Genomic DNA, 72,089 nt, shown 5'->3' on the forward strand with positions numbered 1-72,089 from the left:
TTTTGGGAGGGATTCCTTAATTAAATATTTTTAATTAAGATAAAGGGATTTAATGGCATAAAACTTAATTAATTAATTAATTAATTAATTAATTAATAAATGATGATGTCATCAGGACTTTTTCAGAAAATAAAAATACTTTATTTTCTAAAGGATTTTTAGGTGTCTACATTTTGCCCCTCTTTGATGTGATGCCGCAAGTGGCATGGCATCAAAGATAAGAAAATAAGATGCCCAAGGCTAGAGCAGAAGAGGAGAGAATGGACTATGAGATGCCCCCTCAAGAAGGCGGTGGGGAGAGAAAGAAAGGCTCGACGACTTCTTGAAAAGTACAAGAATCCGAGATGAGCAAGAAGACTCATATTTTCTTAAGAGAAGAGGTTTGGTTAGCTCAAACTCTCACTACAGGAGAATGATAAAGGGAGAATCAGAGGCACAAGAGGAAGCAAGTTTAAGATCTCAGGGATTGCAGAGGATGAAGGAGCGGAGCGCTATAAAAGGAATCCAGGATGGGGAGATGGAGGAGGGGATTAAAAAAGCTGATGCAACAGGATTTCAAAGAGTCAAATTGGCGGAAGATGGGTTTCGGAGATCCCTAGGACTAGGATTGTGGATCTTGAAAGATGAGGCTTGGTGGATTGATTTGGATTGGTGGATCCCTAAGACTAGGATTGTGGATCCCTAAAGCTAAGAGTGATGAGTGATTCAAAGAGATACTGACGCATCAGCTGGGGTAGGAGAGACGGATGCTGGATATGGATGGGGGCTAATGGAGATGAAGGAAAACCATTGAAGCTTTTTGAGCGGGGGGATACTTCAAAGAGAAGTACCACCATGTAGTTGAGCACTAGATTTGCTATAGGACTATTGGTTAATTGCCAAGGTTACCAAGAACATCAAGGCCTTTTCACCAACCATCCAAAGGACTGACAAACTAACTCAAAACAAACACACAAGGATTGCCCCAGCATCACACATGAATCCTAGAGGAAGCAGTGTGGAAACGACACTGGAGAACCCACAAGCAGAAAAGAAAAACAAACGAAAGACCTGATCAAGACCTTACGCTCTAATTGCCCCATTCGCAGCATACCATGATATGGAAGATCGTGGCAACCTTGAGGAGGGAATAAGGAGATTGCTTGGAAAAGATATTTCAAGACCCAATAGGGAAGAGTCCAAATCAAAAGAAAGCGAAAATCCAAAAGAGAACCGTTTGCCAACGAGATGGGTAGGACAAGGTACTAACGGACCAAGATCAGACATGAGGAAAGCTATATCCTACAAGGACCTATCGGAGAGCACCGAAGCTGGTGGATTTGGATGAGTGATGCGTCTGGCAAGCTGAACTAAGAAAGATAACACTTTGGTGATAGGAAATCTAGCTAAAGGATGCATTGGAATAGCTAACCAAGATGTGTGATGGGTGCAAGATGTTGATCAAGGACAAACTGACACGAACGCTGGATAGATACAATGGTACTAAGCTAAAGAGGATGTACAAGCTGATGGACCAAGATATTTACAAGCTGAAGCTGACCAAGATAGTTACAAGTAGGCAAAAGCTCAGGATGATAGGATAGCAGGATGGTTTGATGTTGTGCAAGATGCGAAAGCTAAGGGTGGGGTGATAGCGAAAGATATGGATTTGGCAGGATGCATCCAATGATGATGAGAGATTTTGTGACCAAGGATAGCTAGAGGAGTAGGATGAGATGGCTGGATAGGATGGTAGATAGCTAGGATTATGATGGATATAAAGAGATGACATTGGGTTTGCATGAGGATAGCCTAGAGCTAGATACCAATGACAAGGGAGGATGGACAAGACAAGATCTCCAAGGAATATAGTGCCCCCAATTAGAAGATAACATGCGGAAGGAGGTCTTATGATGGATGTGATAGGATTCAAGCTAGGATGGAAAAAGTGGAAAGTGCTAGGGAGATGGATGATAGCTCGGATGATTGGCTGAAGCTGCAGAAGATCAGTGGATAGTGATAGATAAAAGCTGGAGGATGAAAGATAGGTGGATAAATTGAAAGATGGAGCTGGATGTCAAGAGATGACCAAAAGCATGAGGGTGATAGGCTAAGCTGGGGATGGCGGGATTACGCATGACACTTGTTTGCCAAGTTTTCATCATGGTACTTGTCCAAGGCGCTTGAATTGCCAAGTTTTCACTAGTGGACGCTTTATTTTTCTTTTCTTTTTTGACTTTTTGACTTTGGACTTAGCCAGAATGATTTTGGCTTTCTTCAGCTATTTTGGCTTTTTTGGGATTTTTCACTGGCTGTTGGAATGTTCAATTTTGTTGCTAGCTGTTGGTACACCGGATGTGTGATTTATACAATAGATCAGATTAGATGGGATTGATGGTAGGAGATGGAGGGATGAAAATGCTGGAAAGGAGCATGAGATGGGGATGCTTGCAAGAGCAACATTGGCACATGTTGGGACGGGTGTGAAAAGAGCATATGGGGGATAGATGGTAGATGCGGGCATGATGGAGGATTTTTGGAAGCGTGCTTGGGGATATAGGCACTCAAGATGGAGTTAGGAGATGGGGGACATGAGTCACTAGATGGGGGATTAGAAATGGTGGATGCCATTATGCATTGGGTTTCAACTTTTTTCTTGGGGATCCACATGGTTTTGGATTTTCTTTTCATAGGCTTTTGCATTGTTTTGCATTCTTTGATTGGATTTTGCCTTTTTGGAGTATGTCTTTTAGAATAGACATATGATTGCCTAGGATGTGGATTTTTAGCTTTATGCATTTTGAAGTTGGCATTCACATTGTTGTGGTAAGCTTTGGGAAGATGGTTAGGAGAAGCTTTGTGAGATGGAGAGGATATGAAAGAGCATGTAGGGGGATGATGATGGATGATGTGCCCTGATATGTGCCTTTGTTGATCTTGCATAGAAATGGATGGAATAGGATTTTTATGATGACTAATAGGAGGATGGAGGATGGTAGATTTTGGGACATAGGGACCCAAAATGGATTTAGTGGATGAAGGGGGGATATGGTAGGTTGTTTTGGGTTGCAAAGATGGTGGAGGGGGGATGACATAAGATTTCTTGAAGGAGTGATGGAAGGATGGCATGGTGGGCTTTGAGATAGGCTTGGTTTGGGGGTGTGGTGTACCAACACCTTTAGATGGTGATCCTTTGGATACATATCCAAGACCATGAAATCCTAGATTTTTTTGTGCAATAATAGGCTCTCTGATTCCTTGCTCTTGTGGTCCTAAACCTTGACCTTGATAATGCCATCGATTGAGCATTTGAACAAGCTGAGGAAACTTTTTGCTTGCAAAAAATGGTAGAAGTGATTTATTAGGTGTATTGCAATGGGGAGCTACTGTTCTTAATTCTTCTGCTGAGAGAGGGCCACCATGGATGAATGTAAGTGAACCAAGAGGGTAGATTATAGATGGTGGAATAGCTTGGATAGGTGGTAAGATGGAAGCATGGAGCGGGGGAGATGGAAGGATAGGATCTTGATGTAGCTGGTGGGATGACAAGATATCTTGTAGTGGAGGAGATATGGCTTGAGGGTTTGGAGATGGAGGAGATGGTGACTACACTATGGATGGAAGACATGGTACGATGATATCTTCATTTATGCTTTGGGGGATGTCAACATGCTTTTGGGCAGGATCTTGATAGGATTGGTTTGGACTAGATGGTGCGATAGGAGGTGAAGGGATGGATTCTTCAAAGGCAGCGGATGGATAGATGGGAGATTCAGTAGTGGAGATGGGTGAGTAGAAGATGGATGCATAAGGGTCATTACGAGAGATTTGGGAAATGCTTGGAGGCGATGTGGATAGGATTTGGAGGGATTTGATAGGTGGTGGGATTTTGATGCTTGCGGGAAGTGGAAGGATTTTAAGCAATTTGATGGATGGTATGGGGATGATAGCTATGGGAGATGGAGGTGATATTATAGATGGGGAAGCTTCATCACTGACTACTTCACATGGTTGGATTAGATGACATGGCTTATCGACTGTTGGAGGCAACTTTTCTTGTATTTCCTCTAGGAGATTCCTTGGAGACTCATGTGTCGAAGGTGGAGGTGGATTGACAGGAATAGCTAGTGTGATGGGGGTGGAAGATTGGAAGCTTGGTTGATGGGGTGATGGAGGAGAAGCTGGGATATCAGATGGCATGACTAGATAGTTTGGAATAACTCTTGGATTTTGGGGGATGCTTGGGGGAATGTTTCTAAGGCTTTCAATATACTCGTCATAGTCAACAAGATTTTCATCATCATTGGAATAGGAGGTGGCGGGAGCAAGGACAATGCGACCAAACACATCATGATAGGATTGGTACTTCATGCTTTGATGATGAGTTTGATGGGGATGGGGTCTTGCATATGGATGAACACGGAAGCTCATGGTTGGATTTGGATTAAGCACAGATTTTGGATTGGCTGATGAAAGATTTCCTAGGGAGAGTCAAAGCTGTATGACAGACCTAAGGAGGATTGGTTGGAGATTTTTGGATTTCTTGTGGGTGGAAGACTTCAAGGGTATGCTATCAAAAAGTGAGTTTTTCTTTCCTATGTGCAGGATTCGTGGTGATTGTGTCAACTTAAGGATAGAATAGTGATCCTATGGCATGACACGAGATTGACCACTTGTGGATCCCAACCTTTAGCTCAAGGTGATGAGGGATACAAGTGACAAAGCTGGATTACCTTAGACAAAGCTCTGTTAAAGGGATAACCTTGGTGAGATTGATGGATTTGGAAGATTTTAGGAGTGGCAAACTTTTGGCAAAAGTGACAACAATTTTGAAGGCTTGGATGTGAGGTTTTGATTGCTGGCTAGATGGTTTGATTCTAAATGAGATGGATGAGCTAATAATGCTTAAGGGGATAACCTAAGATGGCTGGCTTTTCTATAAAGATGACTCTAAAGTGAAGCTAATCCAAGAAGATGTGGAGAAACAAGGGTGTCTAATCATAGAAATCATGCCTAGTTGGTAAGGCATAAGCAGGATTAACTCCTGGATGTTGGCTAAATTTGATGGTGCGCTCTAACCAGGCCTCTTGAAGTGCTTCGTCGGTAGCTTTGTCCTCTGCTTTGTGGAGTTTGGCAATTCATGGGCTTGGTGTTATTTCTTTTCTCTTGGCTGAAAGTTCTTGGTATGCTAGAGATGGTTTGAGTTTAACTTTGTGGAACTTCTGTTTGAGTTTAACAAGTTGGCATGTTACAAATTTCCAACTAAATAAACCCTTACATTAAATGCATAACTAAGCCACAAGTCAGATCTTAACAAATATTAAATACCTATCACAAACTTAAATACAAAGGTCAACTCGAACTAGAATTGAACACACACAATTCGGTCGATGAAGGACCAAGATGTGATTGACCATCAAAAGAATCACCATCTTACTTGGCATACAAAGAGACTCATTTCATATTAAACTTGGTCAGATCTGAAACTCGATCGAGATTGGAACCGTAACTTGGTCAATAAAGGAACTTGGCACCATCTGCAAGTCAGTCAGAACTATCAACTCAACAAACACATGAACTCGGTCAAGTCTTCCACTCGACCACCACAGCCACTTGGTAGCTATTGCCACTTGGTAAGCATTGTTACTCAAAGACCATTGACTAAAAAGAGTAGGAAAGTTAAGAAACCAAGGATGCCCCTACATCATACTATCAGAATAAATAGAAAAGACCTTATATGTTCCTACATTAGACTCCCTAGGAAAATATAAAAATGTATCCCACATTTTGATTCCAAAAGAAAACTCTGCTCTCAGCTTCATCTTCACAAAAGGCTTCCAATTCATCAAAGAAAAGTGATCAAATTTGAAAACCAACCATCTTTGCTTCATCCATCCAAAAATCATAATCACATCCAACCAATCAACATAATCACTTGCTAGTAATCTCTACAGCTTATCATCACAAACATCCATAATAACATCCTCATATATGAAAACCAGATCAGCAACAATATCTAAGTCAAAAAACCTAACCAACATCAACATATAAACTTAGATCCATAATAGTAGCAACAACAATATGTATATTCATTTCTGTAGCAACATGTAAATCAATAACATCATTAAAATCCACCTTATTAGCAACATCCATATCTTTTAGCATCTCAGCAGCAACATATAGGTTTAGATCCATATCAACAACAACAACATCATTTAAATCCACCTTAATAACATCTCTAAAACCCTTAACCATATCACCAAGAGGTAAATCCATCTTCTTATCATGAGCAACATTTAGATCAATAACATCCATAACAGAAGGAATGTGTAACTTTGAATCAACATATAAATCTTCAATCACATCTATATCAACATTAACATCATCTTGAATAATATAAACTTCCAATTCCTTACCAACATAAGTGAAACTCTCCTCCTCACCAATCTCATTGTCCACAACAAGATGCCCTACAATTTCCATGTCAAGTCTATCCATCTTCCCATGAAAACCAAAAGATACTTATCAACTTCAACAAAATCATTGTGCAATTCCATGATTTGTCTTCTTCTCTTCATAATCTTTTTAACAAGCCAAACAACCTTATTTTTAAACCTTAGATGCCAACTCAAATCAGACTCTTCCAAATCATCAATTCTTATATGCAATTCATCCCAAAAAGAATCATACTCATTGCTCTCAACATCATCAAGATGTCATCCATGGTCTTGCACTAACTCAATAGCTTCTACTCCAACTGCAATTTTTCTTAACATGTCAAAGAACTTTGGATCAACATCTCTTCTTCCATGAACCATCTTTCATATAACAAGGAGCACAATCAAATGACAAGTCCTCTAGATGTGTAGGTCAAATCCATAGATCTACCACCCTACACCAATTTCACCAACTAGCTAGGACTTTTGAAAATAAAATCTATTCTCTAATAAAAAATTTCCCAATCCAAGGTCCTGGTATAAACTGCCTCACACTCCATGATTTGTCCACACACTCAATAACACTGAGCTCTAATACCATCTGATGTAGGGACATCCTTAGTTTATTAACTTTCCTACTCTTTTTAGTCAGTGGTTTCTAAGTTGTTACTAAGTTGTAGTAGCTACCAAGTGTTTGTGGTGGCTGAGTGGAAGACTTGACTGAGTTCATGTGTTTGTTGAGTTTATAGTTCTAACCAAGTTCTAGATGGTGTTAAGTTCATTTATTGATCAAGTTATTGTTCCAATCTTGGTCGAGTTCTAGTTCTGACTGAGTTTAGTATGAATCGAGCCTTTTGGTGACCAAGTTCTTTGTATGCCAAGTAAGATGGTGGTTCTTTTGATGGTTAGTTGTGTCTTGGTCCTTCATTGACTGAGTTGTCTATGTTTAGTTCTAGTTGGAGACAACCTTTGCATTTAAGTTTGGGATAGGTATTTAATATTTATTGAGAGCCAACCTATGGCTTGGTTATGCATTTAATTTAAGAGTTTATTTAGTTGGTAATTTGTAACAAGCCGACTTATGGTCATACAAGTATTTAAAGGGGTCTTGGGTAGAGTCTTAGGTATTATTGTTTGATGATTGAGATGTAGTGAAGTATGGAGAAGTCATTTAGTTGAGGAGTCTTAGCATGGAGTAGCTTGGAGGTAGAAGTTTGCATTTGAGTATGGAGATTTTTTCTTCTTTGAAAGATGTATTCTTCTTTGTAATGGCCATAACCCAGAAGGTCATAGAGCTAGGCATGTTGGATGTAAAATTATTGATTCAAATATATGGAATTTTGGCTCTCTAGATCTAAATCTTATTCCTCTTGTTCATTTTCCACTATGTGCATGTTTTCTAGTTTTTGGATCACCTCATTTTTGGGGTACATTTAGATTCGTACTACATCACTCTCTCTTTAAAGAAGAGATCTGTTATGTATGAAGCATCTTTAGTAGATTTTCATGGTAGGAAATGTGTCATTTTACTAAACCTATCTACCACAACAAAAACACTATCATACCCTTTTTAGGTTTTTGGTAATCCCATAACAAAATCCATATTGATGTTTTCCAATGGTCTTGAAGGAATGGGTAGGGGCTGATATAATCCAGCAATAGTACTTTTCCCTTTTCTTTTCTAACAAATGGTGCACTCTTCTACAAATTTTCTCACATCTTTATGTAACTTTCGCCAAAAATAATGCCTACAAACCAACTCTAAAGTCTTATCTAGTCCAAAGTGATTGGATAATTCTCCACTATGTTTGTCTTGTACAATTTTATCTCTCATTGAGCATTTTGGTATGCAAATTTGTCCTCTTTGAATAGTAACCCTTCTTGAATCAAAAAATTTGCATGCTCATGATTGTACCTATTATCCAAGTTAGTACATGCTTGATAAATTTCTTTGAAATCAACATCATTATCATACATATCTTTCAAATTCAAAACTCCTGTAGTTTCCAACTGAATTTGTGATGTAGTCAAAGCTCTTCTACTTAAGGCATTAACAACCTTATTTGAAACTCCATTTTTATGCTTTATTAAATAAGTAAAAGCTTGCAATGTCTCCACCCATTTCATATGTCTATGATTTAGTTTCTATTGACTATTTATGAAACTAAGGGCCTGGTTATTTGTGTATACAATGAATTCTTTTGGCAGAAAATAGTGTCTTCATTTCTTTTTATGAAACTAAGGGCCTAGTTATTTGTGTATACAATGAATTCTTTTGGTAGGAAATAGTGTCTCCATTTCTTAAGGGATTGGACAAGGGAATACATCTCCAAATCATTTGGAGAATATTTATGTTTAGAATTATTGAGTTTCTCACTAAAGAAGGCTATAGGTCTACCCTCTTAACTAAGTACCCCTCTTGTTACTATGTTGCTTGCATCACATTCTATTTGAAAGACTTTACTAAAATCAAGAAATGTGAGGGCTGCTTGTTGAGCTACTTTCTTCTTAAGAAGTTCAAAGGCTTCGTTAGCTTTTATTGTCCAAACAAATTTACATTTTTTTCCTCCTTTTATAGTATTTGTAATTGGTGTGCAAGATGAAATTCCTAATAAACTTTCTATAAGAAGTGACTAAACCATGAAACCTTCTAACTATTGCAATAGTCTTAGGAACTAGCCAAGAAAGAATTACATTTACCTTATCTTGATCCATCTTGAGTGTTCCTTTTGAGATTACAAATCCAAGCTACATTAGCTCTTCTTGCATGAAAGTGCATTTTTCCAAATTAATCATCAACTTTTCCTTATGTAGTCACCTTAACACCAAGTATAGATGTTTGAAATGCTCCTCCTTTGTGTCGTTGAAAACTAAAATATTATCTAAATATGCCATCACAAAATTTCCTACAAAATCTTTGAGAACTTCATTCATGAGTCTCATAAATGTACTACGAGTGATAGACAATCCAAATGGCATTACCTTCCACTCATATAATCCCTCATTTTTTTTAACATTATTTTCCATTCATCTCTTGGCCTAATTTTGATATGATGGTATCCACTTTTTAAATCAATTCTTGAAAACTAACTTGCTTTACCCAAACAACCAAGTAAATCTTTTATCCTAGGCATTTGAAATTACCTTATGGTGATTTTGTTCAATGCTCTCGAATCTATGCAAAACCTCCATGTTCCCTCTTTCTTAGACCCTGGGGATGCAGGTACTACACATGAGCTTAGACTCTTTCCAATCAGACCAACTTCAAGTAATTCTTCAATTTTTCTTACCATATCTTCATTATATTGTGGTGTTAGCTTGTATGCAACATTTTTGGGTAATGTTGAACCTAATATGAGATCAGTGCAATGATTGATTTCTCACATAGGTGGGAGACTTCTAGGCATTCCATCAGCTATGATTTCATTGTACTTGTCCAGAATCGGTTTAACTTCTTCCACTACCTTTTGTGTCTTCTTTTCTACCATTTCCACCTTCAAGTTCAAACTTTCCATTTTTGAATTTGCTTCCTTGATCTGATTTTTAGCATTCTCCTATAATTTACCTTTTAGCACATGGATCAATGCAAAGAGTGGACTCTTCTTTCCATTAACTTCCTTTAGAAATTATTTCTTACCCATTACCACGATCTGAGCTTCTGTAGATTTTGCTTCTTCTTAGCTTGGTTCAGTTAGAGCTATTAGTTCAATGACCTTTCCATTATTTTTAATGGTGCATGTGTTCTTTACTCCATTATGTTGTGCCTTGAGATTGTATTGCCACGGTCTACCAAAAAGTAAGTGACATGCATCCATATTGACAATGTCAAATAAAAATTTATCCTTGTATGCTCCAATCAAAAATTCAATCCAAGCTTGTTCTTCCACTATAGTATGTTTTCCTTAATTCAACCAAGACACTTTATAAGGATATGTATGAGGTGTTCTTGGTAATTTTAATTTCTCCACCATTTCAAGAGTTGCAAAATTTTCTGTGGAACCAAAGTCTACCAATACCTTGCAAATTTTTTCTCCAAACTTACAAGTATTTCTAAAAATAGATTTTCTCTATGGTGGTTATAATTTTTTAGGCATCTTCAGAAGTGTTCTTCTCATCATAAGGGCTTCTCCTCTTTCTAGATAACCATAATTTTCTAAATCATTTTGTGAATCAACTTCCTATGTAAGGTTTATTCACCTTTCTCTATGAATACTAGAGGTTGTTTTTGTTGGACATTTGTGTGTCATTTGACCTTCTTGGTTACAATTATAACATTTTATTGTTCCATTCATTCTTCCTAGTGATCTTCCTCTAAAATTTGGTCTTCTACCTCTAAAAATGCCTCTAAAATTACCAAACATGGTTATTTTATTATGTATCTCTGGTTGTGGCTGAAAATTTTGGCTTCTTCAATGTGCCTCTTCCTCTAAATGATTGTCATCCTCTACTTATTTTGTTATTCTCTTGTCTTCTCTTAACCTTCTCTTCCACTTTTAAAGCTAGTTTGTAACATTTAGCTACTATGTTGGGACTCAATAGTTGCAACTCCTATTATATGTTCATTCTTAGACCATTTAGGTATCTTGTTACCTTGACACTCTTAGGTTCCATAAATTTTTGATCTTAGACTCAATTTTTGGAATTCCTTTGTATAAGTGCATATATCCATATCTCTTTGTTTGAGATTTTTCCTCTTTTGGTATAACTGTACTTCATAAGCTTCAGGAAGATAAGTCTCTTTCACCATAGACACCATCTTCTTCCATGAACAAATTTTATTCTTGTCTTCCCTTACTCTTTTTTCTTGTAGAAAATTCCACCATGTAAGGGTTTCTCCCTTTATCCTAGACTTAGCCACCTTGACTTGTTGTGCTTCTAAAATCTTCTCACATTCAAAGAAATTCTCTAAAGCTTCAATCCATTATAAAACTGATTTAGCATTCATCTTTCCTATAAATATAGGTAACTCAGTGGATTTTCCTCCTAAAGCCTTCAAAGCTTTAATGAATGGCCTCTCATTTTTAGATACTTTGTCCTCTTCATTAGTTGGGAATTCTTTCTCCTATTCTTTTTCTTTCATTTCTCTCTTCTCAACCATATTTTTCATGTGTTCCAACTTATTGGCTAATTTTGTTAACAACCCCTTCATTTCTCTATTCTCTTTTTGATAGAGCTCCTCTTGTTCCTCAACCTTTTTAGCTAATTCTGCATTGGTCACCATCTTTCTTGACCCTACTAAGGACTCTTGATCAAGTATATACAACATGTAACTTCACATAATCTGAGGTCTCTTGCTCTAATACCAAAAATGATGCAGAGCCTCACCTTGGAAAACTTAGGAGGAAATAAATCACTCAACTAAGTCTACATCAAGGGATTCATGTACCTTCAAGATTGATAATTCTTCTTAACCTAGATTGGATCTATCTAATTCTCTTAATATCGACTAATATGTAGACGTGTGACAGGAGCCCATTTGACCTTCTATAGTAACATCAGTTTTCTTACAAAGATTTAATGTAAATTGACCAGGCTCCTCTTTGTTGCAATCTAAATACATAAACAACTTTAAGAACCTTGAAAGTAAGACTAGGAACCATATCAATCACAAACTAACTATCAGACCATATTAATCCATTTTTGAACCTCTACCACCTTATTACATGTGTAGTTTTGGAGCTCGCTAACAAACTGACCATCGATCAAGAAATTCTCGGTCATTAGAAACATTTGCAAATCCCTTATGTAAACCAACATTTACCACTATCACATATCAACTATGTGATTTCAACACATTGGTGAATACATGAAGATATTCACCATGATCATGAGTTTTCTTCCATGAGGACACAAGCATAACCAAACAAAAAAGAAAACACAAATAAAAACAAAAACATATAATACATAACTCCTCCACAATCCCAAAAAATAGATTGTAGAGAGTCTAAAAGACTCCCATGTACTAACATGACCCTCAAAACAACATGCAATTACATTCAATAATTCAAAAAATTGAGTTTCCTATTAGAAATTTTAAAACCAGAAAACTTAATTTGGATTCAAATCCATAGCAATACTCTATTATTCTTACAAATATGTCATTGATGCGCTATTAGAAATCAATATTTTAGTTTAGGAAAGAAAATAGAAAGTAAAAACATCCAACGCAAAATCCCATGAAAAAATTAGAAAAAAAACTCCAAATTCTTTCTATTCTTTTTGTCATGCCCGATCTCCTTTTCTATTGCAAAATCTGTGTTTTCATACTTTCCCATCTCAAAGATTGGGAAGATGAAACACCAACAACAAAACAAGAAAATGAAAACCGTTTCTCAAATCATGAAGGATCGATCAGAAATTAGAGTGTGTCACCAACTCTTCCAGCTATTTGGAGCTCTGTGTAGCCATCAATTTACTTAGTTGGCTTATTTATTTCAAACACACACACAAACACTCTAAAAGAAAACCAAATCAATCAAAAATAAAAATTATCTTTTTCCTAAGTGGCTATAATTGGAGAGCTTATAGAATCACTATTCCATTTATGCCACCACGCCATAGGACTTTATTACAAACACATAAATTTTAATCCTATTAATAAAGACACTAAAGTATGACATAAACTTCCTTCATAGTTTTTGCAACTTCATGTAGCATCATCTTTGTTATATCTTCCTGTCACACAATTTTGAAGTATTATTTCATCTTTGTTTGTTCTTGTAGCATATTTCACCATGTTAGTTCCTATAGCATAATATATTTGGTCTACTCCTACAACAAGTTGGATTCCTTTTCCACAAAACCACTACTCTCTAAGGGTTATCGTTTACTGACTGTTGTGGAGGATTTTCTAATTACATTTGCAAGGTTTCTTGTACTAAAGTTTCTAACCCTTCATTAGCCATATGCTTCATAACTTGATCAATAATATTCTTAATAAATGCATGATAATCCTCATCAAGGTCTTCGAGATTATTAGTTTTGGTTGTAGGATATCCCTCTTGTTTATTACCAGAAATAAAAATAGATTCATTATTCAAAACTCCTTATTCATCATCAGATTCATGCACAACATGGGAATATTTTCCTTTCCTTTGAAACACAAATCTATGTGGGCCAGATTCACTATCACTACTACCATCTTCAATGCCAACAATATTTTCATTCCCTTTGAAAATGATTTGACTCATGATGATCATTATGTTGAATATTTTTTGAATCCCTTCCTAACATTTTTGTCTTATCAAATTTGGGAGTTTCTTTTCCAACCTCTAGACCATTAGTATGAACAAGCTTATCAGTAAAAGTATCAATTATACTAGGGTTTCTAGAAATTTGTTCACTCCTCCTCACAACTATTTCAAACCAAAAATTTGACACCTTCTTTTTCTTCTTTGAAGACTCTCCTTCAACAAATGCTGCAGGAGTTCCTTTTTGGACTTTCTTCCTCTTAGTAGGAGGTGAGGAGATGACAGTAATATATTCAACATCCACTTATCCTTTGGTTTCTCTATGTTTTCTCCTACTAGTTCATGAGCTAGTTCTTTCTCAACTCTTTTTGCAGAGGACCTAGTTTTAACACTAGTTTGGATTTGAGGAGTAGTAGGGTTTTCTTCAAAGACAATTTTTTCCTTACCCTTCCCTATGGTAGAAATAGATAGTTATGTCTCTACCTTCTTCTTATTTTTAAATAACCTAGAGCTTTTATAAGAGCTATAAGTTAAAGGTATGACTCATTCTACTATCTTTATAGTACCTAATGTTGTAGTAACCCTTCTGCCTACTCCTTGACCTCTAAGCCCTACTAATGTGGGTGCATACTCATTAATTAAGAGAAAATCATCGCATGAAACAAAAAAATCTTTTCTCAAAACCCTTTTAACTAATAAATTAATCAAACCATGATTAGACACAAATTTTGGCTTACCTTCCTGAACAAAAGCTTCTCTCTTCTTTAATAGGCTAAATAGAAAATGCAGAAGACTCACTAGCCTATTCTCATTACGGAGGTAGCTAAGAATCTTAAAATGAATTCCATGTAACCATTTATGCCTACCTTCACAAGTGATGTACCACATGATGTAGAGGGCACATTGATTCTAGGGTTCTTGCACAGATGTCCTTATCGTGTCTTGTTTTCTGTCAATCTCCAGTTGCCTATCATTATGTAGGGTAAATTAAGCTCTAGTTGATCTCAGGTCCAAATCTTCGTCAAAAATTTCCCCTTCTTGCAATAAACCAAATACTTTAGCAACTATGTCTTCACTACATTCCACTCTAAGCCCCTTCACTATGGAAATGCCATTGTGCAAAGAATTCATAAATTGGAATGCCACTTCATCATCCCATGTTGTGAGGTTTAGGAAATACTACGACCACCCTCGATTCTCAAACAAAGGATGAAGTATATTATATTGTAGAATAATGTCATGAATTGTTTGTTCATGACGTATTACATCTCCTCCCATGATTGCATCCTTTAAACTTTACCAGTTTGAACTAATGCCCACAACAAGAAACAACACAACTTGGTAAAGAAACTGGCTTTAAAAATGTACTAACATAAATTTTTGAAGTTTTCTTGAAAGTGATAGAAAATTAAAGAAAAAAAAATGGTTCACATAAGTGCAAACATCTTTGATCATGTCACGTCATTGTTAATTTCTCACTCACTTATGTCCTTATCATTCTATAAATGTTTCCATTTTGTACCTCTTGTTTGTATGAGTAAGTGTCACATCAAGAAATTATGATTTTCATTTAAACATATGACATGCCATGCATTTTAATTAGAATGCCATAATGCCAAAATCAATGTAACATATGAAATTGAAAAATAGTATATGCATAATTGAATGGAGTTATCATAATTCCCACCCCAACTTAAAGTAGAACATGGGTCCCATCATGCACACATGAGCAACAATCACTATAGACATTATAACACTAAGATATGAAATTAAAGAAAACAAATATATGTATGAATACATGGTATTGACCTAGCAATGTAGCTAATGAAAAATTTGTTATGTCATACTTCAATGTTGAAGTGAGGATGAGGTGGAAATTTGGAAAAGAGAGAAGGTGAGATGAATTTATTGTGAAGAAAGTGAGGTGATTTATTATCTATTTTTGAGTGGAGTTAAAGAGATGAGGCAAACTAGGTAGAAAACCTAGCTGCAATAGTTGCAAGAAGAGTATGTGGTTCCTCAAATTCAAATTGTTGCAAGAACTCCTCCTTTCTTTGTGGCTTATGATAGATCTTAAGCCTATGACCATTAACTAACAGTTTAAAATAGATAGGATCAACTGTGGAAAGTTGTATTGTACCAATATCAAAAATTGATATTATTTCATATGGTTCCAACCACCTTGTTTGACAATTACTTGGAGTATGTTGATAGTGTGAATCGTATAGTAGTGCCCAATCACCAACTAAAAACTATTTATAAACTTATCATGTTATTTATTCCTCTGTTGTTGAATGACTTCAGTGTTGTTTAAGGCATATTTATACTCATCTAGGCCATTGAGTTGTAGGATTCTCTCTCATTGTGCCTTAGTGAGATCAATATTGAGTTATAGTGATGTCCTTAGTGTTTTATGCTCAAAGGGAGTGAAGCTAGTTGTAGTCTTATAAGTTGTCCTATAAGCCCAAAGTGTTTCAAGTAGACAGAACGCCCAATCTTTTTTATGGATGGCTACTATTTTAGTCAAAATGTCTTCTATTTCTCTATTGGTAATCTTTGCTTGACCATTGGCTTGAGGATGATAAGGGAAAGATGTGACATGTCTAATAGTGTACTCATTCATAAGGGAAATTATCAAATGGGAAGTGAATTTTGCACCCTAGTTAGTTACTATTTCCATAGGGACACCAAATCAAGTGAATATTGCTTCATACAAAAACTATGCAACATTATTATCCCTAGTATATGTCATAGGTTTAGCTTCTACCCATTTAGCAACATGATCAGTACAAACTAATATGTATGATTTCCCATTTGATGAAGGTTGTATGGGTCCAACAAAATCAATTCCCCATCTATCAAAAGGTGTAACAAATACCTGTGGTTGCAAGGGCATTTCATCAAACTTAGTAGGTCTTCCCATTCGCCCGCATATGTCACATTTTTTTGTATATCTTACTGCATCCTTGTATAAAGTGGTCCAGTAGTAAACTGTTGTCAAAATTTTAAAGGTTTCTCTTTTAGTTGCAAAGTATCCTCCACATAGCTCAACATGACATTCTCTCAATATGTCATATGTCTCATCTTCCCTAACACATGTGCAAAGCACTTGATCAAGTCCATTGTAAAACATACAACTGACAATCCAAGAAAAGTTAAAACTTTTCTCTGCTAGCAATCTACACTCCTTGGGAAAGAAATGAGTTGGTGTCCTTCCTATAGTAAGGTAGTTGGCAACATCAACATATGATGGGTTTTGTGTTTATATAGGAAAAAAATTTCATCTGGAAAACTATCATCAATTGCTATAGGATATTTTGGAACATGCAACTATGAAAGAAAATCAACCACCACATTGGGTTTCCCTAGTTTTTCTATTATGGTCAAATCAAATTCTCGCAGGCGAAACAACCAATGAGCCAATTGTCCAGATATAACAAACTTGTTCATCATATATTTTATAGTAGAGTGATTTGTATGCATAAATATTTCATAACTAGTTATATAGTGTCTAAATTTGTTAAGTGCATAGATCACTACAAGTAGCTCCTTTTCAGTGATAGTATAATTGAACTCTTCTCCTTGCAAATTCTTACTAATATAGTAGATTTAATGTTCAACAACCCCTTCTTTTTGGCCCAATACAAACCCTATAGCATAATCATAAGCATTTGTGTGGATATGGAATTGAAGGATCCAATTAGGACCACATAGAATAGGTTTTATATAGTCAACACTTCCTTTAGTTGTTTGAATGATTTATCACAATCTAAATTCTATGAGAAATCAACATCCGTTTTTAAGAGATTGTATAATGGAGCTACAAGTTGACTAAAGTCTTTGATGAATCTCTTGTGGTAACCAACATGTTGAAGAAAGTTTCTAACATCTTTTTGCTTTTCAAGAGTTGGTAATGTGTTAATTACTTCAATCTTTGTTACATAAATGTGGATACTCAAGGGGGGGAATGTAATGCCCCAAAACAATTCCTTCCTCCATTAACATGTAGCACTTTTTTCTATTCAGAGAGAGATTATAATCTTGACATCTTTTGAGAACCTTTTTCAAGTTAGCTTGTGCCTCCTTAGAAGTAGAACCATATACAGTAAAGTCATCCATATAGATTTCCATGCAGTCAATAGATATATAAAAAAATATGCTAATTGTAGCTCTCTAAAAAGTGGTAGGTGCATTGCATAAACCAAAAGGTAGAATTGAATAAGAAAAGGTTCCTCAAGGGTAGTTGAATGTAGTCTTATCTTGATCATCGGGTGCTACTTTTATCTGGTTATAACCACTAAAGCTATCTAAGAAGGAAAAGTATTTCTTACCTGCCAAGGTATCAAGAACTTGATCAATGAAAGATAAGGGAAAATGATCCTTCTTAGTTGTTGAATTTAGCTCCCTATAGTCCACACAAACTGTCTATTTACCACCCTTTTTAGGCACTATAACCAAAGGAGAAACACATTGATTATCAAAGGTTGGATAAATGAGAGCCCTGCATTTAACAACTATTATAGTTTAGTTTTCACTATATCTCTAAAGACTGGGTTAATTCTTCTTTGTGGTTGCCTAACTAGTTTACACTCAGGATTGATATAGATTCTGTGAGTACAGAGTTTAGGGTCAAGCCCTTTCATGTCAATGTACTCCCATGCAAATACATGTTGATTTTCCTATAGCAACTTGAGAAGACTTTGTTGATGGGTTGGAGAGAGGCTTTTGTTAACATCTAATTCTTTCTCGAGACTGATTTCAACTTTGGATATCTTGTCTAACTTAGCTATCTCAGAAAAAGTAGGCGAGTGAATCTCGTGAGTAGCAATGTATGAAGGTATTGAGATGTCTCATAATTTTGAGGTACATTTGGAGTTGGAATGATTTTTTTCTAAGCAACAATGGGTTTCTTGACATAGAGAAAAGTCAACACCATACACATTTTCCAAAATATTTGTAATGATAGCATTATCCTCCTGGGATACCATTAATGGATTTCTATCAATAACCATGAGTTGATTAACTAAGTTGACTTCTAATTCATTGTCTCCTAAGTTAGGCCATATAACTTCATCATCTTGCAAAAGTGGTTGAGAAAGGGAATACAAAGTTAATTTTTTTGTGTTCATTACATTGGAGATTATCATCTTGCCAGACTAACAAGCTATAAAGACATCATCAGTGGCAAACCATGGACTTCCTATGATAATAGGATAGTCACCTAAGGTAGCTTTAGGGGATGAAATAAAAAAATCTACCAAATACTCCAAAGAATCTAGTGTAACCATTACATATTCAACCATTCCATCGTGTTTCATAGTAGAGCTATCAATGATATTAAGGTGAGACAAAACTTTCCTTTTCATGACATTTATGGATGCTACTAAGCCAACTAAAGCATTTTGGACTTGAACACCATTAATAAATACATTAACCACTGGAATTCTAGGATCTAAGTACTTGGGAATGTATAACTTATCCAAAATTAAATCTAACAATTGACCCATAACATGTACTATTATGGATCTTTTTTCTTCCTACTAGGTTGTTAAATCAAAGTTTCTTTAGTGGCCCTTGCATATGTTGTGACCTCTTTAATAGCATTCATCAAGGAAATTGTAACAATCATTTGCCTCAACTTACTAAGCATGTCTACTATAGTTGGATTCTCAACATGAATAGAAATATTAGCAAGTCATTGAGGAAAGGGTGGAGTCTTTGCTATAGGTACAGTTGCTATAGGAGTGGATGATGGAGTAGGTACATCCTCATTGTCAGTAGGAGGATCATCAATTTTAACCTCAATAATGACAGGACTCTTTGGTGTAGGAAGAAAAGTTCTTGACTGTAAGTGAATGTCAGAAAGAGTAATGGAATATGTTTGTTTCTCATTGGGTTACTTACTATTAGGATTGGGATTAGGTTGAGCATGCAGTTGGGTTTCCTTTAGCTGACTTGTATTTGTTGCAAGAGGAGGAGGTAGTATAGCATGTTGTTGAGGTGGTGGTAACATGGCTTGTTGGTTAGGCTGGTTGGTTTTCCACTAAGGTGACTATTGTCAGTTGACTTGTGAAGGCTACCATTAATTAGATTGCTACCAAGATTGTTGAGGTTGATGCCATTTGTTACTTTTCCAATTTTGGTAAGGTTTCTAACATTATTGGTTAGATTGAGATTGTTTCCACTATTTATTCCACTAAGATTAGGACTGACTAGACCAACTATTATTCCAATTAGGACTTTTAGGTCCAAGATTAGGGAAATATTGGTTTTACCACTAACTACTATTATAACTAGAATTATGCAAAGGGTCTTGAGGCATACCTTGTCTTTAGGCCCAAGGCCTAAATTGAGCAATGTAGAGAACATCCTCATTCTCATCTATGGCTTTGAATTTGGTTAGAAATGGATGATCTTCCAAATTGGCCATCGTCTTGCAATTAAGGTTTCTCTTCTTTTCTTTGTAGTGTTGACAAAATTCAGCAAGCATTGCTCAAACTTCATCATGCTTCCTTTTTTCCTACATGGTGTCTAGTTGTGTAGAAAATTTATTTATAATGTCCTACTTAAAATATGATAACAAATTACAAAGCTCCACCTTGGACACTTTGGAATCATTAATTATACTAGATGTAGTCCTAACTCCTCTTCATTTCTTCCTAGTTGCCCTTAAGTAGTTAAGGCATATTGTCTTGATGTCTTGCCAACTTATTTGAGTGATATCACCTCCTTCCATAAGGTACAATGCTTCAATGCTTTCATCATTAACACCTTTATGAACAAGATGTTTTTTGTGATTCTTCATTCAACTGATGTTGAGTACTCCTTTGTGAATTGAACATGAACCTAGAGATGTAATCTTCTAATGTCTCATCCTCTTTAAGTGACATCTTAAAAATTTCATCCCCTTTCATATCAAAACCTCTGTAATACTCCTTATATTTTTCAAGAAAAAAAATTCTTCATTGCATTCCAATCAGCTACAATATTTGCACCCAACCCCATAAACCATCTTAAAGTTGCCTCTTTTAGAGTAGATGGAAACAACTCCAGCTTGTGGGCATCAATTGTATAGTCATAACTCTAGCATAGGATGCCAAACTCAAACAAGAAGGTCATAGGGTCTTCAATAATAAGGCCATAGAGTTTTGGAAATGTAGAAGAAGGAATGTTCTTCAAGTTATTATTATCATGCAAATCAGGTATAAGAAGGGAAAAGGTTCGTTGAGCCATCCTTGGTGGTGGAGGTGGTATTGCTTGGCCTAGTTCATAGATTACTAGAGCTAGATGATTGTCTTGATACTCAGGCTCAACAAAAAGGTCATTCAAGTATAATGATGCTCAAGATGATGGTGGAAAAGGTAAGTTTTATTGGGATTAGAAAATGAATTTTGAAATGGTGGTTCTTCAATAGGTTGGCCTTCTTCTTGGTTCTCAACTTGGGGATCTTCTTGCTAAAGGTATATAATTTATTTTATTTCCAAGGGGTCATTCCAAGGAAGGAATCTCCCAAGATGGTCTCTTCATCTATGCATACAAAGCAAAACAAAACAAAACTTCTACCCTATGAAAACTGCAAAAATGACCCCTAAGAAAGGTTTAGATTGACACCATTCTCAGAAACAATGCCAAAAATGCTTGGTCAAATGATTTGTCAGGAAACTAGAGCTTTGCACTCGTGGATTGGACATCTTAAGTAGCATCAAAATACCTCATTGAAATCATTTAATTTATCAACCAAGGATGTAGACTTGAAAGGGTATCTACAAATTATATGCTCTAAACCCTCATAGTTGCCATTACTAATCTATGAGAATGAAAGTGCATAATTAACATAATGAAAATACTAAATTTAAGTATTGAATAAAATAAACTAATCAAGAGTACATGAATTGAATTACAAACATGATTCTACACTATTTTCCTTTGTTGCAGGAACAACTAATAGTTTTGTTATCAATAGCTACAGGAGCAATATAGTTTTATCTATTCAAGGTAACAAAAAGACTACTCCTAACTAGATTCACTCACCAAGTGGACCCCCTTGGACGAGTGAATAATTATGAACTCAACATAAATTTCTAAAAGGTAACACTACCATTTTATTGATATTGAACCACCATAAATAGTACAAACTGAAAATAATGAACTATATGTATTGAATGTTGTTATGAGTTACAATCAATTCTAAAATAACTTAAAGGATTGAATCAATAACTTATTTATAACATCAAAGGAAAACCAACTTCCCTAAATCTAGGATCCTTCAGTAAATGAGGATTCAACAACATCATTAATGAAATACATCAATGTAGAACACATCCTTCTCAATTGAACCTTTCTTCATTAAATGTAGCACAACTTTGGATTTGCATGTGAGTGGTTAACAGATGCATTGACCTGATCTTCAGCTAAATTGGCATAAGGAAGTCACATGAACCTATCACTACTTCCTTTGATCATGCTCCTTGTATTCCTCTATGACTTGTTCCCATAAGAGATTAGTACACATTCTAGATATTGAAACATATATTCATCTCAATTATTCATAGAAAGCATTAAATATTGATGCAGGAGCATCCTAGGCTTGCTTGCAATCCTGAATGATTGGTGATGTTTTGTCTAAGTGTTATGGACTTGCTCACAAAATAGTGGTTCTTAGTCGCTGAAGGGTCTAGTTATGGACGAGGTGCTCAGCTTGTATTGGTTTCTTGGCACCTGTTATGCTTGGTAGGTGTTGGTTGCTCAGCTTGTATCGCTTGCTCGACATCCATTGTATTGCTCAGCATGCACTAGTTGCTCGACAATTCTTTGCATGCACTAGGAGCTCGACAATGCTTAGGAGTTTACTAATGCTTGACTTGGTTTTCCTAACACTCAGTCAGGTCTTGGTTCCTGTAGGTGTCAAGTTGTATGTGAGCCAACTTTGGGTATTTAATTTGTGTTGTAGCTAACTTGTGGCTCAACATATATTTAATGTGAGGGATTTAATTTAATTTGTGATGAATTGGGCTAACTTGTGGCTTAGTTGGGTATAAGTAGGGGGTTTTGTGGAGTCTTTAGGTTATAGTGATACATATTGGAGAAGAGGATGCAAACTTTGAAGGACTAGTAGTTGCGGCTTGAGAACCAAAGAATAGCTTGGTGGACCTAAGGCTACAAGTGTAGATTCTTCTTGGTGTTCTTATCCAATTGTGGATCTGGACTAGCTAAGATTGGGATTGTGGAGTTGTATCTTGTGGGATCTTGCAGAACTATTATTGTAATTGTTGTTGTATTTGACCCTAACCCAGAAGGCCTTATAGTTGGGCATATTGCATGTAATCAGTTATTTATGAATAAAGAGTTGTGATTTGGTATTAGATATTGCTTTGTTATTTCTTTATTATTATGCTTCCATTGTGTGGTTATTTCTTGGGGGCTATGACATCTCCTTTAGGGATTCTCCTACCTTGTACTACATCAGGTGGTATTAGAGTGAAGGTTTTCTTGAGTGTGTAGACAGATCACTGAAGCTTAGGCAATTTGCACCAGAACTTGGGTGAAGGTTGGAAGTGAAGTTTTATTAAGTGGAGTTGATTGATCTTCTTGATTGGTGGATCTATTATTTATGGTTTACAAAAACTTGAAAGATACCTCCAAGAATATTAGACTTGGGAAATTGATGATCATAGTGATGTTGTGGAAGAAAGGATCTCAGAGAAGATTAGAGCAGAATTCAGATTTGAGATTGCATTGATGAAGAGTGACATGGTTGATGAAATTGTGAGTGCTTTAGGTGGTGTACCTAGGCATGTGGGTACTGAAGATGACTATGAGGAAGTTTCCAAAGACTTTGAAATTGTTGGATCTAGTGGTGAGGATAAAACTAATCATGTGCAGAGACCTATTAAATATTCACTCAAAGTGAGGTTGACACAAACTAAGTTGAAGGGACATGCTGCTCTTTGGTGGAAAGAACTGCAAAGAGACAGAGAGGAAGAAGATGAAATGAAGATCACTAGATGGAGGTTAATGGTAACAAAGTTGAAGGCTAAGTTCATTCCTATTGATTATGAACTTGAGTTGTTTAAGAGATTGCATAATCTAAAATAAAAAGATATGACTATGAAAGATTATACCAAGGAATTTGACAAATTGACTATTCATTCTGGGCATAGAAAATTGTCAAAGGAGAAGGTAACTGAGTACATTAATGGTTTGAGATTCAATATTAAGGATTGGGTTGGTATTTTGAATATTTCTTTAGTTGAGGATGCTTATTTGTATGCTTTAAAGGCAAAATATAAGTTGAAGAGGAAAATTCAAGGTAATACTAGAGGAAAGGAGAAGAAAGATAGCTCGAAAAAGGCTAAACCAAGTGCAGAAGGTGAACCAAAACTTGTTAGGAGGATAGGTGGAGGTGGGTTTAGTGTTAATTGCTTCAAATGTGGTGAAGAAGGGCATAGATCTTTTGAATGTCCCCATGGTCAAAAAGTTGTTGTGAATAAGGTTATAGTCCACAACAATCAACTTGAGCAAGAAGAGAATTTACTAGCTTGGTGAGTATTGATTAGCTAGAGGACACTATAATCTTGTTAGAGGATTAGTTTCTTTAGGACTTGTTGTAAGTATGATGATAAAGTCTACAAGGTGATTGTGGATGGTGGTAGTATTGATAACCTTGTTGCTAAGGAGATGGTTTAGAAACTTAGTTTGAAGAGAGTGAGACATCCTTATCCTTATAGGATTGGTTGGTTGCAAGGTGAGGAAGCTTTGGAAGTGAGGGAGCAATGCCTTCTTGATTTCCAGATTGGGTGGTATAAGGATCATGTGTTGTGTGAAATTGTAGACATGAACAACTATCATGTGTTGCTTGGTAGACCTTGTCAGTATGATTATAGGGTTGTGCATGATTGTGTCAAGAATGTGTTTACTATTGAGAAAGGTGGTAGGAAGCATTCCTTGATTCCTTTACAAAATGAAGAACTTAGTAGAAGGAACCTGAGCATTGGCAACCAAGTTGAGTTGAGGGATTTTGAGAGGGTTGGAGATCATCATGGAAAGCAAACTTGTGGAACACCAAGGATGGATGGGAAGAAGTAGAAGAAGAACAAAGGAAATAATGTACAAGTTAAAGACTTGGAGGATATGTATGTGAAAAACTAGTTTGGAATTTATGTGCTAAATCCAAGAAGATGTTCTTCCAGCTATTGAGAACATCTTTTCAAACCTGGGGTGTCTAATGCAAGAGCATCTTGGGCTTTCTTGCAATCCTACATGATTGGTGGTATTTTGGCTAAGTGTTGTGGACTCGATAACCAAATGATGGTGCTTAGTCACTGAAGGGTCTAGTTGTGGTTGAGGGCTCAGCTTTTATTGGTTTCTCAACACCTGTTATGCTCGATAGGTGTTGGTTACTTGGCTTGCATGGCTTGCTCAACATTCACTACAGTGCTCAACATGCATTGGTTGCTTGAAAATGCTCAACATGCACTGGGAGCTCAATAATGCTTGGGAGTTTACTGATGCTCGGCGTGGTTTTCCTGAAGGATAGTTTAGTCTTGGTTCCTATAGGTGCCAAGTTATCTAGGAGCCGACTTTGGGTATTTAATTTGTGTTGTAGCTGACTTGTGGCTCAAAATATATTTAATGTGAGGGATTTAATTTAATCTCTAATGAATTAAGCCAACTTGGGGCTTAGTTGGGTATAAGAAGGGGGTTTTGTGGAGACTGTTGGTGTTTTAAAACTACTAGGTTGCAAAAGACCCAATACTAGGATGCAAAAGACAAAACTCAATCTAAGGGTTAGATAACTCTTATATTCAACTAATTTCATCTAGGATCTAGACCAACATTAACAGAGCATAGAGACTCTCTACACTTTAAGCTCTCCAAGGCCAAGGCAGGTGCACCTTAGGGATGGAAATGACTGGATATTTTGATGTTCTTCTTCAAAACTACTTCACTCATACTCTTTTCTTCGAACAATGGTCAACGGTTCTTCTTAGATTTGTAATGACTCATTTTTTACAATAGCTAACTATAATTCAGAGAAATACTATTACAAATAAGTAATGATCAACACTTTTTATTCTTCATTATAAAAAACGTAAATATTGATTTTATTTTAAAATTGCTTTGTGCAACCACGTGAAATTTTCAATTTGTATCTGAATTGATGATCAATGCCTTATCCATTGCTATATAAAGGACTTCACACCAGTAAATAATTGACCTATTTAATTGCCTTGCAATTAAATTTATTAGTAGTTAACCCTAAACCCCATTCTTATGATATCCATCTCATATGACTTGAAACCCTATCAATTTATCAAAGCATCTACTTAATTCTTTGAATTAAAAGCAACAATAAATTAATATACAACCTATCCTAGTTGCATTAAATTGCATGAACCTTGCTCACTCAATCCCAAAATAACAAGTCTATAAAAATGGAGACAAATATAGAGACATGGATATTTAGAACTCCCTCTTTGTATTAATATTCCTTGAAAATAATACATCACTGGTGTAATACCAAAAATATAACTCAAGACATGACAAAAAATGTCATTCAAGATTCACTTGTATTCTCAGATTTTGCAAAATTGAATACAACACATAATGGACACAAAAAAATAACTAGACTGACTACAAAATAGCATCAACACTAAAATTATATAGACTTCAGACCCTCACTCCACATCTTGGAAATACTTTTATAGGAAGGATTGCAACAAGCTTTAGATGGGAGAACACATGCCAAAATTTAATTGGAAAGAAAATACAAAGATATATCTATATTTGACACATTACTAAAGTTCTTTGTACTTTAAACACAAAATTACTTTGATCCAAGGATTCTTTTCTAATTCAAAAGTCTCCTATCCTAAAGCATCTACACAAAAATGTGCCTTTATGCACTTTAGGCCCTAGGTATTCTTTATTCACCATTATCAATTGTCGCATGAATTCAATGATGGCCAATCTAGGAGGAATATATTAGGGCAATATGTGGGGTGGCTGAGGACAACCATATACTCTCACGAGGGAGAAAGTTGGGAACAAGAAAATGTCTTCCCAATTATGGTCTAACCTCTTATTTTCAAGAGGAAGGGTTGGTCTTAACAAACTTTTCAATACCTCTAGAGCCCTCAAGAAACTAGGGTTTAGCATTTCCATGATTACTGAGCTAAAATTATTTAAAAATGAAACATAATCAAAATAGTGATAAGAACTATCCCATACCCATGTACATAGTTGAACTAGTAGCTCTCCATTAGCATCATAGGTGTGATCAATGAAATTTGGGCTAATATATCCCACATTCTTGTATAAAATCAAATGCACCAGCAACAAATAATGGTGGAATTTGAAATTCCCCATCTCTCCACTCTGTGCTAGCCCAATATTTTCTTTTATCTTCTCCAAAATATAATCCACATAATCATATTCTCCACCATGATATGATTCTTGTACATCTATGGCCACAATGTACTTTACCCTATACACCATATCAGATCCATCTTTGCCAATCACTTTGTGGACACCATACATTGTCTTCACAAAATAATTTTTGAACTTGTCCAGGGGCATCTTCTTATCCACTTTCTTAGGATAATAACCCACTTTCTTGAGGTTCATGGGGATGCTTTGTAACATAGATCTCCCTATATAAGCCTTGGTATTCCTTTCAAACTTGCTTTGAAGATCAATCAGGTCTACTGGTTTGCTCATTGCATCATCTAGTCCAAAAGCTTATGTGAAAGTAACACGATCCAATGTGTATAGAATGGTGCCATTATGTTTTTGGAATGATTTGGTAGCTGGATTATATGATTTAATCAGAGCCTTTACCAAATCAACATCTATGAATACTTCTGGAAAGATGAGTTTTTCCATATTCTTCTTCCAGGGATTGTAAACAAGAATTTTATCTATTTGGTTGTGATAAAAATACTTGAACAAGTCATAACCATTAACAACAGGGCAAATAGCATCCTTGCAGAATGCATAAGGATCTTAGAAATCATGGTCATTCACAGAGATGGCGTTCGAGCATTTTGGGAACAACTTGATCCATTCATCTATGAACCTGTTTGGTTTTCTCTATCTAGTAGTTTTTCCTCCCTTGGAAGTAGAAGTCTCTGTAATTACTGCCATTAACTTTAAAATAGAAGTCTTCCATCTTGAGTTTCCACAAATCAAAATTACTACCATTAAATTTCTCCACCTCCATTTTTCCGTATGATGAACTAGCCATCTCAATCTACACATAAAATTCAAAATGCTCTACACAAAACTCCCACTTAACTTGAGATTAGCTCAAAAAACCCTACCCAACAACTAGGATCAAAATTTGATCAAGCTCTAATACCACTTGTGAGGGAACTCAGGTGTAGAAACAACTTCCTACACTAATCCCTTAAGGAAAGTGTTGTGCAAATTCCTATTAAATCCTTACAATTTCAAATTTGATAGTATGTAAACAATAATATTGCAATCAAACATGAATACAGAAAATAGATAGAGAAAGAAAACACATAAGCACAAAGATATTTCGGTGGAGAAAAATCTTTTGGTAAAATAACCCCACCCTTCCAAAACCTACATAATGTATTATCTTCAACACAGAAGGTTACAACACACTTGCAATGCAAGTTCTTTCAGGACACAAAAGACCAATCTAGTAGCAACATATCATACCAAGAATAATCTTTCTCTATCTCCTATCTGCAACCTTAAAAATGCTTATATCATGTGTTTTCCCTTTTACCTTTTAGGGAAACTTCCAAAGAACAATTTTATTAGGGTTTTACCATTCTTCAAAAAAATAGGAAACCGCACATGAGTTGGAGACTCGAGTGTACAATACTCAATGATCAATTGCCACATGTCTTCACATCTTCACCCATCATTAAATCTTCTAGAGATTGCTCTTATGCATCATAAGAATCTATCATAACCATAATCTCCTTACACACAATTCAAGATGCCAACACACACAAGTGGAGTGACACATCAATATGCCAACTATACCACTCACACTTAATTACATTATTTTCAAAATATATATTTAAAACAAATAATAAGAATAGGAATTATCTGAGGTTGAGACACCTTATTCCTAACATTTTTATGTTGTGCATACTTCATCAACCCACACTATGCATTGAATTCCTACATGCACGAGCTTTAAACTTAGTGTTTTATGTCACCTTAATGGAGTGTCGACATAACTATCTAGCTTTGCATTCTTTGTACTTTCTCAAAATTTTATTGGCTGAGAGTCCTTTGTCATTTTCAAGCTTAGAAAAAGGGAAAAGTTCTTTCATGTTCTATTTTTAGGGCTTGCAATCTTATGACTCTTTTTATATTCAAACCTTTCGTATCATCTCAAGCAAAGAATTTGATCTTTATGATCTCATGATCACTTCTTTATTGCATGATCAAGGGTTTCTTTTGAGTTTCTTACAATCTTATGATTACACAATTTATCTTAAGATCGACACATTAGTTGCAAAGTCTTCTCTTTAGCTACAATCTTACTTTCAACAATTTGTAAACCCTTTCATAGCATCGCCAGCATATATCTTAACCCATATGATCTTATGATCATAGGTGTATGTAACATCAGATCCCACTTTCTCTTGCTTTATGATCTCTCAATCGCAGTCAACTAAGCCTCCTTGTCACTTTGGAAGTTATCTCTTAACCACTATTTTTACCTCCCAACCATATGCCTAACTATAGACTTTCTTCAACATAGCTTCAGAAACCTTAGTATTTATCTTTCTTTAAGTCTTATGACTCTACGACCATCACTTTGTATAGCATCAGGCTTTACCTTTTCTTTCCTTATGATCTCTTGATCATAGTCACTTAACTCTTGTTGTAACTTTGTAACCTCTCCTTTGACTGCTATCTCTGACTCCCGACCATACACTAGCTATTATCTCTCTTTTGTTGTGGCTTTAGAAACCTTTATTATTTGCTCCTACGATCTCACGATCTACTGCTATTCGTATCTTCAGAAGACTCAATTTCCATGTGTATGAAACTTTTTATGTTCATGCACCTGGCCCCACTTAGCTTTAAAATTTCCCATCTTTTGATCTTACGATCTTCAGTTTTGTAGCTTTAGAAGTCTCCATGAAAAGCCTTTACACTTACACAATCTTCCCTTTATCGTAACGTCGTAACCCTGCATACCCGCAACACTTACATGTCCTTTACGATCTTACAATCCTCCTACTTATCACATGGTTGAGAGTCCCCTTTTTAGCCTTTGTGATCATACGCCTTTTCAGCTTATTGTAACATCAAAAGACTATTACTTACCATGGGACACTTATGATGACACAACAACAAGATAATTGTGAGATTGAAAACTTCAAAACATGCATCTGCAATGTTATGATTACATGGTATATTGTGAGATCAGGATACTCAACCCTTGCCTTTACAATCCTCTGCTAGCCTTTACTTCGTAACATTGAGAGAAGGTAAACTTAGGCTTTCGACTGGACACTTGGAAACCCTGATTATAAGATCATAAAACTTGATGGAAAATATGAAAATCACATGCTATCTCTTGCTTGAACACAAAACATAGGGAAAAGTTTAAAATTGATCACATATTTAAAAAAATTTCTCCATGACAAGGTCAAAACATGATCCTAAGGACATCAAAATATCCTTCTTAGGGCAAAAGTTCAAACTAGGCTAGGGCAAGAATTTACTAGGTTAGGGTATTCACCAGAAAATTGACAACAACATGAAACAAACCATAACAATACAACACATTTCAAGGTATTTTCACAACACATTTTTTAAAAATTGGCACAGTGAAAATAAGGGCTATCAGAGTCTTTAGGCCATAGTGATGCATCTTAGAGAAGATGATACGAACTTTGAAGGGCTAGTACTTATGGCTTGAGAACTAGAGAATAGCTTGATGGACCTAAGGGTACAAGTGTAGATTCTTCTTGGTGTTCTTATCCAATTGTGGATATGGACTAGCTGAGATTGGGATTGTGGAGTTGGATCTTGTGCGATCTTGTAGAATTGTTATTGCAATTGTTATTTTATTTGGCCCTAACCTAGAAGGCCTTACAGTTGGGCATATTGCATGTAATCAATTATTTATGAATAAAGAGTTGTGATTTGGTATCAGATCTTGCTTTTTTGTTGTGTTTCAACTGTGTGGTTATTTATTGGGGGCTAGGACATCTCCTTTGGGGATTCTCTTTCCTTGTACTGCATCAAATGCATAGGTAGACTAATCCTTGCTCATGGCATATAGCTACAGGAACCTATCCCATAAAAATTTGAAGAAAGAAAGTGTTATATCTAAATTATACACACATGATCCCATTTGTCACATATAAGTTCTAACTATAGCATTAAATTTGTGAAACGACGTGATGTCTTTAAAACCATAGCAAAGCACAGTAATTATAGTTTTATACATAGTTTATAATAAAATGTCTTTGAACTTAAAAAGGAAAAGACCCTTCAAATAACCATAAAACACCCATAAAATTATACTATTTTCATAGCCTCATCAGGTTTTGTTAGGATGATTTATACTTTATCTATAATATATTTTGAAACATAAGATGATTTATCTTTATCTATAATTAGATATACTTATGAGTCATTGGAGATAAGATCAAGTTGTGTATATAGTAATGACATCAACTTATTTATCATTTATTATTTTTGTATTATAATATTTTGTACATACATAGTGATCATGTTGACTTTTGGACATCCTTTTGCTTGAGCTAGTCTAGAAGACATATAAAACAACATTTTGTGTTATTCTTTGTATTCTAGTGTACTTTAATACTTCACTTTCTATAACTTTATTAGTCACAAGGTTATTCTATAATGTGCTTGAATTAATGTAGTCTTGCATCACAATATCTCTAACAAGAATCTATTATTCTATATACTATAATTTTAATATTATGTAGTAGATATTCATTCATTTGTAAATATATTCAAAAAATTGTGTATTTTATTCTCTTACTTCTAATCTTTCAATGTTACATGATTTCACTCCCCTTGTTTGAAATATTCATAAATTATTTTTCAAAAGTTGATTTTTTTATCACCATTAATTCGAAGTTGAAAGGGCATTTGTTGGGATATGATAAGATTACACTATGTAAGATTTCAATATTGACAACATAATTATTCAAATGTCATTGCAAATTGCTTAGGAAAGTATCTAGTAATTTAACAAAATTCATACTATAAAGCATTCTTCTAGATCTATCTAATGATTTGAGGTCATTTTGGATTCCTTTCCCATTTGAGGGATATTGTTTCTTTCTCCAAGATAGCCCTAAAATAAGATTTCATTTTTAATCATTACCCCACATACATTTGAGAATAAGATTTCATTTTTAATCATTACCCCACATACATTTGAGAATAAGATTTCATTTTTAATCATTATCCCACATACATTTGAGATAGTAAAGTGTGATTAATGATAAATATTAAGACTAAAATAACAATATGACTAAATTTTAAAGCTATAATTGTATTCTTCACCAAATTTCCAGGAAACTTATTTTTCTCTACAAATTCCCACATATGATGTTAGCTTTATTTTTCCAAAAATGAGTTTACTTAAATAGACTTGTCTTCCGTTGAAAGGAGCTCATTTGTAGTGTGACATGACTTTGTAATGGGATATGTATTTAGTTGTGGCTTTTCTATAACAACATATGCAATTGCAATAGTACATGGTACATGCATATATGATAAGCATGGTTTTATAATAATAATATTTTCCTCAATCAAGGGTGATATTAATGATCTACTTTTAAAATTGTTGGACAAAATCTGTCTAAAATTCATAAAATACACAAAGAACAAAACTTTCTCTTTTTATATTATAAAATGTGACTTAATAATTGATTCAATTGAGTCAACAAAATATAATAAATTCTAAAAATCCATCAAACATATATAATTATTATAAAATATAATTTAAGTTTGATCCAATTGATACAATACTATGTAGGACACAATCAAACACAACAAAGTAAAAAAGAATTATAAAAAAAAACTACTTCATTTATCAAATGAAAACTTTTCATAGTTCAAAAATTGAATCTTGCTAATCATACAATTTCCTTTCCACCTTATTTTTCTTTGTTATCCTCTCTCACTTTTTATGCTTAAATCTTTATCCTCTCCTATTTTTTATTCTTAAATCTATTAATAGTAATACTTTTTCCTATTGAAACAATTGAGACTAATAGAATCCAACAGTAAGACCAATTTCAATATTCAATAAAAGAAAAACTTTATATATATATATATATATATCCTAATCAAGAAGTTCAACCTAATGTTTGAAGATTCTATCTTTATGTATTTTATAAAATTATTAACAATTTGGTTGTCAAAATTTCACTCTCTCTCTCTTTCTCGTGTGTGTGTATCCTAATCAAGAAGTTCAACCTAAGGTTTGAAGATTTTATCTGTATGTATTTTATGAAATTATTAACAATTTGGTTGTCAAATTTTCACTCTCTCTCTTTCTCGCGCGCGCGCGCGTGAGAGAGAGAGAGAGAGAGAGAGAGAGAGAATTTGACAACCAAATTGTTAAGCGCGCGCATGAGAGAGAGAGAGAGAGAGAGAGAGAATTTGACAACCAAATTGTTAATAATTTCATAAAATACATATAGATAGAATCTTCAAATCTTAAATTGAACTTCATGATTAGGAAATTAAAAAAAAATCCTTGAACACAAAACTTTACATTTAAGAAGAACTTGATTATTAATGAACTCTTTAAAAATCAAATCATAATTTCTTAGACAAGCAACAAACAATAAATATATATTCAACCCAAAATTGTTAAAACTTCAACATCCTACCATCACTTTCATGAGTTAAAGGGGCTGCCTTCAAAATTGGAAGACATAAATATAAATTGAATCATGTAAACAGAGTTAGCTTGAAGCTCACGATTCCATGTGTTTGTATATGAAAAGCCAAAAAAGGGAAAGGTCAATGCAATCGGATTGTTCCAAACATAAATGACTTTAAGTTCATCGTGAGTTGGAGCCAACTCAGAGGAAAGGTGCACCCGTGACAAGATACATATTATTGTACCAAAAGGAGGAAAAGAACACGGGACCACCGCCAAATTCAACTGTTTATTAATGATTTCTAACCCCATCCATCTATATTTGCATGGTTATAAATATGAAGGGATGTCTTTTGGTTTTTCATTTCAACCCATTTCTATGGATAATATATTCTTAATTCAGGTTCATTGGGATATGAGTTTTTAATTGAGGGGATAAATGTTTTGATAAAACAAAGTTTAGAACTTTTGAGGGGATATATGTTTTGATAAAACAAAGTTTATGACTTTTGAGGGGTTGGTAGGGGATATGGAAATAGACTTGTTTTCTTTGGTAGGTATGGAATGTGAATAGATGTTTTTAAGGGAGTTTCTCTGTAGTGGATGTGTCAAATTAGTTTTTTTGGGTAAAGAGTTCAATTATTATTTTTTTAGAGGTCTGTTTTGTCAAATTGGGAAGTAATGTCGATGTTGTTTTTAATGGTGTCGAATTAAGGAGGTTATTTTTGAAGAATTTAATTTTATTAATACATGACATGTTGATTGGCAAAATGATATTGAATATTAGGTAGTTTTGGTTTAGATTTCTATTGGAATCTTTTTTTATGAGAATTATATATATTTCTAGTCGGGAAAAGTGCATATCTAATATATTGTTTTATTCATTGTAGACTCATTAATTTGTATCTCTTATATATTAGTTTGGTGTCTGATCTAGTATTTTATGTGCAAGAATTTGGATTCTTCTTGCATTTGAATTGAACTTAAGTCCTCATTTTCAAGTGGTTTGGTCTCAGGGAAGAGTTTCATCCACATTCCAATTACCGTTCACTCATTGCTCACCCAACCTCACAATTACTAACTTTAGAGGACAAAAAAAGGATAACTAAAAAGCCCATAATTAATAGATCATGTACCAGTAACCATCCACTCGCACCCTAGTAATTTATTTTTTTAGTGACTTTTGAGACATTAATGCGTAAGTATTAACAATTTTTAAATGATTGTTGAGACACTTGTGTATAAGTTTTGCCGATTGTTGAGGTGGTTGTAGTGCACGAATATTGGAGCAAATTTTAGGTGGATATCAAGCAACACTTTAAAAGGACCATGTTTCAACCTTTGCATGCATAAGAAATCCCACAATGTGCATTATTACTAGGTACTAGAAGTAGAGATATATGCACTGAAGTCAACTATGAAGACAACAAAACAAATTGTTGCAATATAATGCGCAGTTTAGGATTTGCAAATGCGAGAAATTATCTATAACAACTATTAATACACTTCCCTCATTCCTTGGCCTTCTTGTTCTTTCCTTCATACTGACTATCAAGGTTACCTTGATCCCAAATCGAAGTTTCTAGAGTGGCTTCAATTCATATGTTCCATATGCAAAATTAATTATGGCACAACATAGCCCTATCCCAACTAGATGGACTAGTTGATTAATGTGTCAAATACTCAAATTTGAATGCTAAAGTATTTTATATAAAGGACAAATGTCAAAAACACATCATCATCATCATCGTCATCATCAATAACAACATTAGTACTCTATAATAAGATAATTAAATGAAGCGTCTAAAGGGACTAGTTCACAAATATATTTCATATGTATAAGGACATATACATGTATTTAAACTTTGTGTGGTATACATCTTCAATCTTGCTTAAATCTCATAGAATTAGTACGACTATGCTTAACTACTATCAATATGATCCATGGATTTCCCTACTTGAAAACAACTTCTACCAACACTTATCAATACAACCAATACAAATATAGATAGCAAATTATGTTTGTGAATTACAAGGAACATGCATATTTGGGGGCCTTTAATTTTAGGAGCAAGGTTATATTAATCCATAAACCTCTTGCTAACCCTAGAGTTGTACTGACAATTTATTTCTTAATTTTCTATAATTCATGGAAAATTGTATTGCTCTTCCTTATGTTTGATCAATAATATAAAAATGTCTTTCTTTTAGCCAACTATTATTTTTCTACATTCCTTTTGACCCTCTTTTATTCTCTACATTTCTACTTGTAAGAGAGAAACTATTTCTAGCATTGCACCAAAGCTTCCCTTAGTAGTTAGGATTCTTCTATCTATTCTTGACACCTAAATACACGAGAAGAAGCTCCTTCTAATGATTACTAACAAATAGACCAACTATAAATATTGCTTAATAAATAAATAGATAACCCTAGAGTTGTACTGACAATGTATTTCTTAAGTTTCTATAATTCATGGAAAATTGTATTGCTCTTCCTTAAGTTTGATCAATAATATAAAAATGTCTTTCTTTTAGCCAACTATCATTTTTCTACATTCCTTTTGACCCTCTTTTATTCTCTACATTTCTACTTGGAAGAGAGAAACTACTTCTAGCATTGTAGCAATGCTTCCCTTAGTAGTGAGGATTCTTCTATCTATTCTTGACACCTAGATACACAAGAAGAAGGTCCTTCTAATGACTACTAACAAATAGACCAACTATAATAATTGATCAATAAATAAATAAATGTTATGTTATTTTGTAACATCCTTCAATTTTTTTTTGAAGCCACCAATGTTCTAATAACTATGTCAAATGATTTATTGGTATGTAGAAGTGAGAAACACAAGTACTAAGAAAATAAACTTAGTATTTGTTGTAACTCATTAGTTGATGGACAACACGATAAAGAAAACACAAGTCTCTATCCTAATTGTTCTTGTCCTTAATCAAGTATTGAATACTAGACCAAGATCAAACTGACCACTTATTGAGTATTATAATAGAATGAATTGCTTACATAGCCCAACAATATATCAAGCAAGTACAACAAGAGAGACTTGCATAACAAAGACATTTAATTACATAACTCTAATGTACCAAACACGACCTTGCACAACAACAAATTTTGGATAATCAAAAACATACTTGTAATAGTCTATAAGAGTGCCTATCTAAGGATCCTTCTTGAGTTGAACTTCTCAAACAAGTTTTAGGATTATTCATGGAAAGCTTGAGGCCATAAATATGAGGATAGGAGTTGTTTGTGTAGTTCTCATCGAAATAAATTATGATTTATGTTTTAGTTTATCAAAATCTTATTAATATTGATTTCATAACAAAATTTTGAGCATGGTTTGAAATAGCATATTATTTAACATAATAGTCACCGTCATACATATAATTAATACCATCTTTCACTTTATCAATCCAAGCATATGTTGGGCACTTGTCTAAACTTTATTTTATTAATTACGATATTAAGTGTTTTATTGCATTTAATTAGCATATACATGTATCATAAGGTATTTTATTTTTTTCATAAAATTAAAAGTAATAATGAAAGAATATAAGGAAGGTCTATAATTAGAAGTTGTTAGTTGATATTAAATAAGGTAGTGAACCAAACAAAAAAGAATGATAAAGAGGGGGATGAGGCCATCTTGTTGAATGAGTTTAGGTTTGAAGTTTTTATTTATTAACATCATTATAGGTCAGTTTTACAATTAAGTAAATAATTTGGACAAATAAAGATGGATTTGAGAATTGCTATAGTAGTAATCATTTTTATTTATTTTTTGATTGGTAAGAGAAAGAAGCCAAGATTAATTATTATGTATTACTATTTTATCAAGCACGGGTAGATTCAAATCCAAGACCTCTTCGATAAGAGGATCACAATTTACCATTGTGTTGTAGGCTCTTGCCTATAGTAGTAATCAATTTTAATTTGAGTATAAATTTGTGATATATATATATATATATATATATATATATATATATATATATATATATATATATATATATATATATATATATATATATCGATAAGAGGCTGAAGCCAAGATTAATTATTATTATTTATTAAGTTCAAGTGGATTCAAACCCTCAAACCCTAGACCTCGCACATAAGAGGCTCACAATTTACCGTTGTGTTGTAGACTCTTGCCTTATTATGGATATTTTTTAATAATTATAATATTATTCATTTTTCTTTTATATAATGGGTAAATAGAAAAATCAATTGTAATAGTTTGTTATACTTTAAACTATTCTAAATATCATTTTGTTAGACATAAGATTCTTTGTAAATTTAATAATTAAAGATATTATTTTATCTACAAAATATCTTCAATATTACACATATATTTTAATAAATTTATATTTACATTTTTATTATAGATTATATTTTTAATTATGTCAATATCATAATCTAGATTGACAATTAAGAATATAATCTAATATTATGAAAAATAAATAAAAATTGTTTAAAGATATTCTTAATATAAGGACATACAAATTTCAAACTATTAATAACTAATATATAAAAATAAAAATAAATATCATAAAAAATTTAAAAGCTAAATAAAAATTAGAACTACAAATGTAAAAACCAAAAAATCTCTTTAAAGGAAGAATAAAGAATGAGACACAATTATTTTAAAACCAAATATAATAAATTATGGTGTAAAAGAAAAAATTAAGGACCCTATTCTCGGCTATGAACTATTATAGTTCATTCATCAATATATATATATAATAGTCTAATATTGATATTTAGCATCCATATAAAAAAGGTAATACTTTTATTAATTAAATTACACGTTCTTATTAAAAAAATCTAATATGCAATTAATTAATAAATTAACATGTGAGATAAAAACAATTAATTTAATTGATAACATTATAAATATTCAATTAAATAAAATAAGATATGTAAAAGTACCTAAACAAATTATTTTTTAGTGTTTATTTTGATATTACTTATTTGTTTAAGATATTAAAAATGTCAAAGTCTTATGTATTTTCATGCATCTACACATCTTCGTCACATCCTATTTGTTCTCAAACAATAATGAGAATAAAATCTTGCAAAGCTTTTTCTCATGAAAGAAAGATATATGGTATTTATGGTCTAAAAGGTTCATGTTCTTTATAGATCAAATAGTGCTCTAAATATTTTGGGTACCCATGACTCTCCATTCCTTAGAGCATGGTCTATTTGAAGGGATTTCTAGTAAGTTCTTAAGTATTGAATCAATGTCTGTCCCCACTTCCCTTGTTTCCCATGGATCATCCATTTGATATGTTGTGACATTCAAGGTTGAGTGTTTTAGAGCCAAAACTTTGACTTGCGATGTCCGATGGGAGGTTCATGTCATGATTCGAAAAGGGTGCTCGTTGGTTCAAAAATCCTCATCAACTAGTTTTCCACCTCTCATTTTAAAATATTTTAAGAGGATCTTTAAAAATGAGTTTTTGATAGAGAACAATTCTATAGTATCAATGGCCTACTTGGCCAATTCAATTGATTATGGCTTGGGTTTGTAGATATGCATAAAGTGGCTCATCAAGGCTTGACAACCTATGCTTAACAAAAACATGAAGGTCTACCCTTGTGCATAAGGTTTTTTCATCCCAATGTTCTATAGAAAACAAGACTAGGATTACACCCTCTTAGAATTATGTTGGGGGTAAATCTTTCTTCTCCTCAAAGCTTGGTACCTACATTTTAATTCCCTTCAGGAATCATCTTCAATGAAACCTATTTGACTTCTCTTCTAAATCCACCACTTCAATTTTAGATTGAGGATTGTTAAAGTAAATTGGAAACTCTTTTAATGGTTTTCTCACTACCAATTTAGATGTATCTCAATTTACTCATACTCAATTTACTCATATCCTTGTGGACATGAATGCCTCATAAGATCCTTTGACAACTAACACTTTCAAGATCAAGGAATGTTGTTGGATACACAATTTGGACTATGAAGATTTTCTCTTTAGATGCATAAGATACTTTAATACTTCCCATATGGCACGTGAGTGTTCAAATCTAAGACCATGGATTGATATCAATCTTAATGGATTGATGCCCTCCAAAAACATTATATAGTAGACACCCCTTCTAATAGTCATGGAAATGAACCTAACTCCCTTAGGGACAATATAGTTCCATCCCTAAAAGAATCTTTGGGATAGGTAAGTGCAACTTATAAAATTTACCAAAGGATTCTCTTGTGCTACCTTTTGCAACTCCAAATTCTTCACAAAATAGTGCTCTTTTTTAGAAGAATAAAAATCCTCTAGATTCCCATTATGTGAATATTGACATCAAGGTTCATATTGCTATCAAAGACAAGACAACCAAATAATTTCAAGATGTTGTAGAGGAAAATAGTTCCCTTACAAACAAAGATCAAAATTCTATTATCTCTCCCTAATGTGAGAATGGTGAGACAAAAGTTAAAGGAAAAAAATTGCCCTGCAAAAAGCATTAGATGTACTCATATCATCTTCAAAAACTATTTTTTCTTAGAAGATATGATGAACTGCAAGTTCGTGTAATATTTTTTGCTTGCCTATAGCATATCATAGGTTTTGTTAATATATTTGCCAATTACAACCATTTTGATATTCCATATGACTCCTACGTAAATGATAACCACCTTGATACACCCATATGACTCCTACATGATTGTTCTAAACTAGGGAACATCAAGATGACCCCTAATTATAGGTTGTTGCTTTTTTATTTCTTAAATTATTATGTTTTTGGCAACCTTGGTTGTGCATTATTGAGCAAAAAATTAATTATGTGTTTAAGATATAGAGAAAACAATTTACTAATTTTTTTAATCAATAAAAGATAATTTAATTATCTTGAACATATGCATTTAAAAAACATTAAGAGGTATCCATGCTAGAGACTTTGATGTTTAAGTTATTTATAATAGTTGCATCAACATTTGTACTACAAAATTTAATGTTCCATTCTCGTTGCAAGAAATTCAATATAGGCAACTCAAGACTAAATAGCTCAACATATTTTTGGTATATGTATTTAAGATATCTATAGAAATAACATCACAATATTAAAACTTAATATTTCTATTAGTTTGTATTCAATCAATGCAAATAAGAGATACAATAAAAGAGCATGATTCATTGACTCTCACAACAAAAAAGAGAGGAATACTATTAGTTCCATCACTTATTATTGTGAAACTTCCCAGATATAGACTAGATCTCTTTATTATCTATAAGTGAAACTAATGTTTCCATCACATAATGACATACTCTTTGAATGGCGATGTCTATACCGACATCAAAACAACAATTTTTTAATTACATTTAAATTTATAAAACAATTTTAAAATGATTTTTAATTTAATTTTTAAAAGCAGTAAAATGCTGCTTTGATGCCAACATAGACATTGGCCTCTTCAAATACTCTTTTTTTTATTATATGAAAATATTATAAAGATATCACAAGAAGTTAACTAATAGTCATGGTAGCTAATTCACACACTCCAAGCTCTTCAATGTTTTTTGTATGTGACTTAACTACTTATAGCTATTGTACTATAATCTAGGTAGTAAAGACGATCATTGTAGGATCCATTATGTGTGAAAGGGTAACATGTATTGTCATATCAAAGTGTCATCCAAAACATATTCCCTGTTGTCCCACTAATGTCGCTCTTTAGGAAAGAAAATATGTACAATTGATCCAATATCTATGCCCAAATGTCCTAATAATTGTGTGCTCTTGGTACCAATAAATTTTTATAATTGATCTAGTTTGTAACCATTCTTTTTCCAAAAATGAGCAACTAACCACATACTAGATAAATTTTTAGTGAGTTTTTAACTAAAGAAATCTAATAAATAATAATTAGAACATGAAAAATAATGTATTCTTTCCCTAAATACATCAATTTTTTTAAAGTGCTATAAGATTTCTACAATCCACCCATATACTTAGAAGCTTCTGAATCAAATCGTGTACAAGTTTTAATACTAATGTTATAGATCACACTAGTCAAGGAGAGAAAAAGTAAAAATACATCTAAAACATTGATGTAAAAACTTGTCCACAATCTAATTTAAGAGCTTCTACACCACTTATAGAAACAAAAGAACAGATATATGAATCACTAAAAATACTTTATGTGAGAGTTGAATCTTAGAACAGAGAACTAATCACACTCCTCCCATTTAAACATTTTCTTTACAAATCTTGGCTCTCTTATCCATCCACATCTTGATAATCTAAAGAGCATTGGTATAGAAATATACTCTCAATTAATGAAGTGAAGAAAACTCCCCCTTTCTAGCTATAATCATTAATTACCCATCTACTTTTGTTATTAAACTCAATACTTTCTAATTATAATTATTAACTCCCATCTACTTTTTCAGTCACAGATTCACACTAGGATTTGCTTCCCGCGTTAATGGTTGAGATTTGAAGTCGAGCATCTAATTGTAAACAAAGTGGGCAATATTACTCAACTTGGAGATGACGATTGCATAGAATTATATAGAAATGATTAAGAGTCGGGTCCATCAAGGGCGGGGACAGGCTAGGCTCCAAATAAGAGGAAGGATCTTTCTATATAAATTGCATAGTTAGGAACTTGGGCCATTCATTACAATCAGGAGGGGCATTGTGAGGTCAGCAATGCCTCAGGTTAAATTGTGCACGTAAAACAAATCTTATGTGGAAATCCTGTAAATACGACCGTTGGGAATTGAACAGGTAAACGAGATTTTCATCCATTGTTTACGACTTATAATACAGTAGTTACTAGATATGTTTTGATATACTATTAGTTGTAGTGTTTCAAGATTTACCTTAATCGACGACGGCTGCTCGCCTTTAGTGGAGTTTTTCATATAAATTGTAGATACCCATGATAGTGGCTGTTGCGAGAGAGATGATGAGGGAGAAGAATGAAGAAGTTACAGCATTAAAAATCCGGACTAATACGGATTTCTCAGGCACGAGTCATCCAGTTGAGACAAGGGTTGGAAACCATGCCGCAGTCTTTTGTTGTTTTTGTGCATCAAAAGATGCTACATTGCACTACACTATGTTGTACTAGTTTATTGGGTTTTACAACGTTTTTAGTTAATTGAAATCAAGCAAGTGGAGATATATATATTGTGGGCGATTTATTCTGGATCCGCAAGCGGTCAGATTGGTTACATGCTTGTGGGTATCAGGAATTGAAGGAGGAGGAGGAGGAGGAGTAGAATGAGGGTGCATCTGCATTTGGGCCATTTTTGGTGCCTGGGTTTTATGTGCATTTGGGTTTCAGGGACTAGTCTTGTTGCGGCAGCTTCTGGTTTTAATATTACGAAGTTTTTGGGCGGGTACCCAGAGTTTGAGACCTTCAATAATCTGCTGACGGCAACCAATGTGGCGAAACAGATAAACAACAGGACCTCTCTCACCCTACTTGTCTTGTCAAATTCCGTTATGGCAAACTTCGTGGCTGATTATGGAGGGAACCCGCCAAAGTCTGATGAGATCCAGTATGTTCTTCAGTACCATGTGCTTCTGGAGTATCTGGATTGGTACAGGTTCAGGAGGATGACAACTGTGGGTACACTCGTAACCACACTCTATCAGACCACGGGGATGGCACCCAGAAACTTTGGTTCAGTTAATATCACCTATGACAAAAATGTGGGAGTCAGAATCAGGACACCCGCTCCGTATGGTGGTGGTATAAGTGCAACCGTCACAAGCCTTGTTAAGGAATTTCCTTACGCTATCAGCATTTTTAGTATAGATAACATACTCATACCTTATGGGTTTGATCTTTCTACTTCATCAGAACCCAATGACGGCGCAATCAATGTAACAAATGTTCTTGAAAATGCCAAGAATTTCAATTTTGTTGTTTCTATGATGGTGGCTTCTGGGGTTACTTCAGATTTGGAGTCTGACCAGGCTGGTGCTGGCATTACCTTTTTCGCCCCTACAGATGATGCATTTTCAGCTCTTCCTCCAGATACACTGCAGGGGCTTACAGCTGAAAATAAGGCCGTCGTACTTAAGTACCACGTTTTGCATTCTTATTACCCTCTGGGATCTCTGGAGTCCATAGTGAATCCTGTTCAACCGACATTGGCTACAGAGGCCATGGGTGCCGGAAGATATACCCTAAACATTACGAGGATAAATGGTTCAGTAACTGTGGACACGGGTATTGTTCAAGCTTCTATAACCCAGACAGTTTTTGATCAGAAACCCTTGGCTATATTTGCAGTGGCCAAGGTTCTTCTGCCTCGTGAAATGTTTGGCAATCAAGCTCCTGTTCGGTCTCCTCAAAATTCTCCGTCTCCAAAGGTACATGTTCCTTCCCCTGTTCCAGAATCATCTCCCACTCTTGCAATTCCACCAACACCACCTAATGTGGTTCCCAATCCGCCATCGTCATATCCACCCCCTGCCGTCGTTCCGCCCTATCCGAATTCTTCAAATGGTGGGATAGTAGGGGAACCGAATCCCATGTCTCCTTCAGAAGGGCAGCAAACAAGCGGCAGTACCCTGACCATTTTAGCGGCAAGTCACATTATTTTAGCCTCCCGATGTATTTGTCTCATCTACATTGTCCATCCATTTTTTCATTGAATTTGTGAAATAAGGCATTTTTTTCAGGGATAAAATTGGATGATTTAATGTCAGCTGTAGGCAATTTACATGGCTGCTTTTCAATTATACTTCTTAAGTATCTGTTCCTCTTCAAAGTTAAAAAATAAGGGCATTTTATGCCAGTATGAAAGAGCAAGGGAAAGAATTGGTAATCGACTCAGCCAATTTCCGGAGGAACGGTCTCGATTAGTTAAGAATATATCTTCTATTTATATATCCAATCGAATGGTAAAAATGATTTTAATTTTTCGAATGACTGGTTGGTTCACAGTCGGACTTGCTAAAGCAAATGCACGGTTCTTTGTGGTCGAAATTGTTGCTCTATCCTATGGTTCAGGATCTTCCAGTCTGGAAAACCTGATTGTTAAATGTACCCATAACGTATAGACGGTTCAACCAAGGAGGACACATTCTTTCGATTCATTTAAATTGTATTACAATTGGAAATAATAATCATGTTATCTTGTTCAATTTCTGTAACAATTTTCAGCTTAAACAATTTTCTCCTTCGGTACTAGTAATGGGTACTATTCGAATTTGGATCCCTGCCTTTTAGAACGTCCAAGCGAAGGCAGCTTTCACTTGAGTTTTGGCAAGCCTGTCTCAAGAAGTTTGTACTTGTATCTTATGCCATCTTCGAAATGTAGGTTTGGATTTCAATGTCTATTTCAATTTCAAGCTTTGGATTTCAATATCTATTTCAATTTCAAGCTTTGGATTTATAAGAATAGATGGTTCGAAATGCTTTTATTTTCAATCTGAATGTGTGTGTGTGAGTGTGTGATACAGACTTTAAAGTTTACGCGGACAATTTGTATCAATAATATTATAATTATTAATCACCTTGTGTTTTCTATCAAATTTGTCTCCCAGATGCAGTAAGGTACTGGATGAGTAGATACTCCGAAAACCTCCAGTTCTTATTGGTTTTAAAAAATCTAATCTTGGGGATGAGGTAAAACATTTTAGTGTCATGAGACATATAAGAAACTCCTTGCTGCAACTTTGCCTGCCACAAAGCCCTTAAATATACTTTAGTTTATGGTACCATTTGGAATTTGATTATCTTCAACTAGGATTCAGCTGGCTATATGGTCCCTATTACAAATTGGAATAGCAAACATGGAGTGCATCTGCAGTGCCCTATGTAAAGCCACCTAATTCAAACAAAATTACAATAAGAATAGGATCAACCACGGTCACTTTTGGATTGTCAATTATTACATTTCTTATTAAGTTCAGTTTTTTCAGAATCTGAGACGAGATAAATCACATTGACTTACAGTGAGCATATTTCACTTGAATCCTATCATTCAGTGGGTATACCCATCATCCAACGTTTGAAAATGAAGGCAAAATCTACAGTGCTATAGAAGTGGACCTTGTATCATCCCATTTGACTTGAAATTTCATAATATTATATTCCTTGTTTGAACAATCCTATGATATAATTATTCTAGATTTAACTTTAAAAATTAAGTGAGAGATGATGACAGCACAAAGGAACTGCTGTTACCTCTAATATAATTATTCATAAAGAGAGATATTTCTGTCAGGTAACAACCAAGTGAAACACCAGTTAGTTGTATAGGGCCCCTTCATGATATCATAATATAATTTGTGACATCTGCTATCAGATGACATATTACACAAAATAGGATCAGAAAAATAGCTACAGTACAGATGTCTCAAATGCCCTTCACCTTATTTTATCACTGTGTCTCTCTCTTCATTGAATCTCATGTATATACACCTGATAAAGGCTGCTGTTGTAAGGATCAAGCTGCTTAACAAAGGCATATTGCACCTAAGGGAGGCTAACTTGCTAAGAGTGTACACTACCACAAGCAGTCATCTATAATATTGGGTACATGTGAGAGTCTAGAGATAGTAATGATCTGCCTTCGTTACAAGTCTGCGTTGGCATCATATGGAAATGCTTTTATGGGAGAATCCAGATTGAGGAAGCCCTTTACAGAATGCATACTTAATTCTTCTGGATTAAGAGTCTGTATTGAAAGGCAGAAAACATGACAAGAATCCAAAATTTATAGTAAATGTTTTCTTTAAAATCTTAATAATGAATAAATGCCACATATTTATGAGTCTTCCTGTCTTTGGAAGCACTAGGGTTTTGTTCGTGGCTGCAAAAGATGCACATATGTCATGAGTAGGAAATTTGTACGCCATATATGATAAACTAAAGGTATCTTATGATATCACAGCAATAATGCAGGTATCATAATTAAGGTGCACACAAAGAAATCCATACCAACAAACATGAATTTGCCATTCCTGATGTATGTTCGTGGCAAACTGGTTGGCCTAACTTCCAGTAACATTAGGTCAGTGTAATTAATAAGTTGAGAAGATATCTGTGGCTGTATTGACCTGTGGAGTCTAATGGAAAAGAGAATGCAAGTGGCTACACAGTATCACTTATCAATTATTGACTGGTTTCTGTTATGCCATATCTGTTACATTGCAACTCAATTGTGTTGATATAAATGTGATGTGTCTGTGTGGGTGCATGCACTGATTGATGGCATATATCTTCTAATTTTACAAACACTTGTACAGCTGGGAGCAGCAAATCCACTGAACCTTTTTGTGGTTTCAGAGGCATAAGGATTTACAAAAGAGTTGGTATATTGATAGTCCTCCATTGAGTTGATAAATGCTCCTTTGTAATATTGCTGTCTCTTTGTTGGCTTTGGCTGGTTTAGTTCCAGATTCCAAACCTTATTGCTAAATCATAAAATATCTATGTAGAATGAAGTAGGTATATATTGTACGGATGGATTTCAAGTGAACTGATAACTTGGTCATTCTGCTTCATATTTTTTTTCAATTTATTAGATTTTATGTTATTACATGAGATATTTAAAAAGACTCAATTCATGCCATCCTGCCCTGCCAAGCCGGAGCCATATCTCCTCCAATACAGATCTGTTTTCTCTATAAGCCTATTTACCAGAGGGGCTGAGTGGATCTTGAGCCTGCTTACTTAGGAGGTTACACCTCAGTCCAATTCATGTCATTCTCCCCTACCAAGTCCAAACTTTCTCTTCTCCATTACAGATCTGTTTATCCCCTAACCACGCTCTTGGCTGAGTGGATCTTGAGCCTGCATACTTTGAACACACCACAGGCTCTCAAGGTTGAACTAAATTGCAGGCCTGTCATTTCTAATGAGACCAGCACGTCTGTAACAAGGATCTTCTCAACAGATCATATATGGGTAGGTCTCGGTGCGTGGAAAATAGTCATGCAGATCCTTGGAGAGCTTCTCCAGTGCTGATTATTAGTTAAACTGACCAGGTCCGGATCTGCTTGACACACTATTTATGGGTAGGTCTGGGTGCCTGAGAAATACTCACGCAGATTTTTGGAGAGTTTCTCCATTGCTCATTATTAATGTTGGACTGAAGACCAATACACTCTATCAATTGTTGCCTTAAAAGGCTGGTAGATTCAGATTCTCCATGGTTTCTTTGTTCCTAGTGGATTTTTCTGAGATTTACACACTGTGAAGTTCGAATGTGTTAACATCTCTTATGCTAACATCTGGAAATACCTTCTAGTGATATGTGTTTTGATTTTAATTAAAATAAAGTAGAATTGTGGCATTTCCAAGTATAGGATTTAAAGCTGTATATATATAATTGCATTCTATTGTAAGAGCAATTACTTGTGCACATTAGAGGCAATTTTGTACCATTTTCAAAACAAGTGGGCTTTCCTGCCATTATAATCTTTTATTAGTCACCATAGGATTAAACAAAGAAGTAATACACTAACAGTGGCATCAAGACGATGCATGGCTAAATGCTTTGAGATGCCATAAAAAGGCTTGTATTGTTGTTAGCAATAGACTGCATATTTCATTTCAAGTTACAATTCCACAATGAATGTCAAAAATCATGATTACCGTTGGCTGATTTTGTATGTCACTTCAATATGGGCGTGCTTTGAGCATGTTGAACGATACATCTATCTTGTAGAAATGGTGAATCTTCATTGTATTGGTTAGCAGCCATACTGAGTTCTTGTAGCACCTATACCTCAGGTATATTCAGTGGCCAGGCTATATATAATGCTGGTTTAATATATCTAAGTTCCACCTGTTGCTCGCATACTAGTTTTAGTTGGTGAGCAGTTTAGTAGTAGTTGATAATAAAAATATGCTATTCATATTTGCCAATATGTAACATTGAAATCATTCTCCCTTTTGACCTCATAGGCACTCACTGAAGAAAGTGATTCCACCTTTAGTTGATCTATCCTGCTTCTCTTAGTTCAGACACTCGATGTTCTTATAGCCAACCTACTCATTTTGGCACTTAACCTAACCGTAGAAAGAGGTTCCACCTTTAGACACTTCTTTCTGCCTGCCATTGAAGGTGGGGCAACCAGTCATTTATGTCTGCATTTGTTCTAAATGTGAGCTTGACTACCCTCATCCATCTCTTTAGCGGGGAGGGAATGAAATTCTTTCCTTGTGAGGAGTGAGTTGTGATAGTGATAATACCCCTAAGTTCAATGTTTCTAGGTTTTACAATGATACAATATGATCAATTTTGGTCACTACTGCTTATGATTGCAACTATCCTCAGAGCCACAGGAAGCTACCTATATGTTAGTAATTGACCTAACCCAAACACACACACCAAAGGTCAAGGTGCATAAATGCCCTCACATTTGAGAGCACTGTGCACTACTGAGGACATGAATGTACTCATCCCAGAGCACCCTACTAGTAACACTTACTAGAGGAAGAATATGGAAACTGTGTTTATTGTTTTCATTCAGTGTATCACCAGAACTATGCTTTTTTTTAATTGAAGGTATTTAGAGGCCTGGGCTTTGACTGAGCTGGTAACAATTTACTAATATTATTATGAATGCCTTTGTTAAAATCTGTTGTTGATTCAGATGAATCTTTAATGAGTTGGGTGGTAAACTGTGAATTGTTTTCATTGGTGTATTATCAATACTGAAATTTCTTTAGAGGTCGCAAATATAGTTATTTTATTGGCCTGGCTTTTCAAGGATTATGACCATGTAGAAACATTGTTGCCAAAGCCTTTGTTATCTATTTTCTGTTGCTTTAGGTGTTATAGATGATACTGTATTTGATACTAAAAGCAGAAAAACAAGGGTGGCTGTCCCTTAAAAAAATACAGCCCATAGGCATCAAAACAACAAACCAAAGCAAAAACTTATAATAAGGTCAAGAATAGAACATTGACAGAAGAGTGGGTAGACAATTCACCCACATCATTGGGAGGAGAATGAGAGACTGCAGACTGAATTTGTATTGAAATAATCAGATGATGAGAATTCCTGTATTTATAATTGAGTTGAGTAAACGTCTATACATGCTTGAACATAACATTGTTAAATTTTTTTGTATTGATTGCATGACATATACTCAAAGTTGACAAACAATTAGTGCGTAGTGGGATAATCAATATTAACAAAACACGACAATAGACATTTTACACTGATTGCATCACTGCCCTAAAAGAAAAATAGCCTTTCAGAAGACAAGGTAAACAAGTAAGATCAAGTAACATTTGGGAATGATATCTCAAATTGACAAGAATATTGCAAATGGAGACTTGTAGACAAACATAAATGTAATCTGGAGGGTACGTGGAAAATCAAATGAGTGTGGTGGAGGTCTAGAGGCAATGGGGTCAAGGGGGCATTGCCGTCAGCGAAGCAACATACATCACTAAGACCTTTAAAACCATAGAGAGACCTTCACGATGCACGTCATTTTCATGAATTTGTAGAAGGCAAACAAACAACATGCGTATGTTTTCTTGAACCTTTAATTGCAATATTTAACTTCCATAGCCCAATTTCTTTTCACAAAGTAGTTGTAATGATTGATTGGTCAAGTGTATCAACCTATGTTCCCCCAAGTTTCCGGTACGGGGACGGCGAGGGACGGCGGGACGGCAAATTTATTTGGCGATTTTGGGGACGGGGGGGGGACGGGGACGGCTATATATATAGGAAAATTTTAAAATATAGTATATACATTGAAATTTGTAAATATACATGTCATTCATATGAAACTAAGCACAATTCATGTCATTTAAACATTATAGAACCATAACATACAACATTTGAATGCCATCTATGAAATAATATCCGATTTTAGTATTTTACTATTTAGTATTTTAGTATCCAATTCTCAAAATGCATATCAATACAATATCAGAGAACACTGAACAATGAACATTAAGTTATTAACCATTGTCAATATCATAAGACTCATAATGATAAGCATGATAAATCATAAATCTGAAAATCAAAATCAAAATATGCCCAAAGCTATAGGCTGCCATAAAGTAATAAGTATCATATAATCAATGTATCATAATCATGTTCATGTTCAACATAAAAAGCAAAACATAGAAAATGAAGCAGACTGTTGCTCCTATTCTGCCTCTACTAATCCATGGCATCAAAATTAGAATCCTCCTCACTGTCATCCTCCACAGGAAGCGTAGTCTCATCTAATGGAACCCCAACCAGTCCTGGTGCTATGTCATCCTCATCTATCTGGGTCACATCCTCAGGCTCAACATCCCATCGCAAAGCTGGTGTCTGCTTATACTCTGGAGTCTGGCGATTGGCAAGTCGAAGAGCATGATGCACTGTCACTAGCTTCTCCGCTCTTTTAGAGGTAAGTCTATTCCTCTTGATAGAGTGGATATATGAATATGTGGACCAGTTCCTCTCTGTAGCTGAAGAACTAGCAACTTGTGAAAGGAGGCGACCGGCAAGTATCTTTAACTCAGGTGTATCTCTCCCATGCCAAGTCCACCATCCAATAGGATCTCTCTATGCCAAAACAACTCTATCCAACCTTGCTTGTGGCTTACCCAAGTTTGGGCCACGAAGGTTGGTGAAGTCAAGGAACTGTGCACGAAGAGTAGAGGCATCTTGAGCTGAATACATCTTATCAATTGCTTTTGTGAAGCCATCCAAAACCTCAGGATCATCACATGGGAGGCCCCTTCCACCCAACTGTGCATAACATTTGGGATTTAGAGCAAATGTTGCCATATGAAGCGGGTTATTCATTATGTTCCACCTCCGCGTCACAATAGGCCTAATATGCTCCTCATAAAAGCCCAATGTAGGATCCTTTGCCGCAACAATTCTCTTCATCTTACCCAACATGCTGTCAATAGTCTCATAGATCTCTCCTAAACTAGGAGCATCAGTATCAGCATATCTAATGACATCAACAATGGGTGCTATGACAGAGCAAATGTATCTGCAAGATCAAAATGCTAACAAAAAAAAAAAATCAGAATTAGAATTTTAAGATTATTAGTAGGAAAATCAGCAAGCAAAAGACTAATAGTAAATTTAAAAACCAACAACTTACTTCATTGTGGACCACCAACTCTCATCAAGGATCCTTTGCCTTACCGCTTTTCCTTTAGTGGACTTAGAATGAGACCATCGTTCCCACTTTGGATTCACCACCATCAATTGAAGGGCCTCATACACCTCAATCATCCTCTCCATCAAGATGAAATATGTGCAATACCTATAGCAACAATTAAAAATTAAAAATTTAAACTTTAACATTAATGATTAAAATTTAAAACAAAAAGCATCACATGTAAGTAAACTTATAAATAATTTTTTTAAATAACTTAAAGTTAAAACAAACTAAAAGTAAACTATAATTATAATTGACATACCTTGTCTCGGCTGGTTTGAGGAACTCCTTCTTAGAGAAGGACTTGAATAGAGCAGGTGAAGTGTGGTGGTTGTAAATAAACATTTGCACTTCTCTAGCTTCTAGCACCGCTTGCTTCACCCATTCAATCTTCCCTATGTCCTTCAATGCATTGTTCAAGGAATGAACACAACAAGGGGTCCAAAATATGTGCCTATAAGCACCCTCTATCATCAAACCTGCTGATTTGCACACAGGTGCAGAATCTGTGATAACTTGTACAACATTAGAGGGCCCAATCTCCTTTATGGCATCTCGCAAAATGGTGAACTGAAAATCTGCATCCTTCTTTTTTCCTGAGCAATCTATGGCTCTCAAAAAATAAGAGCCAGCAGGGGATGTGACAATGATATTGATGAGTGGTCGATGTCTAACATCGGTCCACCCATCCATCACAATAGAGTAGCCTGTTCTATCCCAAGTGTGTCTCATATCCTCAAATAATAAAGCAACCTTTGAGTACTCTTCATCTAGGATAGTGGTTCGTAGCTTATGCTCACCGGGGGGCACAAATGAGGAATTCATGCTCATAATATCTTTCACCATTTGTTTATAATAAGTGGAACGGGCTGCATTATATGGGATACCATTAGCAACAAAGAATCTACCAATGGATGCCTCACACTTCTCCTTTGCCTGTGCATTAAACATACTTTCCACCGAGCCCTTCTCACTACTACTTATCTTTCTCTTCCCTCTAGACCCACTAAGGCTGCCACTAGTACCAATGGCGGATGAAATATGCCTAGATGATTGTGAGGGAATGGATGGTGATGTCACTGCCAAATTTTGCCCCTCCATTTCAGCCTCTAAGTGCAATCTTTGACATTCTAATTTTTGTTCATCGGTTAGGTTAGGACAAGCTTTGACTCCTTGGCATGTAACATCTAAAAAATGTGACTTCACTCTTGCATAGCTGCCCCTAAAATCATCAAGACAAACATGGCAATCCCACACCCTAGTCCCTCCCGAATTTTTTTTATCTTTTGGCCTAGGTGTGACATATTGGAGAAGAGGTTTTTTCCTATTGAAAGGACCCTTTGCAAAATTCTTCACAATGTCGGAAGGGCATTTAAACAAATCAGCTTTAGAATTGGGTTTTTGCCTAGTGTCACTACTAACAACATCAACCTCTACATTTTCTTCTTCACTACTACTACTTGTACTCCCACTGCTGCTCATTGCGTTTAAATATGCAATTGAATAGATATATGAGCTGAAACAATGAAAAAATAAAAAAAATTCAGACTTTGCAAGCTACAAATTTATTAAAAAAATGATAGATGAAAGCACAAAGAGTTTTATACTTACTTGGTGGACAAAATAGAAGATCAAACCCTTGGTCAAGCTCTTGGAAGCAAAACTATTACCTCCTCTACTTGCAAAATGAAAACTTCAGCCGGCTGCAACATAAAATGAAAACCAAAGAATGGTTAAAACAATTTAAATGTGTTGAGTTATATACATTTTAGGGTTTTTGGAGAAGTGGGGCCCACTAGCCGACCAAAAAAGACACAACAAATATTTTTTCAATGTGTTTTTTTTTTAATGTTTTGAGCTTGCAAAAAAGGGGGACAGCCGGCCGTACCCGGTACGGTCGGGGGACGGCTAAACGTCCTCTTTCTGTATCGGGGACGGCTGGCCGTCCCCCTTTTGTCCCCCCCACATCCCCAAGTTTCGGGGACGTCCCCTGCAAAAAAATGGAATTTGGGGATGGCTGGGGGACGTCCCATACCCGTCCCCCGTCCCCGAAACGGGGGGTTTTAGGCCGGGTACGTGTCCCCGGGGAACATAGGTATCAATGTATGATGAAAATTGTAGAGTTTTTAAGTGGAGGATTTCCCTCGCGATTTTGTTGAATTGTGGTGCAGGAGCACCTTGATGATCTTTGATTGTACACAAGAGGGTCAATATGCTTGTTTCTTCTGATGCTTTGGTGTTTGTTCAATGTTGTAATAGGCCTCATAAGGCCTTTTGTGTTTGTAACAAGGTCAATAGGTCAGTTTGGTCACAAAGTCATGTAGAGACCATGTCGTTCGTCAAACTTCACAAAAACATGTTTGTAAATGGTGTTTGGGGATCTTAAGGGTCCCTATTGTGCTGTTTGTAAGGTGATATGATCACCATAGGTGACAAATGCAAAAAATGCTCAATGTTGACAACATTTGGTCAATTTCAAAATCCAACGCCCAATTGATTCAAAAATAAGTTTGGGTTGGTTGGAAAGGTGGTAGACAGTTGGTCTAAGGCTTGTATGATCGACAAATGCTGTGAGGAAAAAAGGTTGTTGGAGATTTGAAGGAGAAGCGCATTTTGGTTCTTGATCTTTACACGGTGTTTTCCTGTTTCAGTATGTTGCAGGATCATATACAAATTGATGGATGCTTGAAACCATTTGTAGATGATAGCCCAATGAATTAGCTTTCTTTTGATCTCGATCTTGTTTGATTTGGTGTAATAAAGTGGGAGATCTAAGAAAATCTTTGTTGATTGATTTGGAACCTCGATTAACTAGGGTTTTGAATTAAAATGTGCAATAACTCTTCATTTCACTGTTAGAAAATTCTCATTCTTGGTGAAATGAAGGGTCTACATGTACCATTGATGTTACAGAAGATTCGTAACCAAATTCACTTTGCCTCTTTGAGAAATGAGATAAGTTAGGCTGGGCATCTCTTATTTGACTAGCCTTAGTGACTGTTCATAGAAGCACGGTGAGTGTTTGGATGGTGTAGTGACCAAATTGATGGTGGAATTTGTGTTCTTATATGTGCACATAACTTTTTGTAACAGTTTTGGGCCGAGAGCAATTGAGATTTTAGTACTTGCTTTGCAAAGGCACCCTATTAAGCCTATTAGGCTTAAAACATAGGGTTTCAAGGTTAGGTGGTCAGGAGGAGAAACCCAGTTTGAGAAATTGGTTAGCTTGTAGTAATCTAAAAAGAGTACCTTGAAGTGTAATTTGCTTGGGGCCATGTATAGAGAGTTTTGCAGATAAATGCAAATTACCTGATTAGTAGACCTAATTGTGAGTATTCCACTAGGCCTAATTGGGCAAGTCATGTGTTGGGCTGTCAAGAATGGATCTAAGGGGTTAGTTGATAAAGCTGGATTTTGAGGGAAGTGTAGAACATGTCTACAAGTCTTGAGGCCATTGAAATGAACAAATCTTGATATGTAAGGGCGGAACACTTTGCTGAATCTAGGATTGTAAAGTTGGTTTGTGTGAGTAGGAAAACTTGCTTTTAGAGTTGAATTGTCTGAGTTGAGGGTCATAAGGAGGTGGACCAAGACAAGTTCAATATAATTGGAAGCCTCTTGGGTAGGCTTGATTGATTGGAGCCTTTGGGAGATTTCCTAGAAGGAAATCAAAACCTAGGTTGTCTTGGAAGTTAACTAAGTGTTTAGACCCCTCTGCATCATATTGGTATCAGAGCCAATAGTTTCTTTTGGTCTTTGGTATATATCAGAGGAAGAGATTCAGTAAGAGGCTTTTACAAAATCTCCTAAAGCGGTGAAAGCTCAGGATCTTGAGGAGATGGAGCAAAGAATGGATGAAAAGTGAGAAGCTAGGTTGAAGAAGTTGGTGAAGAAATTGAAGGGCAAGGGAAGCCAAGAGAATAACGATGCTGAAACTTTTGAAGATGAAGATGAGGATAGACACACAACTGCATAACTACCTGCAGGACATAAAGAATTTGTGAGTGCCATAAAAGAAGTCTATAGGGAAGGTGTTGAGGCAAAGATGGAGGTCCCTACATTCCATTGGAAGCTAGATGGAGATGAATTAATTGATTGGATAAAAGAATTGGAGAACTACTTTGAATACGAAGAAGTAGCATATGGCAAAAGACAAGATTGAAAGGTTCTACCTTGGTATGGTGGAACTATGTTCAAAGTGAAAGGGAGAGACAAGGGAAGAATGCATTGCCAACTGGAGTAAGGTGGTAACCCTTCTTAAAGGAAAATTTATGCCCGTAGGCTATGAAATATAGATAATTAGGAAGTTTCATAACCAAGGGAAGAATGCATTGCCAAATGGAGTAAGATGGTAACTCTTCTTAAAGGAAACTTTATGCCCATAGACTATGAAATACAAATCATTAGGAAGTTCCTATACAAAAGAATTTCACAAACTGAGTATGAGGGCCAATCATAATGTGGATGAAAGGGAGAAAGTGGCTCAATATTTGAATGGTTTGAGGTAAGCCATTCAGAATGAGATCAGTATGATGGTTCCTAAAATGGTGGATGAGTGTTTCTAATTAGCCTCAAGAGCTAAGGAAAAACTTAAGAGGAAAAATGAACATGATAGTAGAGGAAAAGGAGGTAGGAACAATAGAGGAAGAGGAAACTTTGGAAGAAGTCAACCCAATAAGAATGGGGAACAACCACCAAGAGTCTAGTGGGTACTCAGGATATAGAGGTGGAGGTTATAGGGGAGGAAGAAGACCCAATGGTAGGGGAAGAAATGGAGGACTAGGAAGAAGACCTGGTGTATTTATTGGAAGGTGTTATAGATGTAATCAGGTGGGACACACCATGAGTAAATACCTTGAGAATGCTACAAGTTCCCTTGGAGGGGAAAGAAGGAGCTAGTTGACTCAAGATGATGGCTGCCAAAGTGTCAATTCTCCTATTAGTATCGCAATACTATACCTTGATGGAGAGAACCTAACGATCAAGAGGACATTGTTGAAAGTTCTACAAAGTTAGGAACCTCCCCAAAGGAAGACCTTATTCAGGATGAAGTGCAGAGCCTATGACAATTGTGTAAGGTAATTGTAGATTCTAGCTCAACTGAAAATGTTGTTTTTCAACAATGTCCTCTTGAGATGGTTGATAAATTGAAATCGAAAAGATTGTCTCATGTTAATCCACATTGGATTTCATGGTTGAACAAGGGACAATTTCATGGAAGATAAACAAGCTTGGGTTGAATTTGAAATTTATGACTATAAGAACAAAATCTTTGTGAGATTATACCCATGGGTGCTTGCCATCTTCTGCTTGGTTGCAATTTGTTGTGAAGGCACAACATGATGGGGAAAACAACACTTACATCATTACCAAAAATGGAAAGAGGAACCAAGAAGGATCTGTTGCCTGAAAAGATGGGGGATAAGGACACAGGTTCAAATGTTATGTTGGTGAGTGGAAAGAAGTTTTTAGGCCTCATAAAGGATGGGGATACTCAGGGTTATGGTCTAGTTATGAAACCTAGTGATAGTTCTAAGTTGCAGGATAGTGAAGAGTTTCCTATAGAGGTGCAAAAGTTTTTGGATAAGTACAAGGGTATCATAGTGAAGGGCATGTCAAATACCCTACCTCCTGTAAGGGATATAAGCCATTAAATAGACCTTATACTTACTGCTACCATTCCTAATAAGCATGCCTACAAAATGATGTCTTTTTAGATTGAGTGAATAGCAAGGCATATTCAAGAACAAGGCAGATTCAAGAACTCCTAGACAAGGGTCTGATTAGGAAAATCCTTAGCCCATGTGCAGTCCCAACTGTACTTGCCCCAAAGATGGATCCGAAATGGAGATTGTCTACGCATTCAAGGGCTATAAACAAGATTGCTATTAGGTATAGGTTTCCTATGCCTAGAATTGAAGACCTAATGGATTACCTAGAAGGATCTTGTTATTTCTCCAAAATTGATTTGAAATCAGGTTATATCAAATAAGGATTAGACAAGGGGATGAGTGGAAGGATTCATTTAAGACCAACAAGGGCCTCTGTGAATGGCTAGTCATGATATTTGGTCTTCGCAATGTACCAAGCACATTTATGCGCTTGATGCATGAGGTATTGGTAGAGTTCATTGGTAATTTGTTGTTATTCATCTTGATGACATACTTATTTTTAGGACCAAGGAGGAGCATTTGAAGCACCTTGAGCAAATGTTGAAGAGGTTGCATGAGGAATGGTTGATGATGAACTTAGACAAATGCGAGTTCATGAAAATTGATTTGGTTTACCTTGGTTTTGTTGTTTCAAATGGATATTTAAAGATGGATGCTTCAAAGGTGGAGGTTATATTTAATTGGTTTACCCTTATATTAATTGGATAAAATGTAAGTTTTCTTGGATAGAGAAGGTAGATTAGAATTTTGAGCTTTTGAAGAAGAAAGTGGGAGATTTACCTACTCTGAAGCTTCCTGATTCTAGCAAGATTTTTACAGTGGAATGTGATGCTAGCAAACAAGCTATTGGAGCAATGCTTAGTCAAGAAGGGCATCCTGCAGCATTCTTTTTAAGAAGTTGAATGAAACAAAAAAAAAGTATTCAACCTATGATCTAGAGCTTTATGCAATGGTGCAAGCTCTTAAAAAGTGGAGATATTATCTCCTACCCAAAGAATATCTAGTCTTCACAGAAAATCATACTCTAATCTTCCTTAATGGCTAGAAGAAACTGAATTAGACGCATGTCAAATGGGTGGAGTAGTTGCAACCATATACCTTCACCATTAAGCACAAGAAGGGGGCTACTAATAAGGTGGTAGATGCTTTGAGCAAGAGAGTGCTCACAATTAAGAAAGTTCATGTGTGGAATATGGGAATAGATTCCCTTAAGGAGTTGTACAAAGATGACAATAATTTCAAGGAAGCATATGAAGTTTGTTTAAATTTCGTTGACACTTTTCATGTTGATTTTTTTGACTACATTATGCAAGGTCTACTGTTCAAGGGCAGTTTGTTGTGTGTGCCTAAATGTTCAATGAGGGAGAACATCATAAGGGAGAAGCACAATGGAACCTTAGGAGGTCACTTTGTGCTTGACAAAACATTGGAGCGGGTGATAATGTTCTATTATTGGCCAAAGGTCTAATCAGATGTGAAAAATTTTGTTTGAAGTTGTCCTACATGTCAAAGGGCAAAAGGTGTGTCATCTAATGTTGGGTTATAGTAACTACTACCTATTCCCAATAGGCCTTGGGAAAGCATTAGTATGGAGTATCTTGTTAATTAGACAAACTTACCAAATTGACAAGGAGTATCTTGTCAATTGGGCAAATTTACCTATGTGCAGGGCATTCAACGATGGTCTTTATGGTAAATAACTAGGGTTGGGTATGGTGTGGAAGACCACTATGCGGTGGAGGGAGTGTATGGGGTAGAAGAGGGAGTATAGAGTGAATTTGGTGGGAGTGGTGCAATGATGGAGATGACAGAAAAGACGGTGGAAGGAGTGTGCAAGGCGTAAAGGTAAGCTATACGGTAGTAATTGGAGTTGTCTGTACGGTGGTGAAGATGAATGAATATTGTTGTACGATGATGCAATGAGTGGGTTGTTTGGTGCATAAAATGGAGGGAGTGGATGGATTGATGTATGGAGTGTAAGAAGCTGAGGTGACAAGTGTGAGGTGTATGGTAGAGGGAGGAAATAATCAGGTATGGAGACGAAATGGTCACGTTGGATAGTAACTTAATGACAAATATCCAACCTGCAAATAAATATGAATGCCAATCACACAAAGAACATGCCAAGCAATGAGACGAAAGAAAAAATATATGCAATTTTTCCCAATTTATATTTGCAAACAAAGATGGCACTCTAGATGTACCAGACCTAAAGCAAAGTAGTACAGAGGACAGAGTAGGGTGAGGGTTGACTCCCACCAAAATTGTGAGAGTTAAGTAGGGAAGATCTTGCACTTCTGAAATGGCGAGGCAAGAAAAAATCCAACGAAATTTGCAATACAAATAAAATAATCCAAATCGCATGCCTACAATAACCTACAAGGTGGCCTTATAAAGGGCTTCAGGGAAGCTTCCCGAAGGATTACAAAAAGTGTTGACAGGTCGACAAGCTACAACAAAATAAAATAAAGAGTGGGCCCAAGAGATAAAACATTGATTTTCGACCACATAACAAAAAATATTATTTAAAATATTGGCAACACGATAGTCCTCCTTGCCCGAAAATATCTTGCCCTCAAGCAATTGCAGACTTGGATTCTTCAAAATTTGCTCGCTTTCCCAAGTGACATCCTCAACCGGAAGATCCTTCCATTGTACTAGAAACTCCTTAATGATATGGGACCTGAGCCTCTTTTCTCAAATATCTATAATCTTAGCTGGCTCTAGATTTAGTTTCCCCTCTTCATCAATGGGAGGCAATTCCTTCGACACTATGACATGCTGTCCAACAACCTTCTTTAGACATGACACGTGAAAAGCATTGTGCATTCGACTCCCTTCAGTAAGCTTCAATTCGTAGGCTACTTCTCCTACCCTTTGAACCACTCTGTATGGCTTGCAGGAGCATGTTTTAACTTATCCTTACCAGAGGACTTCAGGGAGGATTGTTTGTATGGTTGAAGCCGAAGGTATACCAAATCACCAACCTCAAAACTTCTCTCTACCCAATGTCAGCCAGCATACATCTTCTGTTGGTTTTAAGTCCTTTGTAAATTTTCCTTGAGAGATTTAATGATATCTAAACTCTCTTGTAGCCACTCTTTAGCCCTCAGTGCACGACTGTTGCCCAATGCTATATCCATGAACGATGAAGGTTCGTAATCATACAATGCTTTAAAGTGTGCCATGCCTATTGACATGTGATAGGTAGTATTGTAACAATACTTACCCAAATTTAGCCAACAAACCCATGCCTTCTGTTGAGCTGAAACATAGTTCCTTAGATATCCTTCCAACAATTTGTTCACAATCTCCTTCTGTCCACCTAATCGTGGATGGTAGCTCGAACTTGGTGACAACTTTGTCCCTGCCAGCCTAAATAACTCCATCCAAAAAGTACTAAGAAATGACTATCTTTGTCTCTTACTATATTCTATGGGAGACCATATAAGTGAAAAACCTCACGAAAGAATAAGTCTGCCACTTGAGATGTTTGGTAATCGGTGGAGATGGCAAAGAAATGGGCATACTTGGTCAAATGATCAACTGCGACAAAAATGCAATCCCTGCCTTGCACTTTGGGTAGCCCAGTGATGAAATCCATCAAGATACTTTCCCACTTTTGGTCAAAGATTGGCAACAGATGAAGAAGCACTATTGGTAAAGTGTGCTCGAATTTGTTTTGTTGGTAGGTAGAATATTCCTATAAATACTACAAGATATCTTTCTTGAGGCCCTTCCATGCAAAGTGTTCTCGGATCTTCCTGTAGGTTGTTAGGTATCCTTGGTGTTCGGCCAAAGGTGAGTCATGCATCTCCTGCAAAATTCTTCCTTACAATCTGCTGAAATCTGGGACAAAGAACATATTATTGGCCTTCTTGACAGAGCATCAACCACTACATTATTTTTTCCCTTCACATATTCAATTTCAAAGTCAAATGCTTGGATTGTTGTTGTTCATTCAAATCTCTCTGCTACAAGAAATATCTCAAGCTGATATGATATGTTCGTACATTTTTTTTTGTTCCAATAAGATATTGTCGAAACTTTGCAAGTGCGTGCATGATGGCGAACATCTCTTTGTCATAGATGGAGTATAATCGCTTTGCTCCTGATGGCATTCGACTCTCGAATGCAATGGGGTGACAATCTTGCATCAACACTGCCCTGATACCTTCTCCCGATGCATCACATTCCAAGATAAAGGGTCGATTGAAGTTGGGTAGTGCTAGTTGAAGGAGCCCAAAATTCTAGTCTCCATTTTCGATCTTGAAGAATGAGCAAATATGAATCCGGAGAAAGAAGGTTTTGGGAGATTTATATTCATATGCAGGGCTCGCTGGACAGAGATAAGTTGAGTGACAAGATCTCAAATTCACTTGCATATATGGTTGAATTAGTATATTCTGGGCATGATATATCTATATTTCACTGTTCATTCTTGCATATCCTTAATCAGGATTTTAAATATGAAGGTGTTGGTTACAGAACTAGAAAATCTTTCAATGTAGCTTCAAATTCATTTCAGACTATCAATGGAAAGGTTATACAATAATCATTGTACTACATGGTCAAGGAACTATTCTATGGCATATTTAAAAAACAATACATGAAGTAATTGTATAGTAGATATGCACAACAATCACTTTTACTTTTCTATCCGACAACGATCAAGAGATTCTATGCCAAGGAAAGCATGATTAGCATTCATAGAAACGGCTAACAGAAAATGAGTGTTTAAGATACATGCGGATTCCCTACACAGACACCATAGTTGTGGTGCAATATGATCTTTTTCTAGATAGAGCAATTTCCCATGTTCTTCATCTCCAGAATTGCATGCGTATGAGCGTCTACACAACCGGTATTAAAATATTGTATAAATAATCTATATGGCACATAAGTAACTGTTTTTTACAAAAGGACTGCAGATGCTGGCTAGAGCCCCAGTTTGGTTTTGACATACAAAGTTACGATGAGTCTCTACAGACATGGATCCATTTCAGACCACCAAGTCCGATACAGGAATAGCTGCTGTGTATAAAGAGTTTGATGGCAATAAGTTGTAGACATGCATACAAAGGTTGAAACGAGATTCCTGCTCCCACGTTGGTTATGAAGAATCAAATATGCATGAAGAAGCCAATGAGATAACTTGACAAATACATCAAAGTTGTGATGTCAAGAATAAACAAGGAAATGATTTTCTCACACTTGCAAAATCGATCCTCCTTTGGGAATAGCCATGAGAAGCCTTTGTCTTCTTTTCAGATTGTGTGCATTGGTTTTCTTTTAATAATTTCTTTTCCTTTTGCAGAATTAAAGAAGATACACTAAAAAGGAGGGAGCTTGTGTGTATAAGATGGAACTCCAAAAATGCTCGATAGAGGAGACTTTTGCACCCGTGTCTCACATGGTCATTAAAATGGAAGTCATAGTCATAGGAGGAAAAAATCTTAGCAAATGAGGAAGACATATAAAGGAATCGAGCATATGACTGGATATTAGCAATCATAGGCATGAAGATAATGGAGAATCACCATGGAAGTAGTAGAGAACAAATATTGTTCAAGACACGCATAGCCTCTAGGAGATCACCCGTCATGAAGAAATGCAGGAGTAGAGCCGATATTTGCATGCTTGGTGTCTCGTGGAGGCTTGCTAAATTCAGGAGCATTTGTTCAAGCTTATTTCATGTATTTAGCAAGGCTAAATGAATTATTTCGGGCAATAAAAACAATTAAGCTTACAGCTTTATTAGCAAGCGGTTGTGATTAGGTGGCGTGAAGAGGTGTGTCAATTCATTTCACATCTTTTCACTTCTATATAAACCGTAGATGCAAGAGACAATTATATATTCCTACAAATTTTACATACCCAATTTATACTTGCGCTTTGATATATATTGTATTCTTTCATTAGTAAAGAAATGAAGTTTTGAACTAAGCTTGTGGGTTCTAGATTATTGAGCAAATTTATATGCAATTCTGGAATTGAAATGCATTGGATGGATCATCCGTAAGGAGTGTCTCTAGTGCAATTTTATTTCCGGCATAATCTGTAAGCGTATCTATTTTATTTATTTGCATTAGAGTTTTAAATTATTATTAAGTTGTGTCCTTTATAAATATTTTTTTTATTCTATAAACATTTTAAAATTCGGATAAGTAGACTGGGTCATTATTGCATTTTAACTTTGATAAACATAGATATTGTGAAATATTCAATTGTTTCCGTATTTATGTCTAGTTTGTCTTCATATCACAAGAGTTAAAATGCATCCTAGATTAGTTTAAAATTGTGTTCATATAATTGATCCATCGCATCTGAATTGTTAAAATTGTTTATAGTTTAAGTTCATTGAACTTTATAAAGTTGTACGTTTCAACTTATAATAGTGACTCTATTTTCCCATTTAATTAAGCACTAGTCTTTATATTACTCTTGATTCATAATCTATATGCTAGCAATAATTTCATTTCTTTCCTTTGAGGAATTAATATATTCATTTGTTGCATTAATCTATAATTATTCTTTATTTAAGACATTATCACATTTATACAATCATTTACTTTTGTTCTCAGTTCATAATTTGCGGGTCAGAAGCTTTCTATAATTCTTGCCAGTTTGAAAGCTTTCATTATATTTGCGTTCTAGTCAATTTGCTATAAGCATCCTGGGCTTAAGTGTTTTGTTTAGGATTAAGTACACCCACCTTAAATTTTGCAGAGCCAAAAGTGCAGGAGATTTGGATCACATTGATCAATCCCGTTAAGTTGGCCATAATTGGTTGGATATCCCAGCATCGAGTTGGCAAGACTTGTAGGATTCCAAATTGTGGTTTTGGGAACCAACACTAGCACAAGACATGAACTCATGACTTACTTGAACTTGTCGAAGATGTGTTGTGCCTTCTCATCCCAATGGAAATATCCCTTGTTTGTCAGGTCTATTAGTAGTGCACTAAGCTAAGAGAACCTCTTCATGAACCTTCTGTAATAACTACACAATCCAAGAAATCCACACAAATCGGAGAGTTTTGGGTAGCGATCAATCCAAGATGGCTTGAATCTTTTCTTGGTGTACTTGAACCCCTCGAGCATTGATAATGTGCCCTAGATACAATATCTCTGTCATACCAAATTCACATTTGGATCTCGTGGCAAACAGTGATTGTGACTCCATGATCCCGAGCACTTCATCCAAATGCCTCAAATGTTCCTCCAATGTCTTATTGTAAATTAATATGTCATCAAAAAACACCAGTAGGAACTTTTGTAGTTGTTTGTTGAAGATGTGGTTCATGCATGATTGGAAAGTGATTGGAGCATTGGTCAAACCAAATGGCATGACCAAGAACTCATAATGAGCTTAATGACAATGGAAGGCAGTCTTCTCCACATCATTCTCCCTCATGCGAATCTGATGGTATTCAGAACGAAGATCTATTTTGGAAAAATAGATTGCACTGTGTAACTCATCCAACAATTTGTCGATCTGAGGAATGGGATACTTTTTTTTGATAGTTTTCTTGTTCAATGCATGGTAGTCCACACACATTTGAAGGGTTCCATCCTTCTTAACCAACACTAATGATGATGCAAAGGGGTTGGAACTAGCAGTAGGGTGTAGTAATGATGGGTTTGGTGTTTACCGTACTGGGTAAATGAATTAATGTACATAGACAATAGACAAGAACAGAAGTACTCCTTTTATTATTCACATATGCCAAAGACATTACATTATGCTTATGATGATGATTACAATGATCCTGGAGGGTGTATAAATACTTTTTGAAAAACTTTCCCGAAGGGGTCTGTCGGCTACATACAACATTTTGGCTACATAACAAGAACCTTCCCAAAGGGGCATTTACCAACGACATACACCCTGTCGGCTACACAATGTTTACCGACGACATTATCCCCCCCAAAAAGAAAAGTTGTCTCCGGAGGACAACACAACAAAACTCAAAACAATTACAAAATATCGGAGACAAATTAACAAATGAAATACATTAACTGACTAATTACAACAAGATAGATCTGCCTCGTCACTTTCACATTCGTCCCGTACTTGCACCAAACTGGTCTCCAACCCACGTTGCATCTGTAGCCTCTACTAACACAATACTGTCTCCCTAGTCAAGCTGACCTGGATAGCCACATGTGCCGCTTTCTCTGCTTCCAACTCTGGGTACCATGAGCCAAGTGTCGCTGAATTGCCTTCAACTGGATGATCAGCTCCTCTCGAGCTCTCTATACATCCACCAAGACAGCTTTACGTCCAAACACCTACTCCGAGTGCCTCAAAGCGTTCAAAAGGCTTGCTCTAGTGCTCTCTCAACCTCTGTTATGCAACCACTCCATGCCGGCAACACTATTTGATATTGCCATGCGATAGACTTTATTGATGCCTCCAAGAAGTACGGTGCCTCCAGAAAGTATTGTGCCTCTAGGAAAGTACGGTGCCTCTAGGAATGTCTACCTCCAGGAATGTCTGTGCCTCCAGGAATGTACGGTGCCTCCAAGAATGTACGGTGCCTTCAGGAATGTCTGTGCCTCCAAGAATATACGGTGCCTCCAGGAAAGTCTGTGCCTCCAGGAATGTACGGTGCCTCTAGGAACGATGCCTCTAGGAATGATGCCTCCATGAATGATGCCTCCAGGAATGATGCCTCCGGGTTGGAACTTGTTTAGTTTCAGGTGTTTATCATGCCACGCTTTGCGCCTGTTCTGTGTCACCTTCGTGGCCCATTGTGCCTACAATTGTCGTTCATCAAGTTTATTTAAGTTACACGATCTTTCCCTCAAGTTTTCTATATCTCCTAGTTTGTTCTCGACACTCGGTACCATGAATTCCGTCGGCTGCCACTCCTTGCCGTTAATAACTATATTCTTGATTTTAGAACCTTCACTCTGTACTGCTGAAGCTTTTATTAAACCCTTCCTCTTTGTTTCCTATGTTGGGGATCTGTATCGGCAAACCAATCAATTGCGACACCTTGTAGGGTGGTTGGAAACTACCGTACCCATTCGTTTGTATCTGTTGTGACATTCACCCTCCAAATCATTTCGCATGTCTTACAGTGTCGAATTGGATCAGCTGCTCCATCACCATCAAATTTTGGCAATTTTTCTTTTGGTTCTGCCATTACTACTAGATGTTGTGCAGGGGCGCTGTTTGGTACTGCAACACCAACATTTTGTACTCCGGCACCAACACTTTGTATTTCGACGCCAACGCTTTGTATTCCAACGCCAACGCTCTGCAGTCCGACACCAACACTTTGTATCTCGACACCAATGCTTTGTATTTCGGCAGCTGTGCCTTTTGGTGAAGAAGGGTCTCCGTTAAGCGAATTTGTCTGTTCCGAAAGTATATCGTAGACGAAGAGTTCACTTCATGCTCGTGCTCCCTCGGCACTCCGAGTTGTGTGAGTTAATTCTCTTCCGTTTGGATTCTCTTCCCTTGCTTCAAAAATTCCTCCCTTCTTCCACCAACTCCACCCGTTGTCGAGTCTCCTCCAACAATTCCTCAGCGCTTCGGTGTCTGTCGGCAACCTTCTAAAACCTCCTACGTTTGGCTTGTTGTGCCAAAATTAGATTTCCTTGTGTTGTGCGTATTTCATCCTTTTCTTAAAAGCTTATTCTTATTCTTGTTCAGTTGATTCGGCATTAGTCTTCATTCCTCTGCCTTTCTAGGTCCATCGGGCAATGACGCCAAATGTTTATCGTACTGGGTAAATGAATTAATGCACACAAACAATAGACAAGAACAATAGTACTCCTTTTATTATTCGCATATGCCGAAGATGTTACATTATGCTTATGATGATGATTACAATGATCCCGGAGGGTGTATAGATACTTTTTGAAGAACCTTCCCGAAGGGGTCTGTCGGCTACATACATGTCGGCTACATAACAAGAAGCTTCCCGAAGGGGCATTTAGCAACAACATACACCGTGTCGGCTACACAATGTTTACCAACGACATTTGGCTCTTTCCTTCAACTCAATGGTGTGCTTGAAGCCCCCATGTGGCGGTATGCTAGGAGGGATGTTGGTGAAGACTACTGTGCTTATTTAATACTGTCTAAAGCTCATCATCCTGGTAGTTGGTTTGTTACCCATTCATCAATTCTATTGAGAACAAACAATGTGTTGCCCTGACAATGTCATCATGTTGAAAAATGGCTTCCATTCATTGTGCTGAGATTTCCTTTGGCCCTCTATTTGACATTCCCCTTAGGACCACCTTCTTGTCATCCATTTGAAATTGTGTACTTGTCCAGAGTTTCCAACTACTCGATACCTAGTATGACTTCTATGTCATCCAAATCTACTACAAAGAAGTCATCTATCATTGTATGGTTTCCCATGGTAATGCTCAGTTGTGGGACTAGATGGGTACACGATAGGAGGTTACGTTTTGCTACCTTGACTTGGAATCTTGCATGTGCCTCCATAGTCAAACCTCTTCGTTTCACAAGTGATGAATTAATGAAATTAATTGTGGTCCCACTATCAAACACCACTATGACCTGTTGTCCTTGGAGAGTGCCTCGTACCCGAAATATAGTATACCTCGGGAGTGCCATCAAGAGAGATAGTGCCTCATCGTACCGACGTGACAGTCCTCTCTACACAATTCATGTTAACCTCTTTAGAAGCTTGTTGATCATCTTCTTTGGTTTCTGATTCCTCATCCTCTTTGTTGCTTGCCACCACCTCAATGTAGTGGACCTTCCCCTTGCCTAAGCATTTGTGCCCTAGTTCCCATAACTCCTTACAATTAAAACAAAGCTTCCTCCTCAAATCTTGTCTCAGGCCTTCGTCCATTGATTGCTTCTTTGGAGGGGGCTTGTTGTCTTTCGCCTTTGGAGTGAGGGGCAGCTTGGTGCGTGAATAACTTTTGGAAGAAGTGGACATTGCCATGTTCCGTGCCTTCTTGATTGTTGCCACGAGTGTGTTGGGGGGTAATACCCTTCACCCAACCCTTTAAGGGCTTGATTAATCCATCCATGAATAAGACAACAAGTATTCTCTTTGAAATGTCTGTTACTAGTATTGATAGCCTTTGAGATTCTGAGATGTAGCTCTCCATCGATCTAGTTTGCTTTAGTTGTGCTAACTCCTTATAGTTGAGATCTGAATCCTTTTCGTCAAAGCGGTCAATAAGTTTCTCTGTGAAGTAAGCATATGAAGTGACTCAATCATGACCGAGGGTGATCATCCCATGGTGGTACCATTCATGAGCGGTTCCTTCTAGGCGAAGTATTGGAAACTTGATTGCCTCTTCTTCAGGCATGGGGTTGAGCTAGAAGTATGTATCAACCTTCTAAACCCATGCTCGTGCTGATGCATGGCTAGATCCATCAAATCACGATAAGTTATCTTGTCGATCCTTTGTTTAATCTCATCATTGTAATTGCCATTGTAATTGCCTTGTCTCCTAAAATATCTCATTCACAAATCCACATAATCCTTGAATGATAATTCCACTCCAAATCTTGCATCAAACTAGTCTTGTTGGAATTGATCTTGCATCTCTAGGAAGGTAATTTCTTGTTCCCTGCGTTGTTCTAACTGTTGGGGAAATGTTGGCATCATTGGTCGTGTGTGGGAGCGCTTTGTGTGAAGTCTCTCATTGACAGAATTATCACCATACCCATTGTGTCCTCCATTTGTTCTTCCTTTTTCCAAAAGTCGAAGGGTCTTGCCAATTTGTTCTTTTCCCTTCGCCAAGGTCTCATTGAGTTGTTGTCCATTCAGAAAAGTTTCACTCAATTGTTGTTGTCCTCTTGTTAGCTCCCTTAAAAGTTGCTTCATCTCAGTGCTTGATTCACCCATCCTTCCTACTGATTAGGATTTTGGCAACATCCAATGTTATCGACAGGCTAGCAAGATCACTAGCTCTGATGCCAATGTAATGTTCCAACTATGTGTAGGTTGTACGGTGATGGTTTGTACAGTAAACAACTAGGGTTGGGTATGGTGTGGAAGACCACCATACTATGGAGGGAGTGTACGGGGTGGAAGAGGGAGTGTATGGTGAATTCGGTGGGAGCGGTGCAATGATGAAGATGACAGAAAATACAGTGGAAGTAGTGTGCAAGGCGTAGGGTAAGTTGTATGGTAGTGATTGGAGTTGTTTGTACAGTGGTGAAGATGAATGAATATTGTTGTATTGTGTTGCAATGAGTGGGTTGTATGGTGCAAGAAATGGAGGGAGTGGATGGATTGATGTATGAAGCATGAGAAACTAAGGTGACAAGTGTGAGGTGTATGGTGGAGGGAGGAAATAATCAGGTATGAAGACGAAATGATCATGCTAGATAGTAATTCAATAACATATATCAAACCTACAAATAAATATGAATGCCAATCACACTGACAACTTGCCAAGCAATGCGACCAAATCAAACATATGCAATGTTTCCCACTTTATATTTGCAAACAAAGATGGTGCTCCAGATGTGTGAGACTTGAAGCAAAGTAGTACATAAGACGGAATAGGGTGACTGAAACTGCGAGAGCCAAGTAGGGAAAATCTTGCACTTCTGAAATGAAGAGACGAACAAAACTCCAACGAAATTTGCAATTCAAAGAAAGTAATCCAATTCGGAGGCCTACAATAACCTACAAGATGGCCTTATAAAGGGCTTCGGGGAAGCTTCCTGAAGGATTACAAAAAACTTCGATAGGCCGACAAGCTACAATAAAATAAAATAAAGAGTGGGCCAAGAGATGAAAACATTAATTGTCGGCCACATGACAAAAAATATTATTTAATAATATTGGGGACATCACATTACCAAACTTAGAGGCTACTTGGATGATTGAGGCAGATATCTTGAAGCATGACACAAGTATACAACAATTGACAACTTAAGGGGCTTGAGTTCTTTCCATCTCAGGGAGTATGGTGTGGGAGCACCTTGATGATCCTTGATAGTACACAAGAGGGTCAATGTGCTTGTTTCTTCTGATGCTTTGGTGTTTGTTTAATGTTGTAATAAGGCCTCATGAGCCCATTCGTGTTTGTAGCAAGGTCATTAGGTCAATTTGGTCACAAAGTTTTGTAGAGAACATGGTGTTGGTCAAACTTCACCAAAAAATGTCAAATGTTTGTAAATGGTGTTTGGGGATCTTAAGGGGTTCTATTGTGCTGTTTGTAAGGTGATATGATCACCATAATGTGACAAATGCAAAAAATGCTCAATGTTGTCAGAATGTTGCTTAAGCAACATTGACAACATTTTGTCAATTTGAAAATCCAATGGCTAACTGATGCAAAAATCTGTTTGGGTCAGTTGGAAAAGTAGTAGACACTTGGTCTAAGGCCTATATGGTAGACAAATGCTATTAGGAAAATAGGTTGTTGGAGATTTGAAGGAGAAGTGCATTTTGGTTCCTTAATCTTTACACAATGTTTTCCTATTTTAGTATGTTGCAGGATCATATTTAAATTGATGAATGCTTCAAACTATTTGTAGATGATGGCCCATTGAACTAGCTTTCTTTTGATCCGGATCTTGTTGGTTGGTGTAATAAGGAGCGAGATCCAAGCAAAACTCTTGTGATAGATTTGAAACCTTGATCAACTAGGGTCTTGAAACAAAATGTGCAATAACTCTTCATTCCACTGTTAGAAAATTCTCATTCTTGATGAAATGAAGTGTCTAAATGTAGCATTGATGTTACAAAAGATTGGGAACTAAATTCACTTGGCCTCTTTGAGAAATGAGACTAATTAGGCTAGGCATCTCTGATGTGACTAGCCTTGGTGATTGCAAATAGAAGCACGGTGGGTGTTTGGATGGTGTAGTGATCAAATTGATGGTGGAATTTGTGTTCTTATATTTGTACAGAACTTTTTGTAATAGTTTTGGGTCAAGAGCAATTGAGATTCTAGGACTTTCTTTGCAAAGGAACCCTATTAGGCCCTATAAAGCTTGAAAAGGAGGGTTTCAAGTTTAGGTGGTTAGGATGAGAAAACTAGTTCTAGAAATTTGTAATCTTGTAGTACTTTGAAAAGGCTATGCTGAAGTGTAATTTGTTTGGGGTCATGAGTAGAGAGTTTTGAAGATAAATGCAAAATACCCAATTACGAAATCTAATTGCTAATAGGTCTTCCACTAGGCCTAATTGGGCAATTCATGTGTTAGGTTGTCAAGAGTGGATCTAAGGGGTTTAGTTGATGAAGTTGGGTTACGAGTGAAGTGTAGAACATGTCTACAAGTCTTGAGGCCATTGAAATGAATAGACCTTGATATGCAAGCGTGGAACACTTGGGTGATTCTAGCATTTTGAAGGTGGTTTGTGTGTAAGTAGGAAGACTCACTTTTAGAGTTCAATTATCTGAGCTGAGGGTCACAAGGAGGTGGACTATGGCAAGGTTAATCTCATTGGAAGCATCTTGGGTAGGCTTGATTGTTTGGAGACGTTGAGAGATTCCTAGAAGGAGATTAAAATCTAGGTTGTCTTGGAAGTTGACTAAGTATTCAAACTCCTTTGCATCAAATTGTTGGCCTTATGATGGATGAGTTCTGACTAAGAGAGATGATATAAACGCTCACCTATGATGAACTGGTGTAAGGTGGAGCTCGAAAGGGGCTGTCTAGACCGTAGTTCCCAAACTTAGACTCGACAAGGCCAACTCGACTTGTGACTCGGCTATGACTTGACAAAATGAAACAATAGCTTGAAATTTAGAGATTTTAAAACAATTTAAAGCTTGTTTCATGCACCCTTTATTGAATAAAACTTAAAAACACTATAA

The 72,089-nt window shown here is 36.0% G+C and overlaps 1 protein-coding gene and 1 pseudogene across 2 annotated transcripts; one reads left to right on the plus strand and one right to left on the minus strand.

The window, feature by feature from the left end:
- The first annotated feature begins 42,121 nt into the window (after positions 1-42,121).
- On the plus strand, positions 42,122-44,628 carry LOC149543383 (fasciclin-like arabinogalactan protein 4 pseudogene; annotated as a pseudogene). The gene has a single exon (XR_016355630.1). The product of XR_016355630.1 is annotated as a fasciclin-like arabinogalactan protein 4 pseudogene (transcript).
- Positions 44,629-50,484: 5,856 nt separating this feature from the next.
- Positions 50,485-51,606, minus strand: LOC149543384 (uncharacterized). Its single transcript, XM_089796284.1, has 2 exons — positions 51,572-51,606; positions 50,485-51,457 (listed from the first exon to the last, which is right to left on the minus strand). The coding sequence occupies exons 1-2, from the start codon at positions 51,574-51,576 to the stop codon at positions 51,019-51,021; spliced, it is 444 nt and encodes a 147-aa protein (XP_089652410.1). The 5' UTR covers positions 51,577-51,606; the 3' UTR covers positions 50,485-51,018.
- Positions 51,607-72,089: the final 20,483 nt, after the last annotated feature.

The sequence above is a fragment of the Cupressus sempervirens genome, chromosome 8 (genome assembly GCF_028749045.1).
Source record: "Cupressus sempervirens isolate cs-2001-9-10 chromosome 8, ASM2874904v1, whole genome shotgun sequence".
In the NCBI taxonomy this organism is placed as follows: domain Eukaryota; kingdom Viridiplantae; phylum Streptophyta; class Pinopsida; order Cupressales; family Cupressaceae; genus Cupressus; species Cupressus sempervirens.